General features: G+C 30.9%; 7 protein-coding genes across 8 annotated transcripts; 5 read left to right on the forward strand and 2 right to left on the reverse strand.

Moving 5' to 3' along the window:
- Positions 1-9,497: 9,497 nt before the first annotated feature.
- DNApol-epsilon58 (DNA polymerase epsilon subunit 2) lies at positions 9,498-11,303 on the forward strand. Its single transcript, XM_065513417.1, has 2 exons — positions 9,498-10,276; positions 10,346-11,303. Exons 1-2 carry the CDS (start codon positions 9,574-9,576, stop codon positions 11,221-11,223), a joined length of 1,581 nt encoding a protein of 526 aa, XP_065369489.1. The 5' UTR covers positions 9,498-9,573; the 3' UTR covers positions 11,224-11,303.
- A 1,886-nt stretch (positions 11,304-13,189) lies between these two features.
- On the forward strand, positions 13,190-13,876 carry mRpL52 (mitochondrial ribosomal protein L52). The gene is made up of 3 exons (XM_065512590.1): positions 13,190-13,318; positions 13,387-13,532; positions 13,600-13,876. The coding sequence occupies exons 1-3, from the start codon at positions 13,270-13,272 to the stop codon at positions 13,786-13,788; spliced, it is 384 nt and encodes a 127-aa protein (XP_065368662.1). The 5' UTR covers positions 13,190-13,269; the 3' UTR covers positions 13,789-13,876.
- Positions 13,877-14,431: 555 nt separating this feature from the next.
- On the forward strand, positions 14,432-15,521 carry bonsai (28S ribosomal protein S15, mitochondrial). Its single transcript, XM_065511455.1, has 3 exons — positions 14,432-14,723; positions 14,778-14,911; positions 14,966-15,521. Exons 1-3 carry the CDS (start codon positions 14,509-14,511, stop codon positions 15,457-15,459), a joined length of 843 nt encoding a protein of 280 aa, XP_065367527.1. The 5' UTR covers positions 14,432-14,508; the 3' UTR covers positions 15,460-15,521.
- A 664-nt stretch (positions 15,522-16,185) lies between these two features.
- LOC135960991 (zinc finger Ran-binding domain-containing protein 2) lies at positions 16,186-18,055 on the reverse strand. The gene is made up of 3 exons (XM_065512423.1): positions 17,839-18,055; positions 17,326-17,594; positions 16,186-17,251 (listed from the first exon to the last, which is right to left on the reverse strand). The coding sequence occupies exons 1-3, from the start codon at positions 17,943-17,945 to the stop codon at positions 16,377-16,379; spliced, it is 1,251 nt and encodes a 416-aa protein (XP_065368495.1). The 5' UTR covers positions 17,946-18,055; the 3' UTR covers positions 16,186-16,376.
- Positions 18,056-20,364: 2,309 nt separating this feature from the next.
- Positions 20,365-38,646, forward strand: LOC135959589 (GATA zinc finger domain-containing protein 14). Of its 2 annotated transcripts, XM_065510550.1 has the most exons (4): positions 20,366-21,281; positions 24,269-25,363; positions 30,128-31,037; positions 37,375-38,646. In XM_065510550.1, exons 1-4 carry the CDS (start codon positions 20,869-20,871, stop codon positions 37,375-37,377), a joined length of 2,421 nt encoding a protein of 806 aa, XP_065366622.1. In that variant the 5' UTR covers positions 20,366-20,868; the 3' UTR covers positions 37,378-38,646. The 2 variants fall into 2 exon arrangements, with proteins under 2 accessions (XP_065366621.1, XP_065366622.1); XM_065510549.1 differs by lacking the exon at positions 37,375-38,646 and having other exon boundaries at positions 20,365-21,281; positions 30,128-31,566.
- Positions 38,647-42,420: 3,774 nt separating this feature from the next.
- Positions 42,421-43,741, forward strand: LOC135959590 (uncharacterized). Its single transcript, XM_065510551.1, has one exon. The coding sequence runs from the start codon at positions 42,516-42,518 to the stop codon at positions 43,263-43,265; it is 750 nt and encodes a 249-aa protein (XP_065366623.1). The 5' UTR covers positions 42,421-42,515; the 3' UTR covers positions 43,266-43,741.
- A 1,581-nt stretch (positions 43,742-45,322) lies between these two features.
- LOC135960805 (uncharacterized) lies at positions 45,323-46,624 on the reverse strand. The gene has a single exon (XM_065512197.1). The coding sequence runs from the start codon at positions 46,517-46,519 to the stop codon at positions 45,806-45,808; it is 714 nt and encodes a 237-aa protein (XP_065368269.1). The 5' UTR covers positions 46,520-46,624; the 3' UTR covers positions 45,323-45,805.
- Between the last annotated feature and the right edge of the window lie 25,465 nt (positions 46,625-72,089).

Below are 72,089 nucleotides of genomic sequence, written 5' to 3' on the forward strand. Positions count from 1 at the left end.
TAAAACGTAACAATATTATGTGAAAACAAAGTGGCGCTTACTTCTTTATTCGTTTCAACAAATGAATTAAAATTAGTATTTTTACCTGTGTTTGTGCAATATGGAGTTGTGGTAACAGGTGGTAAGGCATTGTTTTATCTTCTATATATGTACATTAGGGATATATCCAAATTTTTGGCCCTAGGACCACGCGATGGCAAATGTTGTGTTATTGTGGAATATCTGGTGAATATGGTGGACTATAATTGTAAAAGCCACAAAACTTTACGAAATTTGCTTCGGCACCATTGTGCACTTCATGGCTAAAAATGGGCGGAATTGTAAAAATGGGCGTGGCACCACCCATACCAAGTAAATAGTAATTTTCGACTATCTAAAATACTTTTATAGAGTCTAGAGTCTTCTAACTTTTTATAAATTATGTTCCTATCATTGTAAGTAGTTTGACTAAAAATGGCTGGATCGAATCTTGACCACGATAACTAGGGGTAGCGAAACGCATCGGGATAAAGCTAGTTTTAATCTATATATATAAAAGAGTAACGTTACTGACTGACTGACTGACTGATTCATCATCGCACAGCCCAAACGGCTGAAGCTAGAATCATGAAATTTTAACTGTGGGTTCCTCCCTCCCCAAAACGATCCGATAAGAAGGGATTTTTGGAAATTCGAACGTTTAGGGGGTAAAAAAGGGTAAAAACGGGTAAATTCGGTAACCTTATATCTTAAAAACTAATAAAGATACAAAAAAACTTAAAATTGCATGTTACTCCATTAAAAAAATAAGCTGACAGGTGTTTCGTACTTTTTCGAAATTCGAAACTTTTAGGGGAGAAAACGGGTAAAAACTGTATTTTGGTACTTTTTTGGCACCCTATGTATCTTTTAAACCAATAAACATAGAATCAAATTTTAAATCGTATTCTTTACTTATCAAAAAATAAAAAATATAAGTTTGGTACTTTTTGGAAATTCGAACCCTTAAGGGATAAAAATTGTGTTTATTTTTGGTACTTTTTCATAAAATATGTTTTTCTATAATTTGACATAGACATACGAATATTTTATTATGAGCTCCCACCACGTTACAGAAATTTATTTGAATAAAATTGTACCACCTCAATGGGGATAAAAAAGGTACCAAAAAGGGGATAAAATCGGAAAAATACATTATATTTGAAATTATTAAGCCAATTTTTATAATTTTTTTAACGTTGGTTCCTGGATTCATACAAAAATTAACTAACAGGGTGTTATTTGGAACTCGAGTACCAAGGTGTATATTGGGCCAAATCCTGGTAAACAGTTTGGTACTTTTTTTAAAACATATTTATTCTTGGCCACATTAACACAGATTTTATTATTTTGAGACATTCCTATAGCATAAACAATTTTGGCAAAATGGAATATTTTTAAATTTCAAACTTGAGGGGTGTTCAAGGAAGAAAAGGGAAATTGGTACTTTTCTCCTAATGGTACTTTTTTAACATTTTAAATTATTTCAGTTATCGACATTAAAGTTAGCTGATATGTATCTGAGTGAAGTTAGTGTCAGGAATAGGGGATAATATTTAGGTACCAAAATGTGTGAACTGAACTATAGGTACTTTTTTGTTCTTCTAATGGTACTTTTTTGAAATTTCTATAACAATGGACTTAGAAACATGAAATTAAACACATATGGTCCTAAGTGAGTGAGAATTCTAGGGGGAGACTTTTTGGTACTTTTTCTTTATTGGAATGGTACTTTTTGTTATTTCTTCACCAATGAACCTAGAAACATGAAATAAAGCTTACATATAAACCGAGTGAGTGGGAAACCACAAGCGTGGTTTTTTTGGTACTTTGTCTATATTCTAATGGTACTTTTTTTAATTTTCTATAACTATGGACTTAGAAACATGAAATTAAGCATATATGGTCCTAGGTGAGTGAGAATTCTAGGGGGAGACTTTTTGGTACTTTTTCTTTATTCTAATGGTACTTTTTTGAATTTTCTATTACAATGAACTTAGAAACATGAAATTAAGCATATATGGTCCTAAGTGAGTGAGAATTCTAGGGGGAGACTTTTTGGTACTTTTTCTTTATTCGATTGGTACTTTTTGTAATTTCTTCACCAATGAACCTAGAAACATGAAATAAAGCTTATATGGAACCGAGTGAGTGGGAAACCACAAGTGTGGGCTTTTTGGTACTTTTTCTATATTCTAATGGTACTTTTTTGAAATTTCTATAACAATGGACTTAGAAACATGAAATTAAACATATATGGTCCTAAGTGAGTGAGAATTCTAGGGGGAGACTTTTTGGTACTTTTTCTTTATTAGAATGGTACTTTTTGTAATTTCTTCACCAATGAACCTAAAAACTTGAAATTAAGCTTATATGGACCGGAGTGAGTGGGAATCTACAAGTGACTGCTTTTTGGTACTTTTTCTATATTCTAATGGTACTTTTTGAATTTTCTGTAATAATGGACATAGAAATATGAAGTTATGCATATATGGTCCTAAGTGAGTGAGAATTCTAGGGGGAGACTTTTTGGTACTTTTTGTATATTCTAATGGTACTTTTTTGAATTTTCTATTACAATGAACTTAGAAACATGAAATTAAGCATATATGGTCCTAAGTAAGTTAGAATTCTAGGGGGAGACTTTCTGGTACTTTTTCTTCTTTATTCGATTGGTACTTTTTGTAATTTCTTCACCAATGAACCTAGAAACATGATATAAAGCTTATATGGAACCGAGTGAGTGGGAAACTACAAGTGGGTGCTTTTTGGTACTTTTTCTATATTCTAATGGTACTTTTTGAATTTTCTATAATATAATGGACCTGGAAATATGAAATTAACCGTATATGGTCCTAAGTGATTGAAAATTCAAGCGGATAACCCGTGGTACTTTTTGTTTATTCTAATGGTACTTTTTTTAATTTTCTATAGCAATGGACTTAAAAACATGAAATTAAACATACATGGTCCTAAGTGAGTTAGAATTCTAGGGGGAGACTTTTTGGTACTTTTTCTTTATTCGAATGATACTTTTTGTAATTTCTTCACCAATGAACCTAAAGCCATCAAATTAAGCTTATATGGACTCGAGTGAGTGGGAAACCACAAGTGGGGGATTTTTGTACTTTTTACATATTATAATGGTACTTTTTTGAATTTCCTATAATAATGGACCTAGAGTTTCCAAAAAATCGAAGAATTTCAAAACCACGGTTTCGGTTTTGTGATTTATTAAATATTAAGTATTATAGAAACAAAATTAGTTGATAATATAGGAAATGATATAGAAATCTAAAATTCAAACTTGACGGGTTATGGTTTAGTGAATGCGAATTTAAAAGTGATAATCGATGGTACTATTTCCTTATTGCAATGGTACTTTTTGAATATTTTAAATAATAAACCTAAAAATTTAAAATTAGGAACACATTTTGCATTTCTATAATAATGGACACAGAAATATGAAATTAGACATTTACTATTAGATTCACAAAGTGAGACTTGATAGTACTAATTCTTTCTTCTAATTGGGGTGGCGAAGCGCACCGGGTCAGCTAGTATAAATATATTTCGATAAATTATTTGTTCAATTCACAAGGTCTCTTATCATGTCATATTGTCATAATGTCCTAATATTTCACAATGTTCTTATAGTTTTTTCAATTAAAAAAATTTCCTAAAATAATACTACTCTGTATGCTATGTTTATTACGTTATCGTAACGAACCATCAGAGACCTGCGCCGAATGCCTAAGAGTCGGTTAAGCTGAGCTGCCGAGTCGTGATATATTAGGACATTATGACAATATGACTGATAAGAGACCTTGTGAATTGACAAATTATTTTGTGGTGTTGTAAAACTTTGCTTCAGTTTTCAATTAAAAATGGTAGTGATACTGATTCTAATCATTATTCCGAGCAAAGAACTTTTTCGCAAACATATTTTTCTTCGGAATCTTCAGATTCAGTATCTACAGAATCTGAGAATGACATTGAAGTAGAGACATGAAGTAGAGACTAGAAATAATGCAAGTGGTTTGAAAATTTTTAAATTTAAAATACGACAAATCTATTAAAGATTCACCACCTGAAGCAGATCAAGATTAATTATTTTTAAAACCATTGAACGATTACAGGATAAACACTATTTACATTTATATAATTTAGAATTAATTAGCATTAATTTTCTACTATATGAATTTAACCACTGAATTTAATGTTAAAAACGTTAATTTTATTTTTTGTTATTTGTTATTTCTTATAAATAATAACAAAAAGTTGTTTTTTAATAAAATCATAAGGACGTAACCGCCTTAACATAAAATATTGGCTAGACATCATGACAGCCAAGAAGACGTTAGCGACATAAATACCCGTTATCGTTCAAATATATGATATATAATAAATGGAATGTTTAGATAAGAAGTAACAGTGCATACATTCTCAATTTCACGGTAATACTTCGACTTGAACCAAAGATATTTAAAAGAAAACCTTCCCCTGTAAAATTTGGTTTTTGGCGCTTACGTCTTTTTTGCAGTAATGACTCGATATTTATATAAACTTTGATACAATTTTTAAAAATATTGATTTATTAATTTTATTTATTTTAAGTAAGCTTGAGTCACTTTTTTATATAAATAATTATATTTATTTATATAAAAAAGTGACCTCGAGCTTAATAAAATTAATAATATAAAAGGTCGAAAAATTGGACATTATCATAATATTGATTTATTTTATAGAAAATTATAGCATTTGACAATATTTCATAAAACATATAAAATAATTGCATAAAGATAGAACTTTAAAAATTCCAAAATGCTATATAAAAATTTAATATAAACCGATTAAACGGTTTTTTTTGAAGACAAAAACCGAAACCGTTTAACAGGTGTTTTAAAAGACAATAATCAAAAACGGTTTTTTCAAAAACACACTTTTTCGGTTAAACCGGAAACCAGTTTTTCAAATTTGCCGGTTTTTTGAACACTCTAGTTACAACAAGTATCTGGTCCCTACAAAAAGTTACACGCATCCAAATTCGGAACATAGAGCATCCAAGAGTTTTCCTAAAATCTCGTATATATTTTTTATGTGTTTCTGAAAGAAAACTTAACGCAAAGGAAGAGCGCGCTAATGTTCTGGCTGTGGTAGACAAATACTTTAGGTATAAGGATTACCTAGCCAGCATCATCAGGCAGAATCTTAAGCTCATAATCACCAAAAAGGAGAAAAGTCCTCGAGAAGTCGACTGCTCCTGGACAAGCTTCATTGTTCAAGCTTCAACGATCATTTAACGAGTTAGTTAAAGACAACCTATTGGTTAGCGAAAGGGACGGTGTTATTTGTACTGTAGGAACGAAATATGGTGTCACCGAATTCAAATTATCTGAGCTCGTTAAGCATAACGTACTCGTCAATAGTAATAGTCCGATACTTCGTTTCGACCACACAGTATACAAAGGTGTCACGAGACAGAATATAGAATAATAGGTAAAATAGAAAAGTTTTACTTGTCTCTCTTTCAGAATTTCCTATTTGCTTATATTTTTGCTGAATGTAACATAAAGCGATTTACTTTAACGCGCAATAAATTAGCTTTCTTTCTATGAAGCTGCACAAAGAACTGATTCTGACTTTTTTTGAAACGTCAAATCACCATTGTGGTTTCGGCTCTGGTGAGATTCACCGGGGCTATGTTTTCCCAAACAACGTTCTTAGCAAATGTATTGTTCTTTGCTAAAACTTAAAATAATTCCAGCTGGGGAAATTCTCCAGAACTGCTGGGTATGACATTTCACTGACTGACACAATCATACTTATACACAAACACTTACACATTCTCCTGCGAAGAACAAACACACAAAAGTTGCAGCCTACATTTCGGCGTTTGAAATTCAAATATTGAACAAATACAAAATTTGTAATTAGTATGCATCTCACAAACTGACTCTTAGCTGAATACGTGGCCTAACGATTAAAGGCAACAATGATTGTATTTGTTTTGGAAATAAATACAAGAGAGTTTCAGTAATCACCCTGCAGCACGTGGAACTAATTCTTTGTTAATGAAGAAACTACTACAAACAGTGGCCACAGTAAGTCCGAAAATAAAACGACTGCGGTCCTAGTCTAGGAAGCGATATATACATACTGCAACATTAAAAATGTAGATATTTAATACTGCGGGACAATTGCCCAGCGGGAAAAATATCCAGTAAAGAGGCCTTCCTAAATGCCTTAGTTTGCAGACTTAAGGACACCCAGCCGCATTGCAAAACCATTTCAATTTCACAAGGTGTCATTAGAAGCCAAGGCCTTGTATACTCCCATTTGTTATAGGGCTGATAGAAGGCCTACTTAAGAAGGCATATTAGAAGGACTTCCTATTAAAAGGCCTGTAAATTAATGTCTAATTGAAGATTATTTCAGAAAATATTCTTAATGAATTCAGCATAAAACCTAATGAATGAACTTTAAGGGTACTGCTACACGTTCAATATACTTATATTGTGATATTTGGGTCGCGATCTGGATTTCACAATATTCAGCGATCCATCAATACTACATGCTACATGTTCAATAAATATCGCGATACTGGATTGCGGTCAATATACATATATTGAACGTCTTCCATAAGGTCTTCCTGAGAAGACAAGCGAGCATGAGTACTGGATCTAAAAAAAGGTCTAGGAAGGTGTTACACAAGGCCTTATAGCTGAAGGCCTCAAAAATTTCGCAGCTGGGCACAAACACATTTAGTACATATGTATACGCCTTCTGTTGTCTAATAAGAAATTAAATTACATTAAACAACATCATTATCATCACAGGCAGCTGCACTGGGATCATCATCAGTGGCTCCATCATCATATGTACAATATTTGTTATTTTAGTGTGTTATTGTTTGTCGAAGTTGAAATGGAATTAATCATTTTCATTTTGTCATCATTGTTTGTCAATGATTTGTGCGGTTTCGGTAAAACAGTAATAGATTTATAGTTGTAAATAGGACATGTCATTTTTGTTCACAATTTCTCATAATTCATTTACATATGATGTTTATTCTTCATTACCAACGATTTCGGTTTTGAATTCGTTGTTTAATATTAAAACGCTGATAAGAAATTACATTACGTTAAGTGTTAATTGTAGCAGGGTTTATTTAATTGAAGGCCACAGGCCACACAGTTGAAGTTAGTTTCATTTATCATTTTCGATTGTAAAGCTTAAAGCTTAATTGTAACTATGTGGATTTGTATATGAGTTTAGATGCGTTCAGAGATTTTTCTCTGATGTACAATGAACAGTGGTTTAGAAACTTTTTTTTTTAAATAATTCGGTATCTCGGAAAGTATTGGAGCTATTCTTACGAAATTTCACATGGCTGGAGCTGAGGTGTTTTCGATTTGACTTACGTTTGCTTAGCTTTCTAGTGCTAATGCGGGCCTGTGCGTGGACCGCATTGTCTAGCCACTTGTACCACAATTTAAAAGTGGCTAGACAAGATTACATTGATTTTGTAGGGTTATAGCGGCGTAATTCAATTTAATTTGGTTCTTTTTTACATTAAAACATTATAAAACATATTAAATATTTGTTCTAAATACATATAAATAATAATTGTTTGACATTGTACAAATATTTTTATTTTAAAAGTCGCTGCCGCCGAAATTTGTTCAGCTTAAATCACATTAGGCAAAAACAAGTAAGAGAGCTATATTCGGCTGTGCCGAATCTTATATACCCTTCACCAAATTATACTTTAAAATAAAAATTTTAAATATTTTTAGGTAAATAAAATTTAAATTTTTTTTGCAGTTGTTTTTTCGAAATTGTTTTTTTAAATTTTATAATTTTTTTTTTTAATTTTAAAAATTTTGTTTTTTAGTTTTTAAATTTTTTTTTTAATATGAACAAAAAAATTCGGGTTAAAAAATATTTTTCCGATTTTGACCCATTGTAGGTCCAACTTACTATGGTCTTATATACGTGGTTGCACAGGTCTTTGAAATATCTATCATTAGATATCCATATTGTGTATAATAATGATTTAGTAATCCAGATATGGGTCAAAAATAGGTCAAAAATCGAGGTTGTCCTGGTTTTTTCCTTATATCTCAGCCATTTGTGGACCGATTTTCTCGATTTTAAATAGCAACCGAGCCGGATGAATTTCGGAGATATTGATGTATCATTCGTGTATGTAAGTTATTTGGGTGCTTCAGAAAGTTGATTTCAACACACAGACGGACATGGCTATATCGACTCCGCTATCTATAACGATTCAGAATATATATACTTTGTGGGGTCGCAAATGAAAAATGTAGAAATTACAAACGGAATGACAAACTTATATACATATACCCTTGCCACTCATGGTGAAGGGTATAATAAGAATGAAAGAAGAATGAAAGAACAAGCCAACTTGCCATGTACAAGCAAGTCTGAATTCATATTTGAAAATTTTTCTTCTTAACCCGACCTTACCTCAGACACCTACAAACACAGTCATTTTATAAAATTTTCGAAATTGCAGTTTTAAAATTTGTAATTATTTTCTAGACGGCTGACAGCCTGACATGAGCAGCGCCGACCTTTTTTGGGTAAGCCGCCGCCGTGAAATTTAGTCGGCGCAGGTCTCTGCCGTAAGGCGATAAACACTCCGTTAGTCGCAATCATTTTCAACTAGTCGCAATGTATCAAATTGATATCAACAAAAAAAGGCGCGTTTGAAAATAATCTCTTCACTTTTTATTTCGAAAAGAATAATAAAAATAAAATTGCAGTAAAAATATATTTTTATCAAAAAATAGATTAAAACTGTGTTGCCTGTATCAATCAGATCAGTTGCGACTAACGGAGGGTTAATAATTATATTAGAAACGTCCCTACAAAGTTTTTCATAAATTTGAATTATTATTTCGAAATATCAAAGTAATCTGGATTTTGTATGATACACTTGATAACAAGGCGTATTAATCAGGTGAGAGCGTCTCGGCAACAAATACAACAAAGACAATATTTGTTATTTGTCAAGAGATTGAAAATGTCAAAAAATATAAAAAACAAACAATTAAATTAAAAATAAATTACAAGTTTTTATATGAAAAATATCAAAAACAAACAAATAAAAAATCAATTATTTGTAGTTTGCACAGTTTTTTTTTTGAAGATTTAATTTTATTATTTTCATTTTAAATATTTCGTATGTCAACAACAAATAGTAAACAACTTTTTGACACTTTCAAACACAACATAAATAAACAAACAAAAATCAGCTGTGCTCGTAACTTCACCTTGCTTGATAATTATAAAATAGAACAGTTTGTCAGTCGTTACTTTTCAAATCTTTAAAATTTAATTCCCACTTTACATTTTTCTTGCGACATCATTATCACCTGATATCACCATAATAGTCAACAGTCTGGCATCGCTTATAAATTGGCGCACTATTTTTGACATTTAACAGCAAAATTTTAATTTGTTTACATTTTTTGTTTGTATTTTTATTTTTTTTTGCAAGCAAATTTAATAAAAATAAAAACAATGGACGATTTGGGGAAATTGAAAAAGAAAATTACAAATTCCTTTAAAATAAGTGGTTTCCTAATTAGATCCGAAAATAGTGTGTTCTTGGCTGAACAGTTGCTGCCATTTGAGGAAGATGAACGTGACAAATGGTTGACCATAATCACCGAAAACCTACAGAGTCAACGTTTAAAATCAGCTCATGTAGATAGAGCTGCTTTAGAAAAGGCCATCAATGAAATAAACCGTGTGGGTTTGGATGAAGGCGAAGCTGTATTTTCGGTGATAAATGCATTTGATATTCCTCGCTATGTTTACAATAAAATGAACAAAAAATTTGAGCTGGATCATGACAAAAGAGATATTTTGGCCCAGCCTTGTTTGAAGTCGGGACAACTGAGGCAGCGCTATGAAATGTTATTACAGAAAACTCTAAGACATGAGTTGTTTGCGCCGGCAGTTATTGAGAATGGTGTAACTTCCGAATCGAGAGCAAAGAAATTCAAATTGTTTTATTGTGAAAATCTCTTGGCCAATTCTTCGGTTGAGGAAGCTGTTGTTTTGGGTTTGTTAACTCAACTGAAGGAGGGCAAATTTTACATCGAAGATCCCACGGGCTGTGTTGAATTGGATTTAAGTGCGGCCAGATTTCATGCGGGCTTCTTTTGTGAAGGGTGCTTTGTCTTAGCTGAAGGGTCATATAATGGAGACATTTTAAAAGGTTGAATTTAAGATACATGCTTATAATATAGAATTTAAATACATAATAATTTTATGGCATTTCTTTTAGTGGACGGATTAGGATTTCCTCCTGCTGAACCGGCTGCCAGTAGTCGAGCCTTTTTTGGCACTCAAAACAGTTGGGGAGGTGACTCTACGAAATTATTAAAATATTCTACACGATTGCAGGAATTAGAGAGAACAAACACTGAAGCCACTATAGTGTTCCTCTCAGATGTTAGACTAGATGTACCGGTGGTTATGGAAAAATTACGCATGTTATTTGTGGGCTATGATTCCTGTCCTCCTGTAGCTATAGTACTCATGGGACCTTTTGCGGCCAGTGAAAGACAACATCATACCTTGAAACAGCACCTCAATGCCTTGGGCGCCTTGGCCAATGGTTGTGAACAGCTGAAAAAACAAACGGAACTTATACTAATACCTTCTTGTGAAGATCCTGCATCTCCCAACATATTTCCCCGATCACCTATACCAAACACCTTAGCTGCAGGTTTGCTTAAGGTATGGCCACGCACACGTTTAGCTACTAATCCTTGTCGTCTACAATATTGTACACAACAAATTGTCGTTTGTCGTCTCGATTTGATGGCAAAATTTTGCCGAAATACCCTTCATTTTCCACCGGATACATCGAAAATTGAACAACACTTTGCTCGTACTCTAATATGTCAGGGTCATTTAACACCGATTCACCCTATAGCCATGCCCGTGCACTGGGATTATGATGCTGCCCTGTGGCTGTATCCATTACCCGATTTAATAGTCATTGGTGATTCATGTCAAAGTTTTTCGACGGCACAACACGGTTGTACGGTATTGAATACCGGATCATTTGTCAAATCGAAATTCGCCTTTAAAGTTTATATACCATCGACAAGGACCATAGAAGATTCAGAGATTCCTGATCAAATGGATGAAGAATGAAGTTGTTTTTTATTTGTGTATACTACAATAAGGTTTTTAAAAATGGTAAATAAAAACTGTTCGTAAAAAATTTCAATCGATATTTTTTTGCTAAATTTGCTTAAAGTTCTTTGAAATAAATTTATTGGGCAGTATTTCATTACTTTAAATAAATTCATTGAAATATATTGCAGCGGGATTAACTAAAATTGTACGAGTATAAATTAAGATAACCTAATCAACTTCTATATTAATAATTGTTTGCTGTTGATAATTTTTAGTCTTGAATGGGATAAAATTGGATAAACCCATTTTTATACATATATACGAGCATTAATTATATCTAATTTCAACATGATATCGAGTTTTTCATACATATAACTGATATGTGTAAAATTTTGGTTCGATATATGTATATGAAGATTAATGTATATTTCGGATGTGGTCCTTATATGGGTATATGATTTTCATTACCTTAAAAAAATCAAATAATTTATGTTATCTGCAATATATTTACACAAAACTGTTAAAAATATAATCTTTTTAATTGGTTGGCTTAGATTTTAGTTTATAACTCTGGTTTTAATGTACCGATTTTCAATCAGACAAAGACAACCTTTTTTTTTGAAATGCTGGAGTTTATGTGTTTATTTTGGACGTGAGTGTTTTTCACACTGACGGACATAGTAGCTCAATTGACTTAAAATTTCATAAGGATCAGTAAAATATATTCTTTGTTGTGTTTTAGCTGAACATTTCTTAATGTTACACACGGAATTAGAGTTGGGTTGTTCATGAGCGAACAAGTTCAATTTAACAATTCATTCAAGTAAACAATGTGAAGTTGTGTTATTTTTGTTCGTTTGACATTTTTAAAATTTATATTTTGAAAAACGTTTTTAAATTACATTTAAGTTTTTTGAATTTGATTAAATTACAGTTTTGTTTTCTTCATTATTAACAAGTAAGAAAGTATGGTCGGTCAAGCCCGACCATATAATACCCTACACCAAGTAAATGAGTAAAAATATTTTTCTTTTAAAATATCAATAATTTATATTTTTGAGTGATTTTCGGAAGTGGGCCTTATATGGGGGCTATGACCAATTATGAACCGATCGCCATAAAATTAAGTCGTGTGATTTATGTCTATATTAAAGTTAATTATGTTGAATTTTGTGTGTATACCAACATTTTTAAGCGATTTATGCACGTTAAAGTGATTTTCGGAAGCGGGTCTAAATGGGAGCTATGACTAATTATGGACCGATCGTAACAAAATTTGGTGACATGAATTTTGTATATATAAAACTTATTTGGAGCGAAATTTGTGTAGATACATAGATAAATTAAACATTTATGACCGATAAAGTCCAATTTCGAGGGGACATTTGTATGGGGGCTAGGTGAAATAATGGACCGATTTCAGCCAGTTTCAATAGGCTTGGGCCTTGGGCCGAAGAAGTAATATGCACCAAATTTGATCGAAATATCTTCAAAATTGCGACCTGTACTCTGCGCACAAGTTTACATGGACAGCCAGCCAGCCAACCAGACGGACGGACAGACGGACGGACATCGTTTATTCGACTCAGAAAGTGATTCTAAGTCGATCGGTATACTTTAAGGTGGGTGTTAGACTAATATTTTTGGGCGTTACAAACATCTGCACAAACGCATAATACCCTCCCCACTATGGTGGTGTAGGGTATAAAAATCCTTACAAATTTTTTTCCAATAGCAGGTGACAACTGTTCGTTTTGTAAACAGCCTAAGAAATCGTTCAATCAATTAAAAAATCAGTAAAAATTACGATTAAGCACAACTTTACACGGAATGACAAACATATATATATTGTATATATTTGAGGGTATAAAACTAAGTATATTAATTTGTTTGAAAATTTCTTTAAGTGCAAAGTAGATTTTTAACCACTTACCAACACTATATCATTTGACAGAGTGCTATAAAACTAATCGAGGTTAATGTTTAGGATTTTTGTTGAACAAGAAATTTTTGTAAATAAAGACATATTTAAAGATTTTTTAATTAAAATACACTTGAAACATGTTTAAAATTACCAAAAGCTCTACACAATTAATTAAAAGCACATTGAGTAAGTTGAAATTGAATTAAATATATATAATTCATAAATTAATTGATATTTTTGTGTTTTCAAAACAGCTAGAAATGTCTCGTGCACGGCTAAATTATCGCTGGATCAAAAGTGGCGTGAGGAACAAGGTTTGCCAGCCAATCCCAATGAGTTTGGACCTCTTACTAATTTGCCCGATTATACATTTTTGGATGGTCGTCCCACACCCATGGGCGTGAGTATTTAATACTAGAATATATATGAGTATCAATTGTATCAATACACATTTTTTAATCCAATAGTCAAATCAGAAGAAACGCATAATTAAACAGCAAGAAATTGCCGCTAAAATTGTTACCATGAGCAAAGAATTGGATTCGGCCAAACAGCGTTACAAACAATTGCAGGAACACCAGCAAAAGGAAAGGCAATCGATTATGCAAGCAAAGTTAAAGCCCAAAGGCAAATATATGTTGGAACAGAAAAAGTGAGCAGCTAAATCTCTATGAGATGTTACAAAAATAAGTGTTAAGGTCTTTAAATGTTAAATATTTGTTAAATAAAATCAAATATACAAAATCTTATAATTATTTATTTTTATTACTCAGAATAGAAAGCAAAGAGCATTTGCACAAAGTATACAGAGGCGACACGGCAAAAAAATATATTTGTCTCTTTCGCACGAAACAATTTCAACTGGTTTGGTTTTGTGCTTATTTATATAGTTTGTTTTAACGCACTGTCTGTATTAAACCTCAAATTTGTTTTTGAAACAATTTCAAAAAGAGCTGATTTTAGTGTTTTTGAACTGTCAAATTTGACACCTCTGTATACTTTGTGGCATTTGTTTACATTTAAACATTTTGGAACTGGTAACACAAATTATAGCATAATCAGCTGTAAATGCCGGTGTAAAGTGATGCCACCTCATCGCTGGTCATATATATTTAAACAAAAACTCGAAAAGAAAATTAATTTTGTATACAAAATAAAAGTTCCTTTCGAATTTATATGCTATTATTCTAAAATATTGTACAAAACAATTATTTGTTTACTTTTTTTTTATACATTGCATGTGGCATCACTTAACTTTATAGCAAACCACACAGCTGTTTGTGACATAACCTCCTTCCAGCACAATTGTATTATTTTCCATTTCTCTTACAAACGCGTAGGAATTTCATTTATTTTCATATAAATAATTGGAAAACATGAATATAGCACCACTGTTTCGTACAGGCACACTGATTGTGAATCGTCAATTGGTGCGCCAATATGCCTTTAAGTCAGATTTAAAAATAAAATGGGTGAGACCTGAAAAAATTCAATCGATTGAACCTGCAAAAAGTGGTGATTGCAGCAAACTGCCACCCGTTAGCGGTCAAATGCTAATGAAAGGCTTTGACAAATCAAAGGAATTGGAAACGTAAGTTTTACTTTGTATTACTAAAAGTCGTTGTTAAAATTTTAATCATTTTAGAGCCGATGCCACGGTGCGATCTCTATTTGAATTGGGTAATAATCCCAATTATCATACCTCCGACTACCATCGTGAACAAATGATAAAAGAAGTCCAAAGGCATCCTTTGGATTACGGCTCCATGGAAGCAAAATGTAAATATTCTTTGATAACAACCTATAGTCTGTGACTAATTTTTATTTCTGTAGTGGCCCGCATGACCGCCTCGATACGTCGTTACCAAGAGTACATGGTGGAACATCCTCGCGACAAAAAACGCAAAGTTATTCTCAAGGAAATGATAGAGAAACGCAAAAAATTCCTTAAGTACCTAAGACGTTGGGATTACAGACGTTTCGAGTGGATTTTGGAGAAATTGGATTTGGTCTACAAACCACCACCAGTTGAATTCCACTGGATTACCCGTAAAGAATCTTTACAAAAGCTGACCGACTTACATTGTGAACAATTGAAACAGGAACGATTGGACGAGTATCGTAAAACATTAGAAGAACAACAGATTCCTTTTCTGGAGGATGCCATTAGAAAAATGGAATTTATACGCCAAGAACAAATAGATTTGGATATTCCCGTGACAATAACCACGGAAGAAATTGAAGATCACAAAAAACAATTGGAAGAATTGAAGCTCTTTAGAGAGGAGACCAAAGCTGCCGCGAAAAAAGATGAATTATTATATTAATGAATTGTTAGTTATAAATGTTATATTGAAATTGTAAAAAATACATTCATATATATATCGAAGGTATAATTGATTTTCACTTATTTTAAAGTTGAAACTTAATTTATTTTATCACGATTTGCGGTTAACTTCGATACGTGTTTTTACACAATGATTTATAAGGGTATATATATGAGTTTTTCATTCCGTTTCTAATTTCTACAAATTATATTTGCGACCCCATAGATTGATTTACATATATAGCGATATACGGATAATTAATTGAAATCAAATTTTTAAATACCCCAGATATTAGAAACCATTGCCCGGCACTAGTTCTTGTGGTTAGGTCGACAATTCCATGAGCTGCAAGATGTTTGGGGCTATATGCCAGGATACATTTTCAGCTTTATTAAAGGATTGGGGAGGGTTTATGGTAGTTAATCATGTTAAACTATAGAGGGCAGTACTTTTAATTATTTTCCAGGCGTTCTGACCTAAGAAATCACCAGGGATATGTAGTTCTTTTAGATATTTCGTATTTTCTATTATTTTCTAGCTTTACAACATTATTTTAAAGAGAATCATAATGGACCCATAGTCAACGAGTGAAAGTGCAATCTTTGTACACTGCCCTTCTAAACTAAATCTACAAAAACGGTCCAGATTCTTGGATATATCTCGAAAACATATTCTTCCTTACATCTTACCAAACGATAATTGTAAAATAATAAATAAAACCACATGTGCAATTTCGTACAAAGCTTTAATAAAAGCTCATTTCATTCTTTGTCTTCGCTTGCTTTAAAATTGGGATTTCATTTGGAATAAAGTGTGGACATCATCTTACTAAATATAAACAAGTGCATCAATGTTGTTTTAATTAAATTTCATATTATGTTTTTCTACTTTTCAACATTCTTCCTACCCTACTACGATCAACGCCTACGTTTGGGTGTAACTGAACGGGAACGGGTTGTTCTCTTACGGTGCGAACGCGGTGAACGTGAGTGTTTTCGTGTTGAACTGGTGTTACGATCAGTAACACCTTTGCGCTTAGTGGGTGGAGATCGGGAGCTGTGATTCGAACTGTGCGACTTAGAGCGAGATTTAGAAGAATAGCCATGATGGCGTTCAGTTGTAGTCAACTTTGATGTATCATGAGATCGTTTGTTTGTATTGCCATCACGGGAGGATGATCTTTTTCTTGTCGATGGTGACCTTGGGCTACTTCGACTGCGGGAACGCGAATATGAATGTTTTTTAGAGCGACTATCTTTTTCGGGCGATCTTGAGTGCTGTGACGAACTAGTTGCGGAGGAGGAGGTGGAAGAGGAAGACGACGATGACGATGTTGAAGAGGATGTTGATGATGAAGTAGAACTAGACGAGGATGAGGCTCTGGAGGATGCAAATGATTGTCGCCGTCTAATATCTGAACGAGTTCTTGATCTTGAACGTCTATTATTAGATTTTACTATATCATTTGAAGATTTTGTTGAAGTATCTTTTGAATTATCGTCTTTCACTTTGGGGTTTTGTGATTTTACTGATGGCAGAGCCTCCTCATCATCACTAAATAAATTGTATTTAGCCAAATCATCATCGTCGCCATCTTCTTCTTCATCCTCCTCATCTTCTTCTGCTACTGTTGACTTTTCCTTACTGAAATTATGTTTAATGCCACTTTCCTCATTATTATAAAAACTTTTTTTGTGTTTCTTTAAACGTCCAAACTCATCATATTCACTATCGGACTCCTCACGTTCCTTGTACTCCACTACACCACGATCATTATAGCCCCCACCAAATCCTATAAATATTTTAAGTAAATATCAAAAGTTCCATAGACTTCAGATTTTTATTACAATAAATTGTTTAACTCACCCGTTCTCTCTTCAACATCACAAAACTTAGGAGCACTACACATATTACAAGTTACGCGTCGAGCCCAGTTTACGTTGGCGCATTTATTACATTGCCAATCCTCGGCACTAAACAGTCCCCGGGATTTTTCCGCCGCAACTTTTCCAATTTCCGTACCCAATTTCTTTTTACTCGAACCACTACTTCCCACACTACTGCTGCGTTCCAAGCTGCGATCACGTTGACATTTGTTACACTGCTGACGGCGAGCGAAATTCGAATGACGACAGCTAGATATGTAAAAAGATTATACACAAAAATACACACATTGACCATGCCCGACAATGCCCCCACAATGACGTTTAGGGGTTAATAGTGTAAGCGCAAGGCATTCACCGAAAAGAAACGGGATTAAGTAAAAAATACATATTAGTGATTTTTCTTCATGTTTAGGTTTTATAAATAAATTATATGATTGATATTTAGTGGTTGTGGATTGATAAGCGCCCAAAGCACACGATGCTTTACACTCACGTTACATCGCCACAAATCCAATCACCATTATTAACACCACCGGCTCCGCTACCACCAACGCCATCACGACTGCTACTACCACACACATCTGATAAGCTGGAAGACATTTTTCTGTAGTGTTCACACAAAAATGCCTTCTTTTCTATAAATAATCCGCAAATAACTTTGCTTCAATTTAGATAAATTATTTTTTCACAGGATTTTTTCCTCTTAAGTGTTTTTTTTCTGCAAAATTTTCTATTAAATCTTTTTTCGCAAACTCTGACGCAGAGTCGTTTTTTTTTGTCGTTTTTTCTGTTAACAGTTGCAATAAAAGTAGTAGTAGAAACACTCCGACTCATTTATCACAATACTATAAATTCATGTTTTTAAACTTAATAATTGTATACATATAAACAAACGTTTACACATAGTAACAGTTCGAAAAACTCAATACATTCACTCTATTGCTCTAACGCTGCGTTTACACATGCAAGTATATTGATGAAATTTGAGAATTCGAATTATGCATTATCGAAAATACATCGAAATGTCCACAAGTTGCTTGAGCTTTTACACAAGCAATAAAAATCAGTAGAAAATAAAGGAAATATGAAACAAATCAAAATCAAAGTTTGACGTTATAGGGGTAAATATTGACAACTTTCCCTAGTGATTCTACCTTCTACAATTATTGTATCATGAAATTTTATTATTATTATGGAACAAATCAAGATCCGCGTAACAGTTTATATTTTCATTAATTTTTTTTCTGTTAATATTCACATTTTCTGTGTTGCCGGCCTTCGGCCGGGTGAAGGGACTTTTAACTCTGGTGTGTATCGAACACCGGCTTCGCTAAAATCACTTTTTCTGTATATCAAAATTTTCTGAAGTACTATCATATAAAATCAAAAAAGAATTTTTGGTTCACAATATTAATAAACTGTACCCTATTATATATCATATTAAAGGTATTGTGAAGCACTATTCAATGATACCCATAACGATCAGTTTGTTTTCCAAATATATGAGAAATGTACTATTATATGTATTGACTTAAAATTCATATAACTCTTAAACTAAGAGAGAGCAGGGAAAAATATTAACGTTTTCGTGCTTCTAATTATGAGAGCTATCAACACCAAAGAAATTATAAAAATGCAAACTGTTTCGCTGATCTTGATTTATACCAATATTAGTAACAATCTTATTCATAAAAACTAATGAACTTGGTATTTTTACGAAAACGATAAGCATTAGTGAAAACCTATTGGAATTGCGATCTGCAATTTCCAATAGGATTTCTATGTAATTGAGATCTGGAGATAGTGCAGGCAAATTCAAAACACGTATTTACCTTATTGTATAGTAACCTAGAGATGTGTATGGGGTCATTGTCATGCTGGAAGCTCCAAGCTAGGGGCATATTTTCCTCAGCCATACCATAATTTAAAATTGATCTGATCCGATTTAAACCAAAGTATCTTTTATGATATAATATAATCATAAAAAATAAATAAAACATTTTGTAACCGTTTGTACTTGCTATAGCCTGAATTTTATACTTTCTATCAATTATTTTTTACCTTCGTATCGAAAATCTCACGCAGATTAAAATATGATCTAAAAAATTAAAAATAACCATACGGTATAAACAACAAAAAAATAGAACAAAAATGTTCTCAAGAAAAATCGTTTAATAATGTTTTTTGGTCTAAATTGATATTTCTCATATTTAACAAATTTTTTATATTACACTGTTTGGTTAATAAAGAATTTCCATGTATCATTAAAATGGTCTATATCTTCGCTAATTCATTCAGTTTCTTGATGTTCTGCAACCTATAACAATTGATTTTATTTACAATAAACATATTTAAACATTTGCATCTATTTCTTCTTCTGTGTTCATTGGAATTTCGTTAACTGCACCAAAAATGCTTTGACTCATGTCATATCCACATCAATATTTTGAAATTAAAAATTGAACTTCATCTAACATATGAGAAAATAGTTTACTTGCAAGATTTACTTTTTGTCTCGCTGTAATCCAAAGATCATGGTTATTAAAAATGATTATACCTTTATGTATATATAAGAGTATAAATACCAGCGACTTTCTCATTTAGTATTTCAGGGGACAAACAATTTGATATTTAAATCAGAATTACTTAACGACATAAGTTCCTCAATTACATATTTTGTAAGAATTCTGTTTCTGAAGTAAAACCCACTGTCCACAAAATGATTTCGTAAAAGTTTAATTAAAGGGGCAAAGCAAACACGAAAATCTATATGCTATTGCCGGAAGGATGCTTGAAAAATTACTTTTATAACGACATAATAATCGACTTCGTAAAAGAAAATTCGTAAAAACAAATACAAAATACGACTCTGTGTTTAGACAAATACTTATCGATTGTTTATACGAACAAATTGTTATCGCCGCCTGTTTTTGTCCCTTTTAATTCTTCTTTCTTGTTTTTTCTTTATAATTTTGCATTCTCTAACGTTTTTCGGGCAAAATATATTTTTTCCACGAAAAAAGATTTTTCTTTGCAAAATTGTAACATTTCTTTTCAAGTTTGAAGTAAAAAACGTAAATAGTTCTTAAATGTTTAGTGTTTATTAAGTTTTAAATTATAAATTTAAGTAATTAATAAAATAGCAGACATCTTTTCAAATATCAGGTGCTTTAAAAAAAGTCATAAAATTAACAAAAAGAAAAAAAATTTCACCATAAAACAAAAATCGTGTTTTTAAGACGCATTTCTATACAAATTATTCGATTTATGTTATATTGGACACACACACATTTCTTTTTGATATATATTTTTTTTATTAACAAAACGTTTAAATAAAAAGGGAGAAAATAAATAAATTACCACCGAAAAAAATAAGCAGACTACAACAAAAGCTCCAGCAACAACAGCGAGAAGAAAATTTTTTAAGCCAACCATATATTATACGTATTTGTACACAAGGGAAAGGCGCAATTAGCAAACAGTCATTGGACGCGGACAGACAGTGACAACGGACATTGCTAATATGATTAGTAACAATAACAATCCAAAATCGAAAAATGGTGGTGGTATGGCGAGAGGCGGTCTAATGTCTGCCTCATCCTCGGCTTCAAATATATCTACTGCCACAGCTGCCAGCTCCGTTAACCTAGTAAATACAACAGGTCGAAATGTTGTTTGTGGCAGTAGCAGCAGTGTTGTTGGTGCAATGCCAGTCCATTCTGCTAACGAAGGTGTTACTAGTCTTAGCGATATAAGGAGCTATTTGCAACCCATCAACAGTACAATGTCCCTGCCGCCTGGTGTTTGTCCCTACGATCACATAATAGACATGATACGTGGTCTGGACCTGCAAGACGATGGCATAACCATGAATCACAAGATCAAATCTATCGAAACGGACTTTTGTAATATTGTTCGCGACGAAAGTATGTTGTGGTAAGTACCAGTTATATTTAATTCTTATCAATCATCTGCCATTTCTATAATACAATATTTATTGTTATTTATTTATTTGTTTGCATGCACGAATATGAACATTAGATAGCTAGATTAATGTGAAAGCATCAATTGAGGTTATAATTTTGTATAAACGAATGTGGTCTTCCTACTACTACTACTCGAATACTCTGCAAACATACTTGTGAATGTACGATTATAATGATATGGATGGAGGGTAGTAGTATTATTTTTATAAAAAAAACATACTCTAATCATATACATACAAATGTATGTATACACAAAATGTATGTTTGTGTAGATTTATAGCAAATAATTATTGTTATTTTACAGCATGTTTAGGCACTCGTTGACATAGCACCAGCAGCAACAGCAATATGTACTAAATAGCTGCTGAAGTTAGTTAATGGTTAGTTGTTGTTGTGGTTTGATTGGCGTAGTATTATGGTGCTTTGTAGTAGTTGTACCTTTAGTTGTAGTAGCAACTTGCTTACATTGTATCTCTTTGTTACGTTTTTTTGCAAATTTATGTTGCTCATGCTGTTTGTTGTTATTTTTGTCATTGTTATTAGGTATTAATAAAATTCAAATTCAACTACTGTGTGGTCACCTTTTTGTTTTGTCATTTTTATTATTTTCTATCTTTTGTATTTTTTTCCATTATTGTCATTTACTTCATATACTTGTAGTATGTATATAATCGGTTTTCGTTGTCTTAGATTTTCCATTTTTATTTATATACATAACTATGTATTGTTTTAACAAAATGAATCACTATTGCGGCTTTTTATTCTGATTACAATTGAGATGGCTATCGTTTTTTAAATCCATTAGTTAGATCTAGTATGATTATTTAAAATATTAGTATCGAAGTTAAATAAATATATCCGTGAAGTTTGTACCTACTTCATGCATTTGGGGTATAAAATTGAAATTTTATTCTTTTTTAAAGCATTTATTATTAGTATGTTAGTTTTTAAAAATTTTTAACTGAATTTTTAAACTACATTACGTTTTTCGAAATCAAATTCGAATGACAATGCAATATTGTGCATAGAGAACATAGAGCGGAAACTCGAAAAAAACTCAAACAAAAAAATTACTCAAAAAATTCAAAATATTTGCGAGCAGCAGGATTCACCCAAAAGCAGGGAAATTGGGTACCATACGAATTGAAGCCGACAGACCTTGAAAGACGATTTTGCATGTCCGAAATTGTGCTTGAACGCTATAAAACAAAATCATTTTTGCACCGAATCATTACTTGCGATGAAAAATGGATCTATTACAATAACTCGAAGCGTAGGAGATCGTGTATGAAGGCAGATACGAAACCGTAATAAAGTTTAGTTTTGCTTCGCCCGCTTTTTAGCCCCGACCGTTTTCCGTCCAACTACTATTTGTTTCGATCGATGCAGAACGCTCTCTCTGGTATACGCAATACTTTCGGCGCTGAATCCATATGTTGCCAGAAAGATGGGAAAAGGTCATAGGAAATAATTGTCAATACTTTGAATAAATTTATATTGAAGTCAATTTTTCATATTTTCCAATTTAAAAGTTAAACATTTTTTTTAAATAATCAAAATGTTCATGATGTATTTTCAATGTAGTTTCAAAATATACATATATTTTTATACACTCAGGATTTTAATTTCTAACCTGTATTAACACAAATTCTGGTTAACTTATTCTGTCGGTTAAAATAATGTTTGTATGAAAACGTTTAGTTTCACTTTTGGATAATCCATAACTATAATTTTTGATTCAATTATTTCTGATCGCCGATAGGAAAGGTTTAAAGTTTGACCCGTTTCACATTAGGCAATTAGTTGCGCATTTCTCTTGCGCAATTTTTGTGTTTGTTGAAGACAGAGGTAAGGTCGGGTTAAGGAGAAGAAAACTTTTCAAATTTGAGTACAGACTTGCTTGTATTCGGCAAGTTGTTTTGTTCTTGCATTCCTATTTTTGAAAATGTAAATCAGACTTGCGCAACTAAATTTTGTAATGTGAAACGGGTCTTTATTTTATTATTTTTACAGCTTTTTTAATATTTTTTTTATTATTAATTTATTTAAATTATTATTTAAAAATTGTCTTAAAATATTAAAAATTTTCTTTTTCATCTGCTTAATCGGAGAAATTTGTTTCGTAAACATGAACTTATCATGGAATCTACCCAAAAATCTATTTTGTAGATAATTCAATATTTTTAATTTCTTTCATTAAAATTTATGTTTTGGAAAATACCACCATAAATAATCCATTAAAGTTTGGAAAAACTTACTATTGTAAAATTTAAATATTGTAAAATTTTGGTGAAAAAAAATCGTGTTAAAAAATATTTGTCCCGATTTTGACTCATTGTCGGCCCAAATTTCTATGGTGTATAAACGTCGTTGGAATGTCTATCATTAGATCAAAATAGGTAAAAAATATCGAGGTTGTCGTGGTTGTCCACGCCATTTGTGTATCAGTCATGTATGTAAGTTGGAAAGTTGATTTCAGCAGATGTCTTTTTTTTCAAGTCGTATGTTATTGCGTAAATCCGAATACAAATTCCAGATGTATAAATTCAAATTCATTAGTAAATTGTTACTTTTGGCATACACAACAACTTTAACATATAAAAATGTTTCTCCCATAAATTATTAGAGGTATTTGTTTTAATTTTCTTTACTCTGCTATTTAATTAAGCCTGTTTAAAAACGTTTATATATTTTGTTTTTTTTATTTAATTATAACCTTTGTAAACTTATTTTTTTTTGAACGAATGTGTGTGCAACTCCCACACTAACAATAACAGATCTTTAATCAAAGAAAGTCATCTCATATACAGCGAGTATAAATTAATAAAACAAAAAAATCTTAATTAATTTTGTACCAAAACAATAAATTATCATCAATTTATATATGAATTTTTGTTTTAAATGTTGTTACTTAATACCACGTTTGTTTGCTTTTAGTGAATCAATGGAATACATAAATGACAAAGCATTGGAGGATGGAGAAACAGCTTTAAAATTTGCTTTACTTTTCGCCTCACACAATTTTGATGTTCTGGCAATGAAGGAGACCAAAGTGCGAACAGCCATGCTAACGCTGTTGCAAAAGAATTTCGTTAATGCTGAAAGCTATAGAGTGCATGATCGAGAACGGCTCTATAACTCAATAACTCTATTGGGCGAATATTATCATCGAGTGCGCTTGGCGGATAATACACCCATAAACATATTGGGTGAATCTCTTTTGGGTCTGCTCATACGTGAAATTAAGGAGGAGAAGAATGCGAACGATGTCAAATTGGCGAAATTAATATTGTCACAAATTACACTCAATGGGGATTTGATGCGTAATCTGCATAAAACGGAAATATCACAATTACTATATCACATACGAAAGAATCTAATAGAGCAGCCAAATTTGAAGCCAACCGTTAAAGCCATTATGTTAATGACTTTAGATTTATTTTATAGTAATTTTGCAAGTTTAGGGTCACAATTAGAAGTTATGTATACAAAATATTTCATTATGGAGGACGATGACGAAGGCAACAATAATCAAAATTCAAATCAACCAAATCAACAGCAACCGCCGCCCTCGCCAGCTAATCATCATCCGCAACAGCAGCAAAATCAATCAAATAGTAGTCCTCAACAACAACAAAACTTTACCTGCCCTTCAACTCAACTGCAGCAACAGCAGAATAACAGTTACGATGAAGTTCCTCTGCCTTCGTCTTCGAATAATACCAGCTATGAAAATGGTGATTCTGGTAATGTTAACGACAACACCGAAGATGATCCCGACAGCTACAAGAAGTGGAGCGAACAAGTTTGTGAGGATTCATTCGAGGAGTATAACGGTGTCGAAAGTGAATTGAACTTGAGCGGCAGTGGCGGTAATCAGGATAAATTAAACAAAAGCTTGGGCGATGAACGTGACCAGCAGCATTCTTCTAATAGAAGTTATGATAATGACAGCGATAGACATAGTCGCAACTCCAGACGCTCATTTCAACCAAGACAATCACCAAGACCACTTAAACAAAATTTCAATAGGTAAGTTGTTTTTTTTTGTAAGATTAAGAGTACACACTCTCTTCTATTTATACATACATATATTGCATACATATAAAGTAGTAGAAATATTTATCAAATACAGTTGTAAATTGTACGGAAATATATATGTCATGATTATGATTAAAACTAATTTGGAATAGTTTAATTTTTGGGATAAAAAATTATGGTGATAATGGTTTTAGTTATTGATTTATTTATTGCTCTTATTTTTAAAATAATATTCCTTAGTTGCATATTTTTTAGTTTAATCAACTATTGCGTTATTATATTATTTCTCCTTTACCGAATTGCCTTTCTAACAACGTTTAAACTCAGTACGAAACATTTTCAAGTTGTGATGCATAATGATTTTTTTTAATTTTATTAAAGAAATTAATTTAAATATCTTATTGGGAGAAACAAATTTACAGAAATAACAAGGCGATTGGAAAACGGTTGAAGGATAACGGATAAATGCTATTTTGGAATATTTCGGTAACGTTCATTTTGGGCTGACTACAATTATTAATAAAATTTACAAAAATAAAATATTAAATGATAATGGTGGTATTATTTTACATTTTAAATACAGAAGATTTCGAAAAACTCGAAAAAATAAAATTTCTATTCTCATAAATTAGAATTATTTTTATACTTGTAATATAACGTTATTTTAGAGGTAATGGTATTTTAGAATATTCCGGTAACTGCGATTGCAAGGATGCCTACCAGTTTAAAACGGTATTTTAGCTGATATCGGTAACGGTAATTTTGACATCAGCGGTATTTGCGGTTATTTCGATAATGGCAAATTCGGACAATCTTAAATTATTAATAAAATTTGCAAAAAAGTAAAAATAAGTTGAAATTATAATCTTTTATATATAATTCTTCTGCACGTGTGTTAGTAACTGAACTCCTCCTTAACGGCTGGGCCGATTTCGATGAAATTTGTTGTGTGGGTCCCTGGATGGTTTAGATTCACAATTGACCTATATAGGTACAATGGGCATGGCACCTCCCATACAAAGTACAAATTTATTAATGCATATCTTTAGTACTATTATAGTGGAAGTCTGCAAACTTTGTGTGAGCTTTGGCAGAACAACGTTTGCCGGGACAGCTAGTATAGGTATATAATTGCTCTATTATAAACCCAATTATGGAAAACAAAAATTTCATAATTTTAAATTATTTATAGCACAATATAACCGTTTTTAGGAGTTATTTCATTACGGTATTTTTGCGATACTTTTACTTCTTTGTTTGAAAAAATTTGTATTCCAAACTGGATGTTGATCTTGATACTTCAAGTTTAAAGAATTTTTTATGGTAGCATACATTTCGCAATTTACTATTATCCTATTTAAATTTTAGCTTCCAATTTTAACCACGCAATTTTTTTTATTGTGTGTATGACTTAACTATGCGGGATTTACGTATCGTATCTTTTGAACGCGGTTTTTGTGTTTAATAACTTATATGTTATTTTGAAAGGTACATATCTGTCATTTATTCTCACTTAGTTATTGAACATAATAGTGTAAACAAGAAAGTCTTTTTTTGCTACGAATTTTGTACTTTTAATTTGAAAAAAGTTCGCCTGAAGCACACCGGTTGCCCACCAAAGCTTATGGTGAATGTGTTCCATCGGTTTCAACGTGTAACAGATGGATTGTGTGGGTCAGAAGTGGTGATTTTGACACGTCCATGTCAGCCAACAAAGTTTGAAGATCAAGAATTGGAGGCATTACTCCATGAAGATTGTTGTAAAACTCAACAAGAGCTTGCAAAATTATTGGGAGCTACTCAAGCAGCAATTTCAAAACGCAGGATTCATCCAAAAGCAGGGAAGCCGAGAGACCTTGAAATACGATTATTCAATTCCGAAATGTTGCTTGAACTCTATAAAAGAAAATCACCGAATCATTAGTTGTCAAGAAAAATGGATCCATTACAAAAGCCCGGTCAACGAGCCGAATCGACTCCAAAGTCAAATATCCATGGCACTAAGGTAATTCTCTGTATTTGATGGGAGCAAACAGTTCAAATCTATTATTGTTAAAATCGATCCAAGAATTTCACTTAGCCACCATACAAATGTCCTAACATATTAGTAAAAATTACACCACAAAATTTTGTTAAAATCGACACATAATTGACCATAGTTCGCATAAAAGGCCCACATCTGAAAACTACTTTAAAGTAAATAAATTTCTTATAAAAATCCATTGTAGAATTAGCAAGGTACAATTATTAGAAAGTATGTTCTCAATTATACATTCCCTATAACGTCAAACAAAAGAAAAATAAAAAATATAAAAAGGAAATGTCAAAAAAAAAAATTGAATTTAAATTTTTATTACAAAAATTTACTAACAATTGAAGAAAAACTATATATTTTTAATAAGTGTGTACAATTTCACTTAAAACGTAACAAATTTAAAAAATATCGCGGTAGCAAATTATAAAAAGTTAAGTGATTAAATACATAGTTTGACGTTTTAGGGGTGAACATTGGAAACTCTCTCTAATAATTGTACCTGGTAACTGATTGTACCATGATAAAAATCCATATTGCGATAAAATTCGACTCAAATAACTTTTAAAAATACCTAAATCATACCATCTAGTATTAAGTTTAAGGCGATCGGTCCATAATTGGTCAGAGCTCACGTAGAAAGCCCATAAACAATCTTCATTAAAATTGTAAAATTGTGGACATAAATCTCATAAAGCATACAAAATATAAAAAACGGGTTTCGGAATCAGAAATACTAACTAAATTTATTTTAAAAATGGTCGGTTCTAACAAAAAATGACGAGGTTGATGAGGTGCTAACAAACAATTTTTATACCCTTAACCTTCGTGAGAAGGGTATATTAAGTTTGTCATTCCGTTTATAATTTCTACATTTTTCATTTCCGACACTATAAAGTATATATTCTGGATCCTCATAGATAGCGGAGTCGATTAAGCCATGTCCGTCTGTCTATCTGTCCAAAAAATGAAAAAAACAACTGGAAAAAAAATTAAATTTAGTTTACCTAAAAATATTTAAAATTTTGAAGTATAATTTGGTATATAAGATTCGGCACAGCCGAATATAGCACTCTTACTTGTTATTATTCGAGTTCTGTTCAGAATGTCTCCACTGCCAGGTTATTTATTACAAAATGTAGAGTTGGTAGAACAAAAAAAGGTTTTAAAAAATTGAGAACCGTTCGGTTTCGGTTTTTTCGGGTTTAAGCTAGTTTATTATTATTTATAAACAGAAACCAAAGTCTGTTGTCAAAAACCTAATTCATGAGAATGTATTGTCAAGTTTTTTGTGAAAAGAGAGTAATTTTGTTCAATATTTTTCATTACACAGATATAAATCAGCTGGTTCCAGTAATATGGTAATAGAAAACAAAAGAAAATGGCAAAATGGTTGTGGTTCGGAAAGAAGGACATATGATACCACACTCGTTGTCTATTGAAAATTTTATTTTTTCTCTCTCTGCAAACCACAACCATTGAAAAGTGGTTGTAGAACGTCAAAATAACCATACGGGTCGATATTACTTTTTTGAGAACTGTAATTTTTGGAATATCTGTAATAATCTGTGGTTCCTTGCCTCCATACGAAAGGCAGTAGGAACCCATTCAATGAAGGTTTACATAGATTTGGCTTTTGACAAATTTAATTATGAGTATTTTTTTTGCTGATCTGTGTCGCAACTACAATTACTTGTTTATAAATTGGAAAATATGTCATCAGAAAATAGTATTTTTCACAGTAAATTAATTGTAATAGAGTACAATTAGAAGTGGTTGGTGAATGAAAATCCAGTAAACCACTTTTATGACGGCTTTTACGATGCAAATTGATTTTTTTATGTTTATGCTGAAGTTAGTTCAAAAAGAAAAAAGGTTTTGAGTCAAGACTAATCGCGGTTTCGGTTTCGTTTAAAACCGAATACGAAACTACAGTAGTTGGTGTTTAAATTGGACAATTTCTTTTGCTGTTCAGTTATTCAACTTAACCATTATTTTTGTTCTAAACAAATTTCGATTGTTCTTGACGAAGATTTACTTCATACTAATTTTCTTGTTGAAACAAAATAAGTTTTGTATATGTTTTACCTCAACAATTGGAATGTTGTAGTCTATGTCGGCCCAGGGCTTTCAACTCAGCAACAACTGCTGTTACAACAACAACACATGGATCTATACAGAAGAACTTCGATAAACTTTCGGTTTTTATTGACTTTTTTGTTTTCTGTACGTTTCACACAATTCTTCTCATTTTAAAATATAATGACGGATACCGATTTCAACAATAGTTAGAAACGTTACTTTATTTTCTTAGAAATCGTGTTTATATTATTTTGCTTAAATAAAATAGAAACTAAAGCAATAATGCCAAAAGACGCAAATGTAAGGAATAGAAAATTAATCCATTTCTTTATACCCTGAGTGGTTATATACATAAGTATGTCATTCCGTTTTAGCATTTTCGCAATTGTCATATCCGACCCCATAAATGAAATATATTCGAATAAAGTCATAGAGGTTAATTAATTCATATGTGTATGTTTTAATAATTCTTGCAGTCAGTTACTTTTATTTTGCCAAACTTTCCTTTTATTTTCCTCTTATTTTTAAGAAATTTAAAAAAAAAAAATTAAATTACAATTGATTTAACCCTTTTTTTGTTTTCCAAATTCTAAATTTATTTTTATTTTTTTTATTTTTTTTTTTTTATAAATATTTTCTAGTAATGAACAGTTACACCGCGATTCTCAAAATAGCGGTAATGAGGAACGTGACGAGTCAAAACCATTGCCTCGTTGGCGGGCTCCAAGATTTAATCGTGATGATCAAAACAAAGACAACCGATCGCGCAATGCTCAAAGACGTTTTAGTGCCAGCTTTGACGACGATCGTCAAAGTGTACGCAGTGATGGTGGCAGTATACGCCTGTACAGCATTAATGATCGTCTGAAACATGCTCAAGAGAAAATTGAACGTACTGGCAATCAGACAACGTACACTGGTATAGCGAATTCTAATTGGGATCGACAATCACAACGGGACGATCGCAGTGAACGTTCCTACATGAGCAACTATGAGCGTGGCAACAACCATCGTAGAGGTGGTGGTGGTAGACATTATAATAATCGACCCACCTATGATAAGCCGCCACGTTTTCAGAAGAACAAAAATGCTGTAGGCAGTAATAATGCGGATAAAAATTCAGATACCTGGAGAACTTCAAATAGTCATTTACAATATGTGGACGAAAATTCGTCGTACAACACCAACGGTCCCGAATCAAATAGTCGCAGCTCCTCGAGAGCACGCACATTGCCCAGGCCGGCCAAGTCTAGAATTGAAAGTAATAATCAAAACAATAGTTACAGACGTAGTCAAAGTCCCAACAGTTATCAGCGCGGCGGTGGTAATCATCACCATCACAATCACAATCAGCATCAAAATAAAAATAGAACACACAAAGTCGGTAGTCGTTACAGTAGCCAGAGCAGTTTGGCCAGTGATGCCTCTAGCACTTTAGATCGTCGCCACCATCAAAGAAATCGCTCGTTTTCTCGACGTTCTTCTACGCAACAACAAGATCAACCTAATGATATTCAACATTGGAATGACAAGGATACAAACAGTGAATTGGTACGTAATGCTCGTCAAACTACTGACTATATGAATTATTTATCAGCAAAAAAATGAGCCTGCTCTAAATGTATGAAAAGAAATCGTTATACATACATTTAATTACAATTTAACGTAGTAGTGGAGAAAATTATTTTTCGCATTTTTATCGAAATACAAAAAGTGATTTTCCCCTAATTATTATTATTGAAAAACAAATATTTTTTTTTAACATTTAAGAATGAGATCGATCTACTTTTTAACTAAGTTTTATTTTGTATGTTTTTGTCTGAAACAAGAATTATGTATCTGTATACATAGAAAGTGTGCGTGTGTGGTGTTGATATGGATGTTCTTAATATTCTAATTAATTTTATATTTATTTTGTATTCATATTTTGTTTTTGTTTAACATTTTCGGACATTGAAAGGAATGTTGATTTAAATTTGTTTGTAACTTAAGTATACTAATAATTTTACTTACTTACTTCCCATAGATTTGTATTTACTTTAATTTAATTTATTTACTATTGGGCATTTTTAGTTTTGGTTTTGTGTTCATAATAGAGTTGTTTTGTGTCACAATTGTATTAAAATATTATTTGTGTTTTAATTGTACAAAAAGTTTTTTTTATTAATTATACTATACATACCTATATTTCTATTAAATTTTTAATAAATTTCACTATTACCTGATATCTATCTAATTGACCCAACACTAATTAATTGTATAAAATTTTTGCTATGTTTAGAATGTGATTATTTGATAAGTCCGTGAAGTATGACAAATTTTGTATTTAAAAATACTTAAGTCAATTAAATAGACATACAAATTTGGATAATAAATGAAATTGTAGAAAGTTGAATGAATTATCGGAATGAGCTCAGGAGAGTAGTAAATGTTTCGTTGTATTCATTAAAAATTAATTTATCTCTTCATCTTGCCACAAATAAGCAAAATGTTTTTGTTTCTAAAGGATGTAATGTATTTATTATTTCTTTTTTATGAATTGTTTAAAATTTAGTTTTGATACTTTTGAATTTGTATCATATTTCTTGCCTAACTAATTTTAAATAATTGATATTTGTAATCTGAGTTTTATTTAGCTATAAAATAATGAGACTGTTTAAAAATTATTCTTGAAATCGATTAAAATTCATCACGCAATTTTCAAAATGATTCAATTTCCATAACATACCTGATGCGTGCTCCAAATATTTAACTTTAGAAGTATCCTAAACTTGAAAAATAGACTCTTACCCCCAGTAACACGAAGTCTGGTTATGTGTTAACTAATAGTTAAACTGACAGTTTTCATATACAAATTATTTTAACCGACGGTATAACTATAAGTTAACGCATAACCAGACTTCGTGTTACTGGGGGTTAGGGTCTAATTTTATAAAACGAAGCGACAAACGTTAACAAAATTTTGTATGGAAAATATTCAAGTTTTAAACCCTTTTCCCTCCCAGTATTCTTCATACAAATTGCTTACGCTTCCAAACGTTTCGTTTTATAAAAAAAAGGAAAAAATAAAATTTTGTATTTTTCCCAGATTTTTTGTCCAAAATAGAATAATTTTTAAATAATTAATTTTAATTTAATTAATATTTTATAAAATGAATTCTAAAAATGCTCAGATGCCATTAGTTGATCAAAAATGTCTGACGAATTGAAATGCTTTAAAATATACGGCAGTTATGTTTGACTAAAACAGATTGATGACTTGCATAATTTTGTAATATTTTCTATATTTTTATTTTCTTAGGTCGGGTTTGTGACATGAGTATTAAATGCCAAATAATAGCTCTGTTCAATAACTAAAAGTTGTTACTAGTTAGTAACAATTGTTACTGGAAAAGCGTTTATTTACTTTTTACTATTTTTGAGAATTTAAGAGAGTAATTTTGTAAATTTTGATTTTATTCCCTCGTTGCAAGTATTTACTGGGAAAGTAAATGAACAGACCTAATATTTAGATTAGTTTACCTAAAAATAAATATAATCTAACCTTGTTACACCTTTAGTGTGTGTTGAGAAAATAAATAAGAAAAAAATTAAAACACAAATTAAATAAGAAATACATACATACAAATATTATTATTATATCCATAATAATTAATGTCTTTAAATGTTGTTTGTTGTAATACAAAATTAAAATTTGTGTTTTTTCATTAGCTTTTTCTACTTTGGGATTACTTGCACAAGTTTAACTCGTCAACATTACCCATTTAAATTTTTAAATACGGTTGAGCCGTTTCGGAGGAGTTCAAACACAAATATTGTGTTATATTAGATTTTTTAATAGATTTTAATCAAATAAAACTTGAATAATTCACATGATTCACACCGAAAATAACTGATATTTTAGTTAAAACAAATAAATAAATATTAGAAAGATTATAGCAAGGGGAAAGTAACGTAAATTGATTTAATCCACGTCATAATCCTAAAAAAGCATCACATAAAATAATCATGCGTAATCGCTTTTTAACAAAGTTAATTTTTTAGTCTCTGAAAATCCATAATAGCGCTTTCTCAACAAACACAAAAGCATTAAGTAACAAAGAGACGAGACGTTATTGACAAAAACGTAATTCTGTTATCAAAAATCTAAGTGATGGTTGTGTGATTTTTTTATGTAACTCCCGTATGTGTAAATAAAAGTTTTTGAATCTCTATGTGTACTTTATGGTCAAAGGCATTGAGAAATACTCATAAAGCGGAAACTAGAAAAAAACTTAAACAAAAAAATTACTCAAAATAAACCCACATACGAGTGTTGTTTTTGATTACACATAGTTTTTTTACTAAGCCATTCTCACTACTTAGGTTTTGGCAACAGAGTTACGTCTTTGACAGGAGAGTTTCCGATCTATGTGTATTTATTTATGGTTAAATAAATCTGGTGCAGTAGACCAGATTGCAAAGTGTCCAGGGCCTTATGGCCAAGACTGAATGCGAACGCGACTGGGACACTGTTAGAGTTGGATAGGTACAATCTCAGGATTCTAGTAGGAGTGATAACCGGTCATTGCTCAATTGGAGCCTTTAAGGGAAAATGGGATACTGACACACAGGACTTCTGTAGAGTATGTGAGGATGCAGAGGAGATAGAGACAGTAGAGCACATTATGTGCAACTGCCCTATGCTACAGGGTCACAGACTTAAATGGCTAGGAAATAGATTTCTGGATGAACTTGGTAATGTTGCTGGCTGCAAACTAAGCAACATACTAGGTTTCATTAAGGGAATAGGGTGGCTATTTAAGGGACGTTCTACGGCAGGTCCAAATCCGTAAAAAGACAAATCTTTCCTTTCTTTCTTCTTCTTTTTATCAGACGGTATTTTGGACTTCTTTTTTTTTTTTTTTTTTTTTTTTTTTTTTTTTTTTTGGTTATTCTAATGCTATCATCATTATCTTTATCTGGGTGGAAGTACACTTAGTGTACACCCTTCTAAACCTAAACCTATTTATGGTTATGGAAACTAGAAGATACTCAAATCACTCAAAATAATCACAAAATCACACAAAAGCTATTTTTGTAAATACATAATATCAAAGCATTTCAAATCATTATCAATTTGAGATCAAAACACCTTGTTTGCTGTGCCCTTATAGACTCGAAACATTGAAATTAGTTTTTTGAAATGCCACAACATGGAGCAGGTTCTCCATATTGCGTTTAACACATTAAATGTTGTGAATAAATTAAGTTGAATGGTTGTTTTTGTTGTAACAGCTCAGCTGTGGTCGAAAGTTCTTCCTTGGGGTAAAAACTTCGGATTCGTGAGAACTACAATTGAATGGTTGTTTTATATGCCGAATATTTGCCTTTTTAACTTTTTACAATTGTAATTCGGAAATTACAATATGAATTATATATTAAATCTTATTTAGAATTTTCAATTGTTTTGTCTTGCCATTTAATTTAGATTAGAATTGCAATTGATGAAGAACCAACATTTTAAGAAAAAAAAAATATTGAAACTTTGATTCTTTTTGTTTTCAATTGTTTATTTCATCACAGCAATCATGGTTGAAATTATCATTGTGTCGGGAATCCGCTATGCCGAATCATCTTTGTATGTATATCAGGCCTAAATTTTAAAATCGTACGTGCAGTTTTCGAGATATTTTCACTTTAAATTTTTACGAAAAAATCTATTTTTTAATAGATTTTTCTCAAGAACTTAGAATTTAATAGATTTTTAAAAACGGTTTAAGAATTACTAATCTACGGAAATTAATCTCTTACTGGAGTACCATTTGTTATTTTAATATTTAAAGATGTTTGCAGGATTTTGTAATAATTTAATTGCAGGTTATACATATAACGAAAGTTATTTAGAGTACTAGATAATTGTCTAGTTAATTATGGAAAAAATAAAAAAATTATTTAAAAAATAACATAAATTTTCGATAAAAATTTCAAAAAAATTGTAAATGTTCCACAACTAGTTCCAGAACGCATGCATATTGCCAGTACTCATTCTAGTTTGCCGTTGTGACTAATGATTTTTGAACAAGTTCTATGAAATCGTTACGTTCCTTGAAACGGTTCTGGAATCAGTTCTCTAATCAACAGTTCTCTAAAAACTAGATTAAAGAAACAGTTCGCATTTTATCTTTAATCTAGTACGAAACTGTCGTAGGCGTAAGACGTTTACGCCAACCACGATAAGTGTGATTTGTTTGAAATTGTCACCCCTGGAAGTAGTTCTACAGAGGCTATATATAAGTAATTAATACACGTTTTTAAGAACGGTTCTTGAATTAGTTCTTCCTTCATTACTTTTTTTCGAAATTGTCATACTCGGAACTCGTTAAGGAAATGTTTGTTTCTTTCATTACATTACACAAAAAGTATTTTAAAATGCTGGTGGGTTATCGATTTAACGTTTGCTGCATTCGTTTTTATATACATACATAGTATGTCCACGATGAATCCTCTTAAATAATAATTTGAAAAAGATCGATGCCAATTTTTTTCAATGCACACAATTTCTCAGTTATTTTAAACTTATAATTAGATTATTAGATCCATCCAAATCCATCATCTGTTCCTTTTTGTTTATCGTGATTTTGTAATTTTAGAAGTTCTAAAAATTTTCCTGGGATATTTGGATATATATATCGCTACCTTAATATAGAAAGGCCCTAACTAAAGTTTTCTTTACTTAACGGAGAGGGAAACAACTTAATAAAACTTTAAGTTTTGTAGTTGCGATTTTCTTTTAATACATATTTTTATGAAGGTCTTAAACCAATTTAACGTTGTTGCATTTTATTTTATCAGTGGTGTCTTAGGAGATTATCTATCGAAGTATGCAAAAACCTAAATTTTGGAAAAAACGAGTTAGGGCATAAAAAAACATAAAACATAAAAAAATTATGTTCTTAACTGTCCAACACATGCATTTCTAAAGTGAACAAATTTCCCAATTTAAACACCATAATACCATTTTAAACATCTGTGGAAATGTGATCCATTTTTTTTTTTGCTTATATTCAATTATTTTATAAAGGTTTTATATATTATTTGGGTTAACGTAAAAAAATATAGAATTTTCTGTTTTGTTGCAATTTTTTCCGCATACATTAGAAATACATTTTTATACATGCTCGTGAAATGGGTCGTTACCTATGATAATTCGAATCAAAAGACAACATTTTGAATTACCTTGGGGGTTATTTCCTGATTCGATTCGAAAGGAAATAGTTTCTAATTACAATGTATTTAGCACAAAATTTCGAACATTTTCGTTTTCGGATTAAGTGACGTAACCATAGAGAAACACATAGAGCGGAATGTATTAGTAAACAAAACTATGTGAAAACAAAAGCAACACTAGTATTTGTGATTATTTTGAGTAATTTTTTTGTTTGAGTTTCCGCTCTATGTTCTCTATGGCAGTAACCGCCCTTGTATAAAGAATAAAACGAAAATAATTTAAATATTTTTATTTATTTTCCTAATTTGAATCACATTTTTGTTTTAAGTTACTCTATGGACTAGATTTAAAACTGTGATTTGGGGATACGTTTTTGCATGATCCTTACATAAACATTACATATACATAATTATATTATTTACATGAATAATTTTTCTTTTCTTGTAAAATGAGTATTTGATCTATTTGCACGCTATAAATAATAGAATATTATTAGTTCATCACATACATAGTATGCGTATATAGTATGTCTGTAATTGTATAAAGTATGAGCATGTTGAATTTTACACAGCGATAAGCTAGATGAAGTTGTGATCCTGTATACATCCACACTTATTTTGATAAATTGTGAGAATTTGTTAAATTTATTGAAAATATTTCTTTCTTGTTTAATTTTAGTGAGTTTTTTGGAAGATACGGCAAAGATAAAGAATGTATTCCTTTCAATGTCTGCTCTAGTAAAAATTTAACTAAAAACGAATACTCTGTGGTATAAAAATTGTGTGTGTGTTTAAAAGAGAATAAAAACAAAATCAAAACTGATATTTCAACATTTTTACAATTCAAAAAAGGTCTGAAAGTTAAAGAAGATAAAGAAAAAGTTAAACATAAAACATTAAAAAAAAACATTTATTATTATTTAAATTAAAAAAAGAACTAACCTTTCTTTTACCTCCCTCCTCCCTTAAAATAAATATCTTATGTACTAGAATTTATGATTATTGTTAACAAATTGCTTTTTTATTATTTTGATTAACATTTATTTATAGTTTATTTTAATTAAATAAAGAAAATTGTATAAACACTATTTTAAACAACTAATTGGCCATTTTAAATGGTTTGTTGCAAATAAAATAAAATTAAAATTATATATATGTAGGTTTAAAAAATAATTAACAAAAGTTTCCGCCGGAGCTCAGGTTTAAAAAAAATATTTAATTCAGTTCAAGAGAGAAAAAAATTATAAATTAATTATGGAAAACCTCTACTAACAATAAATAATAAACTGCCTTTTAGCTCAAACTCAAACACAACAAAAAAAACAAAATTATATGAACAATAAATTTGTTAAAAAAAGATTTAACCACCTTTAAAGTAAATAGTTAATTCAGTTGCCATTTTGTTTATTGTATTTTACAAATTAATAATTATCGTTTTTGTATGTCTTTTCCAATTCCCCCCCTTTACACCCGCATAATATATCATTGTATATAGACTTTATGTATGTTTGCTTCATTTATCATTAAAATTATTATTTTTTGTTTTCATTTCCATATGTTTTAGTTTCCAACTTTATTTTATTGTCTAATAAATAAGACAAACATTTTTATTCTTTGTGTGTTTAAGATTGATTGTTTAATAATAAAAACATGATTATTTTTTAATAAATGTATTTTAATTCTATTTTCTTTTTTCGTTTACTTTAAGTTAATTTTTTTTCCTATTTTATTACAACAAACAGAAAAATACTTAAAAATGTATTACATTTAAAAATATCACATTGTTATAAGAAATATATAAAAACAAATAAAATAATATTAAAACAAAAACAAAAAAAAAAAATCCATTAATAGTTTTTAAGAAATACCTATATTAAAACAAAATTAAGTTTAAAACCAATGTTAAAAACAAAAATAAATTTATAATTACATTAGAACAAAAAACATTAAACATTGTAGTACATAATTAAAATGTTTTATTTAATAGGTCTGTTATTGTCTAAAGTTATTCCCAGTGGAACGAGTTCCCATTGATATAACAATCACTTCGTTGATAACACCAAGCAACAGCATATTCTGGTAGTGTTTAATTTGATATATGCATGAACACACAGACCAAATGTAGTAAAACTGCGTAATTTTTAATTTTTGGCTATGACCATTGGCCAATTATGGGCCGATTTCCCAAAATTTGTGATAACATTTTTGCTTATATAAAACTTATTTACCTTGAATTTTACATGACACCGACATATTTAAGACATTCATTTAAATCCTTATTCCGAAAGTAAATTTATATTATGGCCAGTTGATTTGGTGGCTGGGACACACAATGAGAAAGCCAGCTAACGATATAATCAGACAGTCCGTTGAATATAAGCATGGTGTATCCTGGAGTGAGATGAAACTGTTATGTAATGATAAAATACGATAGAAAACATTTGTTGCGGCCCTATGTTCCACTGGGAATTAAAGGATTAAATATAATATGCTTGGGCCTGGGCTTGATTCTAAATAAATGAAATAAATAAAATAAATAAATATGGCCAGTTGAAATCATAGACTATGGTGGTGTAGGTCATAATACATCGTTTTTTAAAGATGTATGAAAACAAAAAAAAATATACTAAGTTCGTCTTAACATAAAAGTTGATAACACGCAGTTGTTAACATTGTTTGTGACTATGGCAACATTAAATTTCAAAACTGCTAACATTAACATTGAACCTGCTCTAGAAATAGTACATTCTAGTTCTGTCCGTTAAGATAATTCATGAAAGTGCTGTGATATAAATAGTGGCAGCGGGTGCAGTCAGTTTAGTTTATCATAGTCGTTGTCAGAATAACCATTAACTGTATTGCCAGTGTATTTTTTGAACTACTAAATTGCGTTTATTTGCAATCAAAAGAATAAGGTTTATTTAAAGGAAATAAACCACCGTTTTTATAAGGTAAAAACGTAACAATATACATATGTAATTATAAAGATTATCACCCTTATCGTGGTTGGCGTTAACGTCATACGCCTATGACAGTTTTGTACTAGATTAAAGAAACAGTTTGCATTTAATCTTTAATCTAGTACGAAATAGTCGTAGGCGTAAGACGCTTACGCCAACCACGATAAGGGTGTATATCTTGTCTACGAACATTTTTTGCCGTAATACTCATTATACCTAGTCATATAAGACTTTAAATTAAAGGTATGTATTTTCAAGATCTTGAATAATTATAACTTAAGGCTTAATAGATATAAAAATCAAATCTATTTTAATAAGTTTTATTTTTATTTTAAAACATGGTTTTGTAACAAAGATAATCTCGTTGTCTGTCAAAGTTTTGATATTTTAAGAAATAAAACATGTGTGTATGTAATTCTCATTCGCTCTAAAGCTTTATTTGTATAATATCTTTAACTTTTCTAAATAGTTTGGGAAACGGTTATGGTGTAGGTTATAAAAATTAAATACGACGTAACTTTTGTACTTAGCGATAAAGATAGCTGTACTGATTGAAAGTTAACTGCAGTTGATGTTGAAGCGAAAGACTTGTATGTGCGATTTTATGATACATTTTTTTATTCATTCCAATTTTTGGATCATTTTTAATATATTTGCTATAATATATTAAATACGAAAAGAAAAGTTTCTCGTTAAAAACGGGAAGTTCGATTTTGATTTAAGTCCCACGGTTTCTTGGGCAAATCTTAGAATTTGTCGTTGATTACGAATTTGATAACCACTTGGTCGAGAAAATTGGAAAAACCCTGGTGGAGACCATTAAAATTCTTCGAAACTGAAAACTCACATCGTTAATTGTTTTAAGCGTAAAAAGGTGAAAGTATTTGAAAAGTTAACTTTATAAATTGCCAAAAGTCGACTATTTAAAATTTAAAAAGTCCAAATGTTGACTTTAAAAATTAATAAACGTCAACTTATGTTTCAACTATAGACTCTATGTAATGTTGCCAGAAAACCTGGCAACACTGCGAACATATGATGACAGATAAGCAGTGATGCTAACTATTTGTGATTAAAACGCGTTATACAGTACCACACAACGCGCTGAATATTATAATTGGAAACTAAATTTTCTTCTGATTTGATTCCTCCCAACTAATTTTATCAAAGTTTCTTTCGTCTAGATTGAAATATACTCAGCTCTGGGGTGTTACCCCCTAAGAAAATCGTTTCAAATTACAATGTATTAAGCACACAAATTTGGGATTGACTTAAGCTGGCCACGGATGATTTGTGAGTCCGATTTGTTCGTGTTCGACGTCTTGTTACTTGTTAATGGGGCTGTGCGCGAACAAAATCAGAAGTAATTGAAAATTTTCAATCACTAATCAGGCGAACAAATCATTTCGTGTGTGGCCAGCTTTACGCAGTAATCGCCCTGATGTCTACCAGAAAATTATCTAGCGCGTTTTTCCCAAAAGCACTGACTGGCAAAAATTCGACTTTTGAGTTATTGTAAACGCTAAATATTGCGTGAAAATCGCTAAGTTGGCAACCTTGCAGGTAAAAGAGCCAAACAAGGCGAACTCATTTAAGGTGGTGGCAGTTTTTCAAAAACAACAATTTTTTACAAATGTCAAAAATGAATAATTAAACAAATATGTATTAAAACTTAGTATAGTGTAGATAATTGGATAGGGCTTTACTTATTTATGTAAACAATAAATATTTTGTTAATAAGCTTAGAATAAGTAGATATTGAAATATAAAAACAAGCCTTGACAGGTGCTAGAACCAAACAAGCGAAAAAAAGTAATCAGCTGTTTGACTGACTCCACCTTGTTTAAATTCGCCTTGCAACCCAATTAGAAAAACATTAAAGTGAGGTAAACAAAATGATTTGTAAATGACATTAGTTTTTATCAAATGGTTAAAATGTAACGTTAATTTGGATTAATTAGGTAAAAAGTTCCACTGTTGTCGATAGTTATTTGCTGAAGAAAAAACTCGATAGATACAGCTGTCGCTTGGTTGACAATCTTTGGACGTCTGAGAATCAGGTTGTTCCGGAGCGTGGTAATAATTTTAACGATATTTTTACTTATATTGATAACGATATTTCAGAGTTAAAGGTATTTCCTGAATTATTTTGGTTTTTCATAAAATGGTAGTTTAGGTGCAATTATATTTTATCGGTAACGGTAATAGTATACTATATAATATATATCTATAGGTATTTCGATAACGATATTCCAGGCAGAACTTCGAATTAAATTAGAGCTTAATTCGGAATTAAAACATGTCAGCCATTCATTCTATTAATCCATTCCCAACATCTTATTTAGTTCATTCCAAGGCGAATCTAATTAGAATCATTCAATACATTTTTAAAGCTATTTTGTAATGGATTTGAATGATTCAGTAAATAATGAATTCTTAAAGGAATAAATTCAATACATCTGAAATTCAAAGGTCTTAAGTCTATGAATTAATTCATAATGAATTCGTTAACGGAATGGTTAAGAGATACAATTTATTTTGATTTCCAAAATGGAATTAGGAAATAACAGAAAATTAGTATACATATGATGATTTTCCAATACACTGCAATGCCAGTATGACATTAAATTTACCATCGCCCCTAAGCGGCAGCAGTACGTGTTTATGGGCCACTGACGAATTATTTCCGCATTTCCTATGGGGCACTTTGTTTTGTATTAATCATCATTTCAGTTGTTGTTTACTATGTTGTTGTGAAATTAGATGGATGCAATTTTATTCATATTGTATTCTGCATACCTATAACAAAGAAAAGTTTTTTTCGTTTATAAAAATTTCATAATTATTCTAAACAAAAATAATGGAGGAAAATAAAGTAGAAAATGTCGATAATAATATAACGTCATCTTTAAATGTGTTGTGTGCAATTTGTAGTGAATTTTTCAAAAATACAGACGTTATCTTTAGCACTTCAAAGTGTGGTCATGTTTTCCATCGCCAATGCTTGTTCCGTTGGCTGACACGTTCCAATACATGCCCACAGTGTCGTGCCAGTGTACATAAACAAAACGTACATCGTTTGTTTTTGAATTTCAATGAACCCACTGAAACTGATGGAGTTGATGCGGAACCCATTAAAAGTTTTGAGTGGCTGTATGTAGACGAGAGTGTCACGGCCGAAGAACTGGCACAATTTGGATTTATTATGGGTTTAGACAAGGAAGGTGATCCATTGTTTGCTGCTCGTGTCTATTTGGAGGATGATCTCTTGCCGGCGTATTATGTGCCCAAGTTAAAGGGTGTTTATACCGCTTGGAACTGTGAATCTCATTTTCTGACCGAAGGTATAGAATTACTACACATTAATAACGATAATGCTGATTACAAATGGGAGCCTGCCTCTAACGGCGAGGTACCACCAAATGCTTTAGCATCCGGTTATTGTGAAACTGGAGAAACATTATACACTGCCCGTACTATACATAATGAGAGGATGCGTTTTGGAAAATTGCATCCTTCACATGGCTGTGCCTATATTCCATATAAAACAAAGGAAGTTAATAATAGACATTATGACATACTGGTTAGAATACCTAAAGACAAAAATTAAACATTACAAATCAATTGGGTTTCTAATGTTTATTAAAAATAACAAAAGATAAATAAATTATATGTTGATGAACTTAAACTAGTATATTCTCTATGTTTATAACTATCGCTCATTTGTGACAAGAACGTCGTAACTCAAAACTTGGTATTTTTAACTGATTATATATAAACTATTAAAATTGTTTTAGTTATATTTTATATCCTTTTGATAACTATTATGAAATGAAATAAAAATTTAAAAACTTGTACTTTTAAAGTACACAAAGTTTCTCGAAAGTGGATATTTTAGTTACTACGACGGAAATATAACAAATAAGCGATATTAATTGTTTAATTTTTTATATAAATTATATAAATGTTATTTTATTTTAAAGTGGGGGAAATTTACTTACATATATGTATATTTTATTAATAAAATAAATAGCTTTAAATAAAAATTAAATCTTGATTTTTCCAATTCGTAATAGAAATAAATAATTTTTGTTCTATAAATTGGCAAATTTATGACTTATGTTAACTTTTATGAGAGTATACATGCTTTATACGATTCATGCAATTCATAAACAAATTATTTGCGATTCATGTGATAACAAAATATAAGCAAAATCGATCCATAATATATTTTTTTTCATAACTTTGCGTTTATTGGATTTTTATTTATTGACCTTTATTTTCCATATTTTAACAAGTTTCCAGCTGAAGTATATGATCCGTAAGTATCGACATTATTCTTGGTGATTTTCATGAATGTTTAGGATAGTCGTAACATCGGCAAACGTAATTATATGATTGATTATTGGTATATCATATAAAATAAAGTAAATGAATGATTTCTTCGAAATCTCGGTTTTTGGCGAACCGGTTAATTTAAAATGTTGATTTTCGGTTAACCGGTTTATCCGGTTTATCCGGTTTATATCACTCGGTTAACCGATTTTTAAAATTTGGGACTAAAATTAATAAATCTCATGTTTTGGTGCATTTTTTATATTCATTGTGTTCATTATATCAAACATTTGGTCTGATTTGAAACCTAAACTGCCGATTTACAATATAAACCTTTTTAGATAAAACTTTTTCAGAATAAATTACACATAATGAATGAAACTATTAAAAATTAAAATTCCGCATAATTCTAGAAGTTAATCTTACTAATGATTCATTATAAACTTAGGGATGATTTTACCAAACGTTAAATTGAATTTGATGTACATACCTTCTTTCAATAAATTTGACTTCATTAGTGTGTTTTGTTCTTTTCAGAAATAAACGGTCTAAAATCCATGATTTGAAATACATATTTTTGAAATCTAATAATGGAGTTTTATTAATTATTTGGTAAGATTTATAATGACAAATAATTACAGTTAAAAAGAAGTGCGTTTGCATCTTATATGTATGTCCTTTTTTGGCACTTGGAACATTTTCTGTTCCATATCAGAAAGTCGAGGTGATAATAAATTTTTAAAATTTTTTTAAATTTTTAATGTATTTTATTAAAAAAATTGTGATTTACATATTTGGTTGAAATTTAATGAATAAACCAATAATTAATACAAGTAACATATTTCTACTCAATTCCATTTGACTGAGATAATAATTTTGAAATTTTTACAAAATAAAATGGACTTAACCCCAGTAACACGATGTCTGGTTATGTGTTAACTAATAGTTATACTGACAGTTTTCATACAAACATAATTTTAAACGACAGTATAACTATGAGTTTAAATATTTATAGTTATTTAATATTAACCATTCCTGACTACTAAAATATATAGGACATTTTATGTTTTCTTCACATATATGTCGGTTAACCGGTTTTTTCGATGTCGGTTAACCGAAAAACCTGTTTACTAAAAAAGACCAATTTTCAGTTAACCGACAAACCGGTTTTTTAAAAAGTCGGTTTTTTATAAACAGTAAAAATTTGTAGAAAATATGCCAATGCGTGTAAAAACTTATTTACTTAATAACGAATTTTGAAAAAATATAAAAAAATGCAATTCTTCCCTAAAGTTTTTGTGGGGTGTAAAATTTAGTACATGCGAGTTAATTTAATTTTGTCTGGTTTTTACTTAGAACTCGATGCTTTTTGTTTTGAATTGTAATACATTTTGTTATATATTAAACATAAAATAATTGATAGAAAAAATTTTTGGATTTGCTTTATTAGTTTCATTTTTATTCCATAAGAAGTGCACAAAGTACCAACATATACGTATTTGTGCTCCCCACTGTATGTTCGAATTTAAATTTTTTTTTTAATATTCATTATATATGTTTTAAACTTAATTTATGTAAAAAACATAAATATTAGGCTGGGTCGACCTGATCAAAAAGTACAAAATCGTATAGAAGAAATGCAATCTACGGAAAATTCTTAGAAAGTTTCTTCAAGAAACCATAGGTCGAAAATGAAATCCTATCGTCCTCATTGCGTTTCTGTTATACGATTTTTTACTTTTTGATCGTCCATACAAATCGACCCAGCCTAATGTATATAGTATTTATAATATTAAAAATCTTATAATATTATGATCATGTTGTAGCTTTTTTGGGTATCCGTACCAATATTTCGTAATGTCCATTACAAACTTCTTTGTCTTTATAAGGCATATAGGCTAAATTATAACGCTGATGTAGTTTGCCATACAAAAGTATACCTTCATGATACGCCCGGGCCGTATACAGAACATCACCCATGACTGTGCGACCGGTGGCAAAGGCATTTTCGGGAATATCACCATTTGAGCACGCAACCCATTTGTATTCCGCATCATCATTTGAAATATCCAGTAACTCTATGTCATCGGTAAGGCAGTGCGACTCAAAACCCCAAGGTGCAATAACAGCTCTCTTGCGTGGTACATAATAGGCTGGTATTAGGTCACCGTCAAAATGACCCCGAGCAGCATAAATATCATTACCCTCCTCGTCCTGACCAAACTTAAAAGCAAATGACAGGTCATCAGCGAGATCTATGTCATGGTGTATATAAATCCATTCAAATATTTTCGGAAGTTCCATTTCCGGTTCATTATTATCCGGTGATGTTTCAATAAAATTAATAAACAACTGATGGCAATTGTGCTGCATACATTGCTTGCGGCACTGTGGACATGTACGTGAACATTTTAACCATTGAAATAAACAACATTTATGGAATACATGACCACACCGGGTGCTGTATATAATATCGGTATTTTGAAAATATTCGCTACAAATAGCACACAAAATATTTAATGATGACATTTCCAATATGAACTGTTGTTTTAATTTAATTAAAAAAAATTCTATAATTACTGAATTAATTTCTTTAGTATTGTTTTGTTTTAACTAAATATTTAATGTTGTGAACAAGGCGTATTAATAATTATTACTTGGTTGTGAAATTAAATTTGTTTGATGTCAGGATAGCAGTGTTGCCATAACGGCATTTAAAATGCATTTTCTTGTAGAAAAATACTGCTAAATGCTTTTTTAGCATTTTCCACAGAATAATGCAACGGGTCCGAAAATGTTAATAATTATATTACACAAATTTTGAAATTTACAGTGACAGAAAATAATGAAATTTCAAACAAATAACTCAGATTCAAGGAACAGCAGGAAAAATTATCAACGTTTTTCTAAGTATTATCGGATAGAGGTCCGATTTTAATTTTAATTTCTTATTGAATGATTCTTAGCTTTAAATGTTTAGTTTATTGTCAAAATTACTAATTGTTTAATATGATATTATACCTATTCGATGAACTTTTATTAAAATATGACATCGTCCAACTTTGGAGATGACTCTAAAACGAAACAGATTATAGATATTTATACCTGTTAGAGGATGATTCAATTTTTTATGTGTAAACCTACTTTAAGGAATTGGGAAATGATCTTTTTGTACCCTTCAACTTGGTGAGAAGGGTATATACAATATAATTTTCCGTCTCTATAATTCTGGATCCTTATAGATAGCGGAGTCGATTAAGCCATGTCCGTCTGTCTGTCTGTTGAAATCAATTTTCTGAAGACCCCAGATATCTTCGGGATCTAAATCTTCAATAATTTTGTCCGACATGCTTTCGAGAAGTTTCCTATTTAAAATCAGCAAAATCGGTCCATAGATGGCTGAGGAAAAAAGCAGGACAACCTCGATTTTTGACTTATATCTGGATTACTAAGTCATTAATATAGACAATATAAATATCTAATGACAGATATTTCAAAGACCTTTGCAACGACGTATATAAGACCATAGTAAGTTGGACCTACAATCGGAAAAAAAATTTTCAAAAACAAAAAAAAAAATTAAAAATTTCAAAAAAAGAAAATAAAAATTTCAAAAAAAAATTAAAATAATAAAAATAATTTTTTTTCCAAAAAATTAAAAAAAACAGCTTCGGAAAAAAATAATAAATTTTGTTTACCTAAAAATATTTAAAATTTGTATTTTCAAGTATAATTTGGAGAAGGGTATATAAGATTCGGCACAACCGAATATAGCTCTCTTACTTGTTTTGTTCTATAATGAACTTTGTCATAATGAGTCGGAGGACGACATGCTAATAGACGAAACTGACGGGTCTTTTATCACAACTTATAGAAACTATTGAAGTACATATTAAAAAAATCCAAAAAGGACTCCAGGCGTATGATGGAGGACTGAGAAATTTGATATTCTTTATCATGCCTTACTTTCTTCTACATCTACAATCAGTGAGAGAGTTTTTTCAAGTCAAGTTGTGTGTAGTAATTTATCTGTTTAAGAAAAAAACAACAACTATTTAATAATTGAAATCAAACAATAACAAATTAACCCTTTCAGACATTTTGTCCAATATATTGGACATTTGGATTTTTCCTTTTAAAGTCATGTAGCGTTGACGCAATTGGATAGATTTTTACAGTTAATAGCGTTATCAAAAGAGTGTTTACTAGATTGTATATATATGTGATTTAAACATTTAATTTTTCATTAGTTTTGGTTAAATTAAATTATTTTCATAAGTACGTCAGCGTTCTATAAGAATGTGTTAGACATAGTAATATTCGGTGCTTTTTTAAAATGATAATTACATTATTTTAAGCTCTAAAAAAAGCGTGTAAGTATTAATTGAGTATTAGTTTAGATATTTGTGTATTAATTGCAATTAATTACATTAATTTTTTAAATTTTATTTATGAGATACACGTCATTTAAGAAAATTCGCCCAATATATTTGACTTCATCTGGCAGGCACGTGTGACGATTTACCTGTAATTTGACTTCATATTCTTAATTAGCAGCCTCAAATTAGCCTACACTGAAATTTTCAGTTTTTTATCTCAACTAATTCTATTTAATGTCTGAAAGGGTTAAAATCTCACTTGTTTTTATTTTAATGACGATTTATTCAATACCAATGCAAGATGCTTTACAAATTGATCAGCGCAAGCTTTAGGTGTCAATTTGCATAAATGAGTTTTATTTTCTGACGGGTAAAATAAAACTCTTTAAATGACGGCAAATTAAAACTATATTTTTAAGACTTTTATGCAACTTTTATTTTTACGTTGAAAAATAACTGGTTTAGATGAATTTTTATTTTTAAAAAATAACTGATAAAATAACTTTTTTTATATCCTGTTCTGTTCTGGATTTAGCATTTAGACTTTTTTCCTAAGAAAGTTCTGGCAACACTGAAGAAGAGACAGCTGATTATTTTTCGTTTGTAGTCGTGTGCCAAGATAGCGATGACATGGTAAAATGATGGGAATTTCGAAAACCGGGAAGTGAAAATAACCAGTTATCGATAGATTTGTTAAGTTATTTTAAGAATTAGGACATACATTTGTGGCCTCATTTTATAAAACGAAGCTTATGTATGAAGAATACATTCAAAGTTTGTATAGCGTTTGGCGTTGCGTTTTATAAAATGAGGCCCTTAATTTATTTTCAGACGACAATACTGTATCTTAATATTTTTCAATTATATCTATATAGAAATATCTATTGAAAAATACATAAATATTTAATCCTAGAAAATAAACAAATTAAAAACTGGGATTAGTCCATAAAGTTGACTATTATTTTAAATTTCGTACCATAAAACAAATCTATATAAATAAAAATCAAATGTCAAATGTCGTTCGTTGGTAATTGAATCAGTTAAGAACGGCCGGATTTAGGATTTCTTTTTTTAAATGTTGGTTATAGTCCATCTTACGTTTTTACGGAATGAAAAATTGACCACTTTTTTCGATTTATCTAAAATCGGAAGACGGCTGCACCTATTTTTCTAATTTTTTGTTTAAATGTTCGTAGTAAAATTCGTAAGAAAAATTTACCACGCCCACTTTTTTTCGATATATGTATCGAAAATCACAGAACGCCTGAACCGATTTGTCTATTTTTTTAAATGTTCGCAATAGTCCACAAACGTTTTTTACGCCCAATAATACGCCCACTTATCAAATGCATCTGTAAATATGTGACAATTTCATATGGGCCGCTATGTTAGCAGTAACGAAGCCATTTCGCGCATTTTTTATGAAAGATATCCAAGTGTTGTTCATTTAGCCGCACATCTGGAAAATGGTCAAAGAGTGTACTTTACTGAGGAGAATGTATTACAATGAGTTGATCGACCGCCATCTACAACATTGACCAGATTTTTTGAAATGTGACGGAATGATAAATTTGCCCGAACGCTACTTGGAATCAATCGTCAAAGAAATTTCAACGGCGAAAACAAGGAAATTCAGTTCCAGGTTTACCTATTTTATAATCCAATGACGCATTAGGTCCATCCAAGAAACGATTAGAGTTTCTATTTGCGTTTGCAAAGTTCACCGAACATTGCACAAAATTACAATAATCACGATTGGTTGAGCAAACGTGCTATATTGGCTGCGAAAAACATTGATGTCGACGAATTGAATTTTAAGATTCAAATTTAAATTGCTGTCGAATTGATGACGTGCAAATCGCTGGATTCCGATACTTCCCAAGATGATGCCGTCAACTATCCAATCGAGTTTTTAAACTCTCTGGAATTATCGGGATTGCCGCCTCACAATCTCCAACTGAAAGTTTGATCGGTAACTGTAATGTCACGAAACGGACAATAAGCGTTTAATCAAGAAAAGAAGCTCGATCTGTGATCACTCATATTTCTGAACAAAAATCGATTTTTTGTATAAAACCTCAAAATATCCAAATTAGCTAATAACTTGGCCAATAAGCGTTTAATCGAGAAAAGGAGCTCGATCTGTGATCACTCATATTTCTGAACAAAAATCGTTTTTTTATATAAAAATCAAAATATCTAAATTCGCTAATAACATGGCCAATAAGCGTTTAATCAAGAAAAGAGCTCGATCTGTGATCACTCATATTTCAGACCAAAATTCGATTACTTATATAAAAACTCACAATATCTTAAATCATTAATAATTGGCCAATAAGGGTTTAATGAAGAAAAGGAGCACGATCTGTGATCACTCATATCTCTGGCCAAAAATCGCTTTTTTTATATAAAACCTCAAAATATCTAAATTTGCTAATAACTTGGCTAATAAGCGTGTAATCAAGAAAAGGAGCTCGATCTGTGATTACTCATATTTCTGAACAAAAATCGAGTTTTTATATAAAACCTCAAAATATCTAAATTCGCTAATAGCTTGGCCAATAAGCGTTTAATCAAGAAATGGAGCTCGATCTGTGATCACTCATATTTCTGAACAAAAACCGATTTTTTATATAAAACCTCAAAATATCTAAATTCGCTAATAACTTGGCCAATAAGCGTTTAATCAAGAAAAATATTTCGATCCGTGATCACTTAAATTTCTGAAAAAAATCGAGTTTTTATATAAAACCTCAAAATATCTAAATTCGCTAATAACTTGGTCATTAAGCGTTTAATTAAGAAAAGGAGATCGATCTGTGATCACTCATATTTCTTTTTACAATTTTTTTTCCAAGAAATTAAAAAAACAACTTTGGAAAAAAAATTATACAAATGTTGTGAATTTCTTTTCAGTAGAGATTTTGTCAATTTGCCAAATCCAGTAGAAAATATGCTGAAATCACAATATTGATATTTATACTTATTCCTTAGAAATATTACTCACCAGATAAATCTAATAAAATTATTGTTTAAAAGTATTGTGGTCAATAAGATTTCTTGAGGTTGAAACCATACTAATGAACTAAATTTAGTACTACACCATTTGCAAATGTAACGAAAAATTTCATGAAATGTCAATTATAAATTTAAAATGGGCCTTTGATAGAAAGTATTGATTCGTAATAAATTTAGGGCGAATTTCGGTTGTTAGTTTCGGCACTGCGGGTCTGTCAGCCTGTGCACATTAATTAAGCACTATTTTTAAGTAAATTGTATTATTTAGTTAGTTTCGATTAGTATTAAACCGATCCTCTATACTTCATTACCTGAGTACCTGGTATCCCCGAGAAAGCGACCCTAACTGCCGAGATTATCCGAGAAAAAACACAACTCTCACAATTCGATTCAGACAACTGTAAATATGGTATTTGTAACTGTTGGCACAATCAGCAAAATATATATACGTACAATTAAACCTTAAAAAGGGTGTTTCAATCCATGAGAAATAAATGAACTCACACCGAGCAACTGTCTGGTGGTCAAGCGGCGTGATTCGGACTTACTTTTTTGAAGATGAGGCCGAATTGCATTGACTGTGAACTGCATTCGTTACAGGAACCTAATAACGAGGTTCTTGTGTCCTCAACTGGACGGCATGGATCTGGACGACATGTGGTTTCAGAAAAAAGGCTCCATCTGCCATATCCCACATTGCAGCAACGATTACCAGAACAAACAATTACCTCAAGAAATTCTGATGTCATGATGGTTACCAAGATCATGCGATCAAAAACTCCAAAAAATTAAAACAATTGACAACAATCCAAATAATAGAGAATCAATGATCCTTAATCGAAAATCAAAGTTAATCAAGAATAATTAGACTGAAAATAACTGAAAGCCGCAAGTGGGGGAACTGAAAAAAAAGTGGAAATAAATCTGTAACTTCTAAACGAATAGTCCGATTTTAATAGAATTTCCCATGGCTATAGAGGAGGTGTTGATAAGTTTAAGTTTTGAATTTGGGGGGGCGAACCAAAATGCCACAAAGTGGGGCACCTAGGGTATTTAGGTAAACAAAATTTTTTTTTTTTCCAGAGCCTTCCAAAGTAGACCTATTTTTTATGTAAATTTCAAATTTAGATATATCTTTCTCTAATCGCTTGGTGCCTTCAATAGATCTTGGTGATTTTGGATCATATGCCTTATTGTCTGGGCTAATAACATAATGTTTTGCATCGGATTCGAACAAATTTATCTTTGTTTCGTCTGACCACAGCCGAAGAAAACCGTAAAACTCGGTGGTGGATCTATCATGATATGGGGGTGGTTCACTTCTTCTGGTGTAGGTCCAATATATTGGATAAAGAACCAAATATGCGCCCGGACTACATAAATATATTGCAAAGCATAATGCTTCCATTTGCTGAGGAAGACATGCCCTTGAGATGGGAGTTTCAGCAGGACAATGATCCGAAAAACTCCTAAAAATTGGCAAAGGACTGTTTTTCCGTCAACAAAGTACCTCTTATAGAATGACCTTCGCAGCCAATATAACACCTTTGGGGAGTGCTAATGAGGAAGCTGGAGGTTTTCAGTCCGAAAAATAAGTTCGAATTGTGGGAAAAAGTCCAAAATGAGTGGTTTTCCATTGAAGATTAATATACTTACAAAATTTGAAATAAAAGCACTCGTTTCTATTATTTTTTCTGAGTCGATCGGTATACTTTAAGGTGGACGTTATCAACTATGGTGTTGTAGGGTATAAAAACGTTTGCCGTTACGATTTATGATATCATTAGCTACTTGACTCACTGATAGTTATTAGTACCCTTCTCCATAAAATACAATACTTCAAAGATAAAAGTAATAAATTTTGTTTTGGTAAATACTCGATTTATTCATCATCCTTTCTGGGGCCTTGGAAAGTTGATTTAAACCGATAAATGGGCATATTGAATAAATTACAAACGGAATGATAAAAAATAATTAAAATACACATATAAAATAAAATATATGTACATATATACTTAATTAAAACATCTCAGTGCCAAGTATTTTACATAAATGAATCTCGTACTAGCACTTCACAGGTTTCGTTGTCATCCATATCAATTTTTATCTCTTCGCTTCCAAAAGCAAGATAAATGTGATTCCCTTCACCGTTTTCCCTTGAGCATAATTTTCCATAAAGTATTTTACCTTTATAACTACCTCGAGCAAAATATAACTTCTCCTCCGATTTGTTTGATGCTTTTATATCAGCATCACTATACATTAGTTCGCATGGGAACTCAGCTATATCAAAAGCATTTTCTGGAACCTCGTCATTTTCATACTTAACCCATTTATATAAAGCTGGACTGTCTAATGTAATATCAAGCAGGTCGATATCTTCGTTCAGCTCGTAGGCATGTCCTCCAAATGTTGTAATGGCACATTTTTTGGCTGCTATATAATAAGCTGGTAACATGTTTTTATTCAAAAAAACACGAGCCGCATAAATGTCATCGTTTTTGAAATCGGTACCCAGTTTAAAGAAATATTTGGACAATTCTTGTTGCTCAAAATTGGTTTTATGATCACAGTACATCCAATCGTACTCATACCTGTCATTTTCAATTTGTGTGTTTGATTTCGAAAATAAATTTAATTTGTGACATTGGCGCGCATCATAGAGTATGTGGCAAGTAGAGCATGTTCTTTTATACAGAATTATTCGCAGGCAATCTCCATGATAAGCGTGGCCACATTTTGTTATACAGTAAACGTCCTTAGAATCGTTTAAGTATTGCGAACACGAACTACACAGGATACTCATTTCGTTCATTTTGAAAGACAATAATTAAAACTGTTGATGATATAAAATCTTATTTACAATTAAATCAGATTCTTGGATAATGGATCATCGTAAGCTGTTTAGTAAATAAATAAATAATGAGCAATTCATTTAAACACTGTTGCAAATTTTATTCAACATTTCAAAAAACCGCTAGAAATCAGTTTAGTTTAATATACATATCTATTAATCTATTGAGTGACTGATTCAGCATTGCCCAGACCAAGATGAAACGTCACTACTCCAAGAAAAGGTAAGATGCAGCCAAAAAGGACCATATCCACCGTCTTCATTATATGCTGATGTTTTTAGCACTTTCTGAGCCGATTTTAAAATGTTCTTCCATCTAGATGGCTGGTTGTCCATGTAATCCTCTGCACATAGTACAGGTCGCAATTTTTATTTTGATAAAATTTGTTATATGAGTCACTTTCGGCCCATGAACACATCCTATTGAATTTCATTAAAATCGGTCCATCATTTCACCTAGCCAGCATACAAATGTCCTCCCGACATAGGACTTCATTATTTCTGAAATAATGAACTCACAGTGGGGCAGAATAGATATTTTTTGGAAATAAATCTGGCATTTCTAAACGGATTATCCGATCAGGATGAAATTTGACATGGGCGTAGACAAGGAGTATTCGAATTTAAGTTATTAAAATGGACCCTATAAATGCTCCAGCGGCGGCGCAATGGTTTGTTTCTCATCCGATTTCAAAGATTTTTACATTTTTGGAAAGCGCTCTTGAATCTTAAAATTTCCAAGTTATAGGCATTTGAAAATTGAAATTTAAAAATTTTGCCATACCTTTCTTAAAAATATAGGCCGTAATTTTGGACCGAATGGACTTTTTTGTTAGTTAGACAACTAAATTACCAATAATACGTAAAAGATTTCAGAGTAATATCAATTACGCATTCAAAAAGAAACGATTTTCAATTTAAGAATTAAAAAAAAAATAGATTTTTGCTATTTTTTGGAAGAAAAGGTGACTTAACTCTTTTTTTTATTAAAAAAAAATTCTTTAGGAATATATAAAAATTTTACAGTGACCGACAAAAACCTACATACGACCATTATTTTCGAAACTCGCGGACTTCTAAACCATAATAAGTAAAAGTAATTAATTTAAACTGTTATTCACAAAAAATTAAAAAAATATGTTGACAAAAGTCTACATACGATCTGTACACTAACTTAACATTTTTCAGCGAATACAAATTTTCATTAAATTCAATATTTCGTTGGGCCACCACGTGCATCTACAAACGTCTGGGCATCGAAGCAGCTAAATTTTACAGTTCTGCGGACGTTATATTTTGCCATTCTTCTGGAAGGTTCTCCTTTAACATTGGTGCACAAGCAATAAGATGTTTTCGGATCTTCCGTTGTAGAATTTCCCACACGTGCTCAATAACATTTAAGTCCGGGCTTTGAGGTGGTGTGTACAATTGTCTTGGGGCATGGTAGAGTAGCCAATCTTTGACAATTTGAGACCAATGTTTCGGATCGTTATCTTGCTGAAAAATTCAACTTTAACCAACGGATGCTCTCAAATTTTGTTCCAAAATGGATGTTTATTGAGGATAATAACGATCCATATTATCCTCAATAAACACTAACTTTCCCACTCCAGAAGCAGCGACAGTACACCCAGAGAAAAAATGAACACATCCGTGTACGATTTTACACCATTCGGTGTCAATAGTGTATCAACCCCGTATGTGCACAAATTGTACACGAACGGTGTCAATTTGACAACGAAAAAATGACACCATTCAGTTGCCGAATTGACACCATCCGTTGTCGATTTGACACCGTTCGTATACGATTTGACACCAGACCGTTGTCAATTTGAAACCATATGTTGTGGATTTGATAACGTTCGTGTACGATTTGGTAATTGAAATAAATAATAATTCCTTTATGTTTTACATTTATTTTTAAATACAATACGAATAAATACTTAAATATAAAATACATATAAATTTCATGTTTAAATGTTTCAAAACATTGGTGGCAATTGTCGGAGTTCCTGTATGTGAAATTTCAAATAGCATCCTTAATTGTGGCACTGCTTCCACAGGTCATCATTCTAAAAAATAAAACAAATACTTATTGTATTGCTGATGATTATATACATATATAGCTCTACTTTCCTTTTAAATGTACAAAAACTGTATGTTTATTGTTTCCAGGAGTATTTGAAGTTGTATGTCGTCAGTGGATTCGGTGATCTTCTCATTTCTTGCACTGCCTGGATCTTCATCTGCATCAACACAAATTCACTATTAAACACAATTACACTTTCTTTTATACATATTTTCATTATTAAATATTTTCACTTTTTTAATGCAAATAAAATTTAAAACAAAGCAGAGCAAAAAGTTTCTCCGCAACACTTTGACAATAACTTGTCAGCAACTCACGTTGAAATGCATCGGCGATGAATTTAACAACATTGCGTTGTCGATTCGTACCCATATGTTTACAAATTGTAAACGTACGGTGTCGAAAAAAAGTGACACCGTATGGTGTCAAAATGACACCAACCGTTGTCGATTTTGCAACGTAATTTTTCCCTCAGTGTACCCCAAACCATCACACTGCCAACACCATGCTTAACTGTAGCGAGTAAGTTTTTCGGATCCATTGCTGTATTTGTTTTGCGCCATACTTTATCTCTCCCATCATTTCCAAAAATGTTATACTTCAACTCATCAGTGAACAAAACTCGCTTCCAGAATTCCATGTCCTTTTTAAAGTGCTTTTGGGCGAATTCCAAACGAAGTTTGCGATCCGTTCGCTTATTTACTAGGAGTTCTGCTTTAATTGCCTTTATTATTTAAGGTTCTTTGAATTGTTCGTGGATAAACAATAACTTCTGATCTTGTTGCGAGTTCTTTGGCCAATTTTGTGGTTTTTGAGTTTTTGTTGACTTCTTTTAAAATGAAGATTACATCTCTACGATGCAGTTTCTTTGGGCGACCACTTCGCAGCTTGTTTTTAACTCTACCAGTGTTTTCAAAGTTACTGAATATTGTTTGAATTGTAGACTTAATAAATTGCATGCTTATCTGTTAGTATTCAAAAAAAACAGGACATGGTGTGTTCGTATGTAGACTTTTGTCAATGTTTTTTTTATTGTTTTTTATGAATAATTTTGCTTTGCTAATTTATATTGCAACAACATTTTGTTTGGTGCATAGCAATAAAAATAGATCTTAAACAAAACTGCATTATTATTTTTTTATTTACCGGGTTTTCTCTAATAAAGTGTCAAAAATTGTGGTCGTACGTAGACTTATGTCGACCACTGTATGTTTTTCTGTAAGGTACGGGAAACATTTTGATATAAAAAACATTTCCTATTTTTTGAATGTGTCGCCCCCACGCCCTTCGGAATTTGACCTATTTTTTATCAAAATTTCAACTTTGGACCACATGTTCTGAAATCCCAAAGCTGGGATCAGAAAATTCAAAGTAGTTTTGGAAATCCTTGTGTATTTTCCCAGCCCCGAAGGAAATGTGGACTCTATGTAAAAAATTTTTTTTTTGAGATTTTCGCTCCAATTTTAAGAATTTCGAGACCTTTTGACAAGTTTTTTTACATTTTGTTATTTAGAATGACAAATGTAAAAAACGTTGAAAATTTCATTGAGGTTTGTGTGCACACAGGACCTAGCCGAGCGCTTTCCACAAATGTAAAAATCTTTGAAATCGGATGGGAAACAAAAAAATGGAACGTGTTTAAAAGTTTTACATGTCGAAGGTACCCCACTTTGAGACCCATAGCGCCGCCGCTGGATTATTTGTAGGGCCCATTTTAATAACTTAAACTCAAATACTTCTTGTCCATGTCAAATTTCATCCTGATCGAATAAGCCGTTTAGAAATGCCAGATTTATTTCCAAGAAATTTCGATTCTGCCCACTGTGAAACTGTATAAATATATAACTTTTGTGGGTCTACATCCATTATTTCGATAAAAAACATTTCAATTTTTTCCATAAAAAACATTAACGAAAATCTCTAAATTAACAACATTGCTTTTAATTATTATTCATTTATGTTGTTTAATCAATTAAAGGGTATTTTTAATAGAGGCGAATATCTTAAAATTTAAATAAAACAGAGAAATCCGTTTTAATATTCACCCAATTCGCTTTATTATTTAATTAGATAAGTTTATGGCAGTAATGTTCAAATATGATTTCGGGCATGTGGTATAACCTGGAGGTCCAATTTTCACACACATTTCGCAGTAAATCAGGCAGAATTTTGGCAATAACGCGTTGAATATTCGCTTTCAAGTGCCTGATCTGGCTTATCTACATAGACCAGGGACGGTACATAAATCCAGACGAGGTGGCCAGATTTCAGGTCCATTTCTTAAAATTATTCGTTAGCCTAAAAACGTTTATAACTGTTATTTTGAGTGATTTATTTTTATCACAAAGTATAAATCACAATTTGCGTATTTTGACTATGTAGTTAGACGATTTATTTTTGGTTTCATTCATATGCTATGCGAAATAATATTTTACTTAGTTTATCTAAATCTAAAAGCTTCATTCCGAATATATAAAAGAGGTGTGTGAAAATTGAACCTCCAGGTTACCGCATGTACGCGCTAGCTGCTGCGGCCACATGTCCAAAATCATATTTAAACATAAAAGTCATACAATTATCTATTTAATAAATAAGTTTTACTCGGTTTAATTTAAATTTATCTGCCTCTATAAAAACACCCTTTACACAAACCGCATGAATTAAAATAGATTATAATTAAAATAATAATTATCACATTGAATTATTCATACAAAGTTTCAAAATATTCTCAAAGTTGGCAAATTTGCCACTTGAGCTTATTGTGGTCCAAGTACGCTTAATCCATATATCTATTACTACGTTTATACGTAGCCTATTCTCAAATAAAAATTATTTGCAATTAACTAACTCACTGTTTATATGTCACATTAGTTACGGAAAATTCTTGGTTTTATGAGATGCCGGATGGTAAAATGTAATTATTTGGTAGCTCTTTTATTGAATAAAAATATGATACATTTTTTATTGTTTTAAATGTAAAAATTATAGAATCAAAAATTCTTGTCCGTCTTGCAATCCAATTAATTCAAAAACGCAATGAAATATTTAAAAAACGTCTTAATAAACTAACAGCGTTAAAACATATGGCAATGCTTAATATCTTATTTGCAAATAGTGTCGTTAATCAGGAATTGTTTTCGTGAGTTAGCTATTCGCAAATAAAAAATTAATTCACTGTTTATGCGGCATTTTTTTCTAATTGCAATATTTTTATTTGCGAATAAGCCGTGCGTATAAACGTAGTATATGTATATCTATTAGGGTATTCAATCGAATAACCGTTAATCGGTTAACCGATTAATTCTGGACGGTTAACAGTTCGAATAATTTTAAATTGCTGATTTTCAAATAACAAATAAACCGATTAATTTGTGTCGATTAACCGAAATTCCTTTTTTTTGTATTTATTTTTCCTTTTCAATTCAAATTGTGAGTGTGTATAACAACTAGAGTGTGAGTGTGAGTGAGTGAGTGTGTATAACAACTAGAGATGCTAAACGGGGAATCCCGTTCCCGAAAATCCCGGGCTCGGGATTTTTTAATTTTAAATCCCGGGGTTTTCAGGATTTTCCAAATCCCGTTTTTCATAAATAAATAGGGGAAATTGTCATTTTTATGTGACTTTTTCATTCATTTTGACATTCTACATGCCCGAATATCGCAAAGTGATGTTCAGCAAAGTTGTTAAGCTTAACTCCTGCTATAATATAGTTAATAAAGGAAAACGGTATTTTTGGTTTTCCTTGAGTGGGGCTCTAGAAAATCAATTCTTCAACTTTTTTTGTAAGGTGGCATTTACACTTTGATTTAAAGTCATGTCTTTTTTTTGTTTCTCTTTTAAAACCAATACGAAAATCCCCTAGCATCCCCTAGCATCGTATAAATGATGCCTTTTTTTGTCAACCATGTTTGCCTTTTTTTGGCACCTAATCGTTTCAACAACCAATCAGAAAAGAGCTCAAAGCAGAATATCAAAAAAGTCTTGAAAAACAGAAAACTTGCCTTTTGTTTAGACGTCACAATTTGTTAGTACAAAAAAATACGCATGATTTTTAGTCATGACTTACTCCATAGGGTAACATAGAGACGAGACGGAATTGTCAAAAACCTAATTCTGTTGTCAAAAACCTATCTCTTGCAACAACAAAATACATGCTAGTCAATGTATTTTGTTGTTATATCAGAAATATTATTTGTTGTATTTTTGTTTGACAAATAAGAGTGTCTCGTCTCTATGTATAATTCTCTATGACTTACTCCCTGTCTATACTTGACAAATATTTATCATAACAATTAATGACGTTTGTTGTCAAGACAAAGTTGTCTGAGCAAAAGCACTAACAATTTTGTCATAACGAGGCAATAATACTAATAAATGAAGACTATACCTGCTAATTTTTTATCTTGACAACGATTATGACGTTTATCATGATAAAAATTTATCAGGTATAGACAGGGAGTTATGCATGGAACACATTGAAGACAGCAGGCTACCAACTACAATCTGTCAAAATTAGAATACACACGTTTATATGAAGACGATTCTTTTGACGACAGCACAGCTACACGACCACACGTTTGCTTTTGCCGCTGTAGCCGAATTAAACTAATTTCTATTTCTGTCAACTACAAAGAAGAAATAGTGTTGCTAATATAATAAAAAATGTAAATCAAATTAGTGCTTAAAAAATATATATTTTTTTTACTTAATTAAGAGAAGTTTCTGATAACCATATTGAAATAAATTAATAACAGGTACATAATTAATTATAACCATATACACATCTGCTCAAAATAATAGATACACCTAATTGGAAAAAATTTAAATGGCGGTAACATTGAAAATTTCCTCGCAAGCGTTAAGAATACATCATATTATTAAAATTTCTATCTGGCAATGTCATGTCAGTCAAAAATCTGGCAACTATTTGCTTTCATGTTGATTTTTAAAAACGAATTTATTTGAATTACAAAAAATTATTTGCTCATAAAAATAGATACACATCAGTAATTTATAATTTGTTTATATACAATTTTTTTTTTGTGCAATTTTTTGTTCCTATTTACGTGAAACAGTAAGTATAATTTAAATTTTAGCAACAATTTTATAAAAAATAGGACTCTTTTGAAGAAAATGGGACGAAATCATCATTGTACCGAAGATGAGAAAAAAATTGTTCAAACGATGAGAAATCAAGGAAAATCATTACGGGAAATAGCAAAGAGCATAGGAAGATCTTTACATTTTGTCCAAAATGCTTTATCTAAAAAACAAAAAAGAGAAACTCGCGGTAGACCAAAGAAAACCAGTCCAGAAACAGATAGGCGGATCGTCCTTATGGTTAAAAAATACCCTTTCATATCATCGAAAGCTATTTCTGCGGAGCTATGTAACGAAATCAGTCCACAAACAGTTCGTCGTCGTCTTTTACAAGCTAAATTGCCGGGAAGAATTGCCAGAAAAGTGCCACTAATGCGCCAAAAAAATATCAAGACAAGATTAGAATTTGCTAAAGAGCACTTACAATGGTCCGGGTGTGAAGGCGAAAAAAAATGGAGAAATATTTTATGGAGCGACGAAACAAAAATAAATTTGTTTGGAAACGACTGCCAAAGAAATGTACGCCGACCAAAAGGAAAAGAATTCCACGTTAAATTTACAAAAAAGACGGTAAAACATGGCGGGGGAAACATAATGGTTTGGGTTTGCTTTTCATGGAATGGTGTTGGTCCGATATTCCGAATAGAAGATACCATGAATGCTAGTGGGTATAGAGACATATTGGAAAACGTAATGCTTCCATATGCATCGGAAAATATGCCATTAATATGGACATTCCAGCAGGACAACGACCCAAAACATAGTTCAAGATTAGTTAAAAACTGGTTCTTGGAGAATAACGTACCTGTTTTAAGCTGGCCCAGCCAATCCCCTGATTTAAACCCAATAGAAAACTTGTGGAGTGAATTAAAGATAAGGCTTTCGAAGGAAGTTTTCAAAAATAAAGACGATTTATGGGAGAAAACGCAAAAAATATGGTACGAGATTCCATTGGAGAAGTGTCAGAACTTGATATCCAGTATGCCCAGAAGAGTAGAGAAAGTTTTACAAAACAAAGGTGGATATACTGGATACTAGCTTTACTTTAATAATAAACTAATTTTTTTAAGATAAAATTTATTAGCTTTTGTTTAATAAGAATTTTTAAAAATGTATCTATTATTATGAGCACCAAATTTTTCGAAATTTAATTTACTTTATAATATTTATTATTAATTATGAAATATTTTGTTTTTGTTTTTTACTCTCCTTTTAACTATAAATAAAAATCGACTGAATTTTTTTTATAATTTTACAATATACCATTATTTTTTTTCGTTTTTAAAAAATAAATTTTGGTGTATCTATTATTTTGAGCAGATGTGTATATATTTTTACTCAAAATAATTGTTTCAATCTTAATTACTTTGGAATTTTGTACAGTTATTTTTTATTAAAGTGGCACCACTGAATTATAAATCAGCTGGTTACTTTGTTGCTGTCGTCTTTAAAATAATTCAGTAGCTACCACACGACTACAACTGCAGCCAGCAGAATTTGTGATCGTGTAGTCTGTTGTCTTGAATATGTTTAATGCATTAGTTTTGCTCTTTCAGAACATCGATGTTTTAATATTCCCAATTATATTCCACACAATGGGATAAAGTATACTTAAATCTTTACAAATTGATTTTGTTTATTTAAAAAGTCTTAAATAGTCAGTAATTTTTTAAAAATTAAGTTCAAACTGCGAGTAGTGACTAATTTTATTTGGCAACCCTAATTTACATATACTCACATTTTTAAAGAAGCCTAAAATTATGTTATGAAATAAAATTTGTTAAGCATTTCGCTGTTTCTTGGAATGTATACAGTAGGGTGGCCCTTAATAAATAAAAGTTGAATTTTTGAATTTCGAATAAAAAAAATCATCCTAAAAAAATTTTAGGTATATCGGTTGGGGTTAAGACTTGCCCAAGCCCTCAGAAGTTTTGAGATGCATTTAAAAGGGGAAAAAATTAAATTTTTTAGTTTTTGTAAAAATTTTGCCATTAAAAAATTACTTTTGCAATTTAATTTAAAATAATAGAAATGTGTACGTAATTGTCGCTCTAATGAGACATAAAAAACAGAAATAGGTTAAAAAATGTTAAAGTAATTAAAAACTCCCCAGTACATTAATGTATCTCAGGCCACTAGAACAAGAAATGTAGGAACAAAATTAACATATTTTGAGAAATATTAAAATAAAAGCTCATTTTTACTTAAAATATATCCATATTTACTTGTATATGAGTTTTTGGTTTCAGGATAACTAAAATCCAGATATCCTAAATTGACTATGTACTTTCCCCCATACGCATAAACAAATTAAAAATTTTAAATTTAAACAAGGTTTTAAAGCAATATTTCCATACAAAATTTTAATTGAAAACATTGTTTAAATTTAAAAATTGTTTATGAATAAGGCCTTTTGTATTTAGCTAAACTCCGTACAGTGATAATAAATTGATTCATACAAAGTTTAAATACTTTTACAATTATAGTTCTTCAGATATTCAAAATTACTATTTACTTCGTAAGGAATGTGCCACAGCCCCTGTTCCGATACGTCCCATTTTTGGTTAAATTTCATGCACTGATAAGAAAATGATTCATATAAATTTTGAAGACTGTCAAAATTATAGTTCTTCAGATATTCGAAAATAATTACTTACTTTGTATGGGTGGTGACACGCCCATTTATCCAATCCCACGAAATAAATTCTGTAAAGTTGTGTGTCTTTCACAATTATAGTTCGCCAGATATTCCATTATAACTGTTTACTTTGTATGGGAGGTGCATGGACCACTTAAAATTTAAAATAAATAATATTTACAAATATGCCAGTAATACAGTAATTATATCAAGAGGATCGTTCCAGTGATTTAGCCTCCTATAAGGTACAAATAAACAGACATACCCTCTTGAGACCTAAACATGAACCGGTTGATATAGTAGACTTTTTATACCCACCATATAAAGAGATTTCTGAGAAGGACCTTGTACTTAGAACTAATTTGAGCAAACTTTATCAGGATTGGCGCATAATAAACATATTTATGACTGGTGGGCATTTGTATTTAACTCCAGTAAAAATACTTGTTATACTCTACTCCATATTCCGACCCTCATTCCACAAGATTTCAAAAAAACTCAGTATTCCAAAACATTTTTTACATTTTATAAATAAATATGTATGATTTCCATAAAAAAATAACAACAGAAAATTTTTATTAAATTTAGCAGCAATTAAGAGTATTATTTTTTAAACTAATTCCTTCGTCAGCTCTTTTCCATCAACATTACAGTTTTGCTGGCTTTATCTACAATACTTTTTGTCCTGTTTGAAACTATTGAATTTTAAGTAAATACGTCGGCAATAACGAGGATAACAAATCGCTGAACACTGATATCTGCCACCACATATCCGAGAATCCTCTTTAAATTTGTCACTCAAACATTTGTGATGAAACACATGACCACATTTTGTTGATGAGTAAATAATGTCATTATTGTGAAAATATTCTGCACAAATTGAGCATTGAACTTTTGATGATTTCATTATTATTATTTATTATTTAATTGTAATTATTCACTTAGATAATTGATACACTTAAGTTCTCGATCTGAATAACTGTTGTCTACTAATTGCAATGAGATAATTGATCCGTCTTTTATTATAAAATATGTATATAGATCTACGGCGCACGACGTATAATATTTATAATATCTATATGTTCGTACTTTGTGGTTATTCTTCAATCTTCCATTATCTTACGTTGAAAAGAGGACTCATACCATATTTGGCTACTATAACCGCTAAAATACCTCTTCAACTCGACTAACGTTACCGTAACCGCTTAGCTATCGTCACCGAAATAACTACAATTACCGTAGCCGCTAAAATACTTTTTTTTATTTCAATAATAGATTTTAAATTCAGGCCCAAAAATATGACGCCTTAAAAGTTGAAAATAAAAGTATACAAACATAATTTAACAGAACTTTTATACCATACAATGTTTAACATTAAATTTTATTTCTTGAGTTATAAAATTCAAAGGCATTTATAGATTTGGAGTTATGCACAAAAATAATGCATTTTAGTTTGTTGTAGTCCTTGTAATAAAAAATAAAAAACATATAAAATCAAAAAAAACTTCATCTTCAAGATCAAAATCGCAAAAAACTTTGAAGATGAATTATTTTTGATTTTATATGTTCACTATTTTTGTTCTTTATGCCAAGGGCTACAACTTTGCCTCAGAGAGTAAATCAAAATTCCGAACTGTTTGCAAGATATGAGCCAGAGAATATGATCACTTTTTTGCAAAAATGCCACTAAGGCACCAAATCTTTGGGGGCCCATAAAAAAAGTGCATGACTTTGGTCAAAACTGGGAGACTCGGGTCTTTTTTTTGGTCTATTATCATGTACTAGAGTCAGTAACGAGTGTTAAAGTTCGTGAGAACATTTACATGGGGAAAAATTTATTTACATCAGGAAAAGTGGTCCGAGCAAACTAGAGCTTGTCGGAAGAAGTCCAGACACCAAATTTTGATCCACTTAAGCCGGCGGGCATCACTTGGAACGCAGAAGAAACTACCGTTCATTTCATTTTATTTCACAAAAATAAATTTCAAACAATTTAATTAATTTTTTTTTTGTAAATCGAAAAGGTAAACAAATAAATTCGCCTTATACAACTTTTGACAAGTCGATCCCCAAAGGCGAAAAAAAGTTGATCAGCTGTGCTGTTAACGCCACCTGTAAAGTAAATTCGCCTTGCATAGTTACTTGTATATGAGTTTTTGCCATCGTAGCATAACGTTAACCTATTCACAGGTATAACCAAACGAAATTTATATTTTTAAGGACTCCGTTTTCAAAATTTTGTTAAACAAATTTCAGAATTTTTTGATCATCACACAGGGATTTATTCAAAATATAATAGGGAATAAAAATATGAAAAAAGATGTCCATACCTCCTACAGTTTTTCCGTATCTGCGACTTAAATTTTGAGATTTTTGGGAAAAACTAAATTGTTCGCCATATATTGGCGAATGATACAAATTTCCTTACTGTTATGAATTTCAAGGATGTAAAACCTTTACATAATCTTATTTACATAATCTTAATTATAAATTTGCCCTGAAACTTTTACTAAAACCGGACAACATTAACCCTAAAATCGTAAAATGTAAAATTTTGCAATATTTGCAATTTCTAAATGAAAGATAATGATAAATATTATATTGTTTTGTGCTAATTTTAATGAAAGTTGCGAAAAATATACCACAAGGTCTTAGATATACAATAACAGTGCAAAAATATAAATTAACATTTAAGAGCACTTTGGGTCCATATGACCCTCAACTTTTAATATCACGAAAAACACAGTCAAATTGAGGGTAATTTTGACACCTAGTACTCTTAAGGGTTAATTTCCATGTTTGCACTGATATTGTAAATCTATGGCCTTGAGGTCATATAATATTTCTCTATCATTCATTTTGAAATTCCAAATATTGCAAAATTTTACCATTGACCTTCATGATTTAAGGGTTAAGGTTGTCCAGTTTTAGTAAAACTTTCAGAGTATATTTAGAATTAACTGGCCTATAATATTCTGTATAGAAGGTAAGGAATTGGTATCATACGCCAAAATATGGCCAACAAATTAGTTTTTCCTGAAAATCACAAAATTTAAGTTGCAGGTACGGAAAAACTATAAAAGGTATGGACATCTTTTTTTCATATTTTTTTATATTTTGTTTGCACCAATTTTGCCCATTTTCAATAGCAACTATTTTGGAGAATTGCATCCCGATTCCCTCTAGGCAATACAGTCTATTGTATCTCCAACAGACAGTCGGGCATAGTTAGATCGTCTTAGAATTTTATAAGGACATATAAGTAGCCGGAGAACAAAAGGTACTTTTTCGCATCTTATCAAAATTGGGTTTTTGGTATTTTTATATTTTTGAATTTTTTTACTAAATAAATGGATTCTAAAAAAATTTGTGCTTAACAAAACGTACAACACTAGTATAAAATGAAAAAAAATATTTAATTTCAACGTTTAATTTGTTTATATATTAGATCAGTATTAAAAACATTAATTTAAAATATTATCGTTAAAAACAAACGCAGATTTTTGTTTTTAACAAAACGTACTTTTTTTCTTTATTTTTAACAAAAGGTTCTTTTTTCGATATTAAAATGGTTTTATATCAAACATCTTTAACATTTAATGTGGTGACTTATGGCAGTTAGATGTATCTATTGATAAGTAAGAAACTTGTTAGCATTTCCAGGTTCATGCACTTTTTTAAGAGGGCGAAATAAATAAAACTCATTTTCCCAAAAATTTGAAATGTGCGAAAAAGTACCTTTTGTTCTGCGGCTCCTCATATACTTTTTTTGGGTCTACGATCAATATTTCGATGTGATGGATATAATAAAAACAATTATTATGAAATACATAATAAGGAATTCGATATTTCTGTAAATAATTATAATTTATTTTGCTAGTTATAATGATTCATTTTCTTTATCATACAATATTTCACAATTATAATATAGCAATTCTAAAAACAGGTGACCGTAGCAGAAGACTCAATATTGAGAGTAGATAGTATTTCATCACCTACAAACGTATTTATTATATCATCCAATAACAAAATGATAATAATTATTCCACCACAATTATATTTATACCCTACACCACCATAGTGGGGAAGGTATTATGCGTTTGTGCAGATGATTGTAACGCCCAAAAATATTAGTCTAACACCCACCTTAAAGTATACTATCGACTTAGAAACACTTTCTGAGTCGATTAAGCGATGTCCGTCCTTGTGCGCAGAGTACAGGTCGGAATTTTGAAGATTTTTCGATCAAATTTGGTACATATTATTTTTTCGGCCCAAGGACCAAGCCTATTGAAACTGGATGAAATCGGTCCATTATTTCACCTAGCCCCCATACAAATGTCCTCCCGAAATTGGACTTCATCGGTCATAAATGTTTAATTTATATATGTATCTCCACAAATTCCGCTCCAAATAAGTTTTATATACACAAAATTCATGTCACCAAATTTTGTTACGATCGGTCCATAATTAGTCATAGCTCCCATATAGACCCGCTTACGAAAATCACTTTAACGTGTATAAATCGCTTAAAAATGTTGGTAAACACACAAAATTCAACATAGTTAACTTTAATATAGACATAAATCACACGACCGAATTTCATGGTGATCGGTAAATAATTGTTCATAGCCTCCATGATAAAAATATAGAAGGTAGTTTCAATCAAATTTTTTTTTTCAAATAAGGTTTTTTGAAGTTTCCTTATTTTGTGAGCATTATAAAAAGCGTTGCCACATTCCTAAAAATGATTTTTATTTTAGAGAAATTTTTTACAAAAAATGTGTAATTTATAATTTATTATTTAAATAAAAATGTATTAAGTATGTTGTGTTGGAAGTTAATGTATTAACTGAAATATTGCTTTTAAGGAAATGGTCGGAGCACACCATTGGCTCTTTCGACAAATCTTTTTCGCAAGTTTTACATACATCCAGCCACTGTTGTCGTTTGTTAGGTAATGTAGGGACTTTAAAAAAATTTACATTTGAATTTTTGCAAAAATATTTGGTATTTTCGCAGTTGGGGAAAATGCAACTCATGTTTGTTAAATCTTAAAATAATGTTCACAAATTAGCTTTGAAATATTTGAAAAATGAAAATCTTATCTTTGATCCCAATTTGATAGTAAATATTTTTTATATTTTTTTTAATATTTTTCAAATTAATGAAAATTATGTATTAATTTTTTCACAAACTTCAAAGAATTTATGGGAAAATTTTTAATTAATATGGTATTACTATTTTAACGAAAACGTCAAAATCCTTAAGCATGTCAGACGTAGAATTTTAAAAAATAAAGAGAGAATGAAACTACCTTCTATTTTTCTACTATGATAGCCTCCATATAAGGCCCACTTCCAAAAATCACTCTCTCAATTTTTCTACAACAACAACTTCTTCGCACATACGAGAGAGAGAGAGATTTATCTTCAAAACTTTTTATTGAAAATTGCAATTCTAACACACACTTTCACAACCACATACAATTTTTTAATTTTTTTCTACACACTACACATTTGAACAATTAAATTAACCGAAACATGCATATTTTGCACAAGCGAAAAATATATTTTTTTTGACATTAAATTTTTGGGTGTTGAAATTAAAACTAAAAAAACACATTTGTAAAATTTCGTATTGAAAATTAATACAAAATTCAAATAAGTTTAATTTTTGCACAAATTATTGAATAAAAAGATGAAAAATCTATTTATAAAACTTTAACAAGTCAAATATAAAATAAATAATTTGAGAATAGTTCGAATTTTTAAATTTAATTGTAATAAAATTTTGTTATAATTTTTAAGTTCGATTTTTTACAACTATGTATGTGTGTTTGAGGAGTGTGGTGAAAGTGGTTTGAAAACAAATACATTTAAACAAAATGTTACCAATACATTCAAAGAGTCTCCCTAATAATTGTACCTGGTTGATTCTGCCATGATACATATCTATATCCCACTCACATCCCACTCAAAAAGCTCTTAAAGGAATAAATCTAATCTTTCTTTGGAGCAAAAAAAAAAATAAAAAAAGGTTCCATTTTGAAAAAAAGTCAGCAAAGTTTTTGATTTTGCAAAAAAGTCAAAAATTTTATCATTTCAGTTACAGACCATTTATTTTGATAGATATCTCACTAAGCGAACAAAAATCTCTTCAAGGAAAAGATTTCTTTTGAGAAAAAATGCCCCATTTAGAAAAAAGTTTTTGATTTTGGAAAAAATTAGTTTTTGAACGATCTTGTTGAAAAATTGTGCCTGAATTACTATCCAACTAGCTTGACCCGGTGCGCTTCGCTACCCCTGCCGTAGTAAAATAAAAATTGACGCTTCCCAGTAAGGATCTATCTACGTTCCAAATTTCAATAAAATCGGTTTAGCCATTTAGGCGTGATGCTCAAACAAATAAACAAACCAACAAACAAACTTACAAAGACATTTTTATAGATATATAGATAATTTATAAATAAATATTTATTATTTTCATTAACAACTAATACTTAATATATACATAAATATAAATATTAAAAATGGTCAATCAAATTGTAATTAAATTTAGCAGCAAATAAGAGTATTAAATATTAAACTAATTTCTTCGTCAGATATTTTCCATCATCATCATCACAGTTTTGTTGGCTTTATTGGTATTCTTAACAATCTTTTATTGTCTTTGAAATAATCACTGCATTCCCTGAGGCAATCTACCCAAACATATTGATGTCCCGAATCATTGATGATATCTAGAACTTCAAATTGTTTGGAACAATATTCCGAATTACATTCAAAGTCTTGGTATATTTTTTCGGTTCCAGCATTATAGTAACATTTTACAATCTTATCTTGTAGAAGAAATCGAGCTGCATAGATACTGTGTCCCTTAGTATTGATGCCCAGCTTTAAGAAGCTTCCTTCAAATTCAGTTTCGTCCTGTTTGAAGATTTTGGGTTTTATATTGACCCAATAGAAACTATTGAATTTTAAGTAAACACGTCGGCAATAACGAGGATAACAAATCGCTGAACACTGATATCTGCCACCACAAATCCGAGAATCCTTTTTGAATTTATCACTCAAACATTTCTGATGAAACACATGACCACATTTGGTTGAAGTGTAAATAATGTCATTATTGTGAAAATATTCTGCACAATTTGAGCATTGAACTTTTGATGATTCCATTATTATTATTTATTCACTAAGATAATTGATACTTAAGTTCTCGATCTGAAGATTCCTTGTCTACTACTTGTAATAAGATAATAGCTTTGGCTTTTTATTGTAAAATTTGTGAATCAGCTTATAAGACTGTGACAAGTTTTTATTTATTTTATTGCTATATTACTAATCTTCTCATGATACCGGCACACGACATATAGTATTTATAATCACTATACGTACTTGCAAATAAATTGAAAAGATGATTTATTGTCATTGCATGAAATGCATAGAACACAAAATTAGATCATGTATAAGATTTAAATGCCAACCTCTCCGGATTTTCTTTTAATATGCACACTGCGCAATCGAGAGGGCAGATATCTGAAGCATTTGGAACGTTTAATTCAACCAACATACGGACATCGTTCGGTTAACCGAAACTCAGGGTATTCTTCGGAATGTTTTGTTTTTTGTGAACCAGTTAATTTAAAAGGTGAATTTCGGGAACTTAATCTCGAATTTATTGTGTATACATGTTTATTGTGCTATCGTTACCAACTAGCAGAGACCTGCGCTGAACGCCTAAGAGCCGCCGAGTCGTGAAATATTAGGACATTATGACAATATGACATGATAAGAGACCTTGTAAATTGACCAATTATGTAATTTATCTATCTATCTTCTATATATATAAAAATGGATGTTTGTATGTGGGTATGTATGTATGTATGTATGTTCCGAATGAACTCAAAAACGGCTGGACCGATTTTGATGAAATTTTCAGGGAATCTTCAGAATAGTCTAGCGGGTAACACTGTAAGGTCAGATTTTTGATTTTCGGTCTGTGGGCGGAGGGGCGT

Source organism: Calliphora vicina, chromosome 5 (assembly GCF_958450345.1).
Source record: "Calliphora vicina chromosome 5, idCalVici1.1, whole genome shotgun sequence".
NCBI lineage: Eukaryota > Metazoa > Arthropoda > Insecta > Diptera > Calliphoridae > Calliphora > Calliphora vicina.

What these genes read in the sequence shown, in the direction of transcription:
- DNApol-epsilon58 (XM_065513417.1), top strand. Translation starts at nt 9,574, where the DNA reads ATGGACGATTTGGGGAAATTGAAAAAGAAAATTACAAATTCCTTTAAA. An exon ending in TAATGGAGACATTTTAAAAG is followed by an intron (nt 10,277 to 10,345) that starts GTTGAATTTAAG and finishes CATTTCTTTTAG; the next exon opens with TGGACGGATTAGGATTTCCT.
- LOC135959589 (XM_065510549.1), top strand. Translation starts at nt 20,869, where the DNA reads ATGATTAGTAACAATAACAATCCAAAATCGAAAAATGGTGGTGGTATG. An exon ending in CGCGACGAAAGTATGTTGTG is followed by an intron (nt 21,282 to 24,268) that starts GTAAGTACCAGT and finishes GTTTGCTTTTAG; the next exon opens with TGAATCAATGGAATACATAA. An exon ending in CTTAAACAAAATTTCAATAG is followed by an intron (nt 25,364 to 30,127) that starts GTAAGTTGTTTT and finishes AATATTTTCTAG; the next exon opens with TAATGAACAGTTACACCGCG.
- LOC135959590 (XM_065510551.1), top strand. Translation starts at nt 42,516, where the DNA reads ATGGAGGAAAATAAAGTAGAAAATGTCGATAATAATATAACGTCATCT.
- bonsai (XM_065511455.1), top strand. Translation starts at nt 14,509, where the DNA reads ATGAATATAGCACCACTGTTTCGTACAGGCACACTGATTGTGAATCGT. An exon ending in AAATCAAAGGAATTGGAAAC is followed by an intron (nt 14,724 to 14,777) that starts GTAAGTTTTACT and finishes TAATCATTTTAG; the next exon opens with AGCCGATGCCACGGTGCGAT. An exon ending in CGGCTCCATGGAAGCAAAAT is followed by an intron (nt 14,912 to 14,965) that starts GTAAATATTCTT and finishes TTATTTCTGTAG; the next exon opens with TGGCCCGCATGACCGCCTCG.
- mRpL52 (XM_065512590.1), top strand. Translation starts at nt 13,270, where the DNA reads ATGTTTAAAATTACCAAAAGCTCTACACAATTAATTAAAAGCACATTG. An exon ending in ATTAATTAAAAGCACATTGA is followed by an intron (nt 13,319 to 13,386) that starts GTAAGTTGAAAT and finishes TTTTCAAAACAG; the next exon opens with CTAGAAATGTCTCGTGCACG. An exon ending in GTCGTCCCACACCCATGGGC is followed by an intron (nt 13,533 to 13,599) that starts GTGAGTATTTAA and finishes TTAATCCAATAG; the next exon opens with TCAAATCAGAAGAAACGCAT.
- LOC135960991 (XM_065512423.1), bottom strand. Translation starts at nt 17,945, where the DNA reads ATGTCTTCCAGCTTATCAGATGTGTGTGGTAGTAGCAGTCGTGATGGC. An exon ending in TGGATTTGTGGCGATGTAAC is followed by an intron (nt 17,595 to 17,838) that starts GTGAGTGTAAAG and finishes TTACATATCTAG; the next exon opens with CTGTCGTCATTCGAATTTCG. An exon ending in TGATGTTGAAGAGAGAACGG is followed by an intron (nt 17,252 to 17,325) that starts GTGAGTTAAACA and finishes AAATATTTATAG; the next exon opens with GATTTGGTGGGGGCTATAAT.
- LOC135960805 (XM_065512197.1), bottom strand. Translation starts at nt 46,519, where the DNA reads ATGTCATCATTAAATATTTTGTGTGCTATTTGTAGCGAATATTTTCAA.